This window comes from Eschrichtius robustus, chromosome 10, assembly GCF_028021215.1.
Source record: "Eschrichtius robustus isolate mEscRob2 chromosome 10, mEscRob2.pri, whole genome shotgun sequence".
Taxonomy (NCBI): domain Eukaryota; kingdom Metazoa; phylum Chordata; class Mammalia; order Artiodactyla; family Eschrichtiidae; genus Eschrichtius; species Eschrichtius robustus.
The window spans coordinates 118,173,287-118,245,375 of record NC_090833.1 but is presented as its reverse complement, the minus strand read 5'-3'; the positions used below and the strand labels follow the sequence as shown (position 1 = coordinate 118,245,375).

General features: G+C 38.8%; 1 protein-coding gene across 1 annotated transcript; it reads left to right on the top strand.

Moving 5' to 3' along the window:
• The first annotated feature begins 20,591 nt into the window (after window positions 1-20,591).
• Window positions 20,592-69,689, top strand: ANXA10 (annexin A10). The gene is made up of 14 exons (XM_068554041.1): window positions 20,592-20,604; window positions 22,596-22,987; window positions 24,944-25,222; window positions 30,548-30,629; window positions 37,022-37,116; window positions 52,677-52,790; window positions 54,458-54,548; window positions 55,563-55,642; window positions 62,855-62,908; window positions 62,996-63,089; window positions 63,761-63,856; window positions 64,373-64,431; window positions 67,170-67,292; window positions 69,621-69,689. The coding sequence occupies exons 1-14, from the start codon at window positions 20,592-20,594 to the stop codon at window positions 69,687-69,689; spliced, it is 1,641 nt and encodes a 546-aa protein (XP_068410142.1).
• Window positions 69,690-72,089: the final 2,400 nt, after the last annotated feature.

Sequence of the window (72,089 nt, the reverse complement as noted above, 5' to 3'; positions counted from 1 at the left end):
CACTGGCTGAAGCAGGGCACACGACCAAACCCCAAATCGAAGGGGCATAAAAGTAATACACACCGTATAACAGAAGTGAAGAGAGTGAATCCTTGTGAACAATAATACAGTCTACCACAAGCATAAGTGCATTTGCACTTAGCAAAAGACCCCACATGCCTGGTACTTGGGCCGATGTGCCATCTAAGTATGTAATTATTACGTGGGTGCCACCAATCCTTGCCCCACTTGTCTATGCTTTACTTACTGACCCACCTGCCTTTGAATTCATCCACATTATTTTTTTAAACAAATTATTAACTTTGATAGGTTAGGATCATGTCTTCTTGGCTTAGAAGTCATTCTGTATTTTTAGACTGATTTGGCTAAAAAGATGTGATCCTCTCTGATCCAGGATGTACTGATTTATGACCAGGGGACATGTTCATTCCAAGATATTGGATGCTGCTAATACTTCTCCTTTGAGCCTATCACGTTGAATTTTAACTCCAAAAAATGAAGCAGAAAAAAATGCATTTTATTGTTGGCCATATATAACTAACTATTCAGGGTCAGATTTAGAACTGATACAATGACAGTACACATTTCATGGCCTCCACCTCCCTACCCTATCCGTGTGAGTGCTAGTTTCTGGCTTTCCGTACCTGGAAGGCTCTCCTTCCATCTCTAAGCTACATTTCAAATGCTACTTCATCTGGGAAGGCTTCTGGATTTACTTGCAGCCTAAAAGAATTTGCCTCTCATGGAATTGTCCACAACGTCTTATGTAACTTGCTCACGGCACCTACTGCTTCTCATCTTGTATTCTATTAATTTTATCCACCTATCAAAATATAAATCCTTTGAATCAAGAAATGTGCTTTTTAAATTTTTTTCTTTTTAACGGTTGTCTTGCTTTATTCACAGAGTACCTGCACAGCACAGAGACTGAGGTTCACAGAGTACCTGCACAGCACAGAGAGTGAGGTTATAAGTCCTGACACTGGACTGTCAAGGCTGAAATTTCTACTCCTTTTAAGAGTGTGATCTTCGGCACATTTTCTGACTACACAGTACCTCAGTGCTCTCCCCACTGAGATATGGGTGATAACAGTACCTAGCCTGTAGAGTTGTTGTGAGGATTAAATTTATTTATACAGGTAAATTCAAGTGAAACAGTGTCTCATAGAGAGTGAAAGCTCAAGTATTGTTAGAATTTATTACTTTTCATACAGCAGATACTCAAAGCATAGTTAAATATGAGTAAATAAGTTAAATGCGAAATGTTTAAAATTTTACTATGAAAATGTTCAAATGCATAAAAAATAGAATTATTTAATGGACTTCTATCTTCTGAACAGTTTTCAAGACTTTTCCATACTGGATTAATATCTCCCAAACCTTTATTTGCAGGAACTATTATAAAACAAATCCCAGACATTATAGTTTAAACTGGGTACATTTTTTTTAAAAAAAAAAGCTAAACCATAAAATAATGATGAATAAAAATAAACAGTAAGTAATAATTGTTTGGCAGGAAATTAGGGAATATTATCAGATCTCTTTTCTCTCAATTATCTGATATTTAAAGAACATATGTTTGCTTCAAATTTTTTGACAATTTTTATTTCACATTGTCACACTGAGTCTATAATTAAAGCCACAAATCACACAACCTTTGAAAATAATCATAAAAAGAAAATAATCATAAATTTGTTTGAAAATTCTGAATCCTATACATGTAACCATTATTTAGTAATTACCATATGCTCTCTAAATCTACACAGAAAAAACACAAGAATCAAATTCAGACACAAATACAGATGTGCATACACACACATACATGTACATAGTATGACTTACTAGATTTTAACTTCCTTGAAAGCAGGCACGCTTCTTTACATCTTTCATAGTACTAAGTATATTATTAAGTTAATCATATTCTATTGTAAATTGAACTCTGCAGAAATCAGACATTTTTCTATTCATAATATATACATTAAAACATCCTGCTTAATGATTTTTTTCATATTTTAACATCAGATTTATTTGGGGGAAAGTGGTCCTAGAGTTATGGATGATCTGTTAATGCTTATAATTCTCTGTTCTTTCAACCAAGAATTATTTATCCCTAATTTGTCTTCAAAATCTTTTAAAAATTTTATAGACTAAATGAACACTGTATTGTTCCCTAAATGGCAAGTAGCAGTAAAATGATATAATACATATTTATTGTGTGATTTTTTTGGAATAATGTATGAAACTTATGATTACAGATATTTCCTAACAATATATTGGGTGTTGAAGGTATTCTTAAATTTTGTTTCCTTAAAAGGTAATAAAGTTAAATATTAAAATAATATATATATGAAAGTCTGAAAATGATGGTGCGTATATGACTTCTCCAAAGACTTTTCCTGCTGGGTAATCAATTCTGTCCTAAATCAATTATTTTTTAACATACGACGGGATACATAATAGTTCAAAATATTTAGAGAATGGTGTAGATGCACATAAAATCTACCAGCTTCAAGCATGAAGCTAGGGGCTTGAGTACCTGAAAGAGTCTGGGTGTTAAAAAACGACAAAGCAGAAAATAAATCATTAACTTCGTGGTTAATCAACGTACTTTCCATAAGTCACCAGCTTTCTCAAAAGATTACACTTCTTTCATTGGTTCGCTAATTTATGTTTCTTATATCAACACGGGGCCAGGGGCTAGGCTACTGGTTCTATTTGTTTTGTGCACAAATTCTGCCTACTCACCTGTGACTGGTAGCTAAGTATAAATGCTGTGTCTCGAGACCTGCTGTGTCCAGAACTGACCCTTCGTTTTCTTGCCTTAGAAACTGAGGTGGACAGTGGACATATTTAAATTGGACTGAACAGTGAACTTCACTTTGTTCTAGCGACACAGTGAAACAAGTCTATTCATCTGACCACATACCAAAGACCTTTTGAACTGCTCTGAAGTTAACCACTATCAGCAAAATGTTCTGTGGAGACTATGTAAGTATAATGGCTATTTCTGTAAAACTTTCCAGTCCTTTGAGATTTGAACCTTGTTTATAAAATTTCATTTGCAGGACTTGACATTTTCAACAGGAAATATTGGTGTTCTGATTTATCTTCATTAAAATTTTAATTAGTAGATGCTCAGTGTAACCGTTAAACAAAGTTAGTACTATTAAATGTCAAACTTGTGCTAATTCTGAAGTAATGTATTGTTCTGTAGAGGCAATTTAGTGACGCCTACTTTCTTAAGTAACCTGACTCAGAATTCTAACTGAAGTTATAACAAGATTTTTTTGTCTTCATATTTATCTTCTATAAGGAACTAAAAATAAACTTGATTGTTAATTTTTATTTTAAATCTATATCTTCAGAAAGTACAGTTCACTTTTGACTAATTATCTGTTGAATTCAAGCAAATGCAAGACTCAGTTTAGTCATTTTACTTTTCTTCCTCGTCCGAATCATTTTGACCCAATTGCTCTAATAGTCCATGAACTTTGGAAGAGCCTGCATAGACAGTTATCTAAATATACATTGTTTGAAAAGATATCCATTTCACATGGTCTTGGAAATTACACATAAATGTGTTGTGTGTTGATGATGATATTTTAGAAATTTGTATTATGAAATATGCTTTCAGGAAGCCTTTCATTTTTAATGCAAAATTTTTATGCAAAAAATACAGCATAACTATTTGGTTAAACTTTGGCACAAAAATAATGTTATTTCCTCATTTACGAAGTATTAATTCCTAGAAAATTTTACTTACTTACATTGTTTTTCAAATATTGAATGAGGACCTAAAATGCGGCTACTTTCCATCACTGTTGGCTCAAGAATCTTAATTTTATCTTGAGATTTCAGGATCTCATTTGCAGTTGAAACTTACTTTTTTGTCTTATTAATTGTGAGGCAGTTACATTTCACTACAGAAATAAAAGTCATTAGGTAACTTAGGCCAGTACTGTAAATGATTTAGTTTGTAAAAATCAGGTTGCTTTCTCCCAATTATTACTTCCAAACAATTGTACTTGAATGAATAGAAATTTTCTCCCTTTCTATTCATTCAAGTACAATTATTTGGAAATAATTAATACTATATTCTGTGTGCCATGTATGGTTTTTATATTAACATTTATATGCCAATGTATCGAAATAAAGATTTATAGAATATTTAAATTATATTTCAGGGATTATTAAAAGTTACCAATGATAACGAGCTTTTAAAGAAATGCAATGATTTGCCATGCTTCTGGAGCAGATAAAGAATGCCAGAGATTAAAAAAGAAAAAAACATCAGAGATTAAAAAGTTGGATTGGAGCAAACCTGAAAATTCACTTTAAGTATTTTGATCAGCTATTTCAGGGACAGATGTTAGGTTTTATGTATTATCTCAGCAAGTTTTGATGATAAAATCGTTTTACATAATCAATATTATTATATTTTAGAGCAATCATTTATATTCTTAAGTTATATGGTCCAATTGGTAAAAACTTGGTATTAAAGAGACCAATATTTGAGGTTAAGTTCGTCTGTTTAATCTCCATTCTGGGTCTGGCGTCCTTAAGCAAAAGATAAGCTCTTCCATGGGCAGGAAAGCGGAAGTCCTCATATCACAGTGCAGATAATTACTGACTGGGTGGCTTCTTAAAAACAGACCCCCAGGCCCTCTGCTCAGCAGTTCTGATTCAATATACATGACATCTGAATTTACCCCCTTGGTATAAATGCATGACTATTTTTGAGAACACCAAAGTAATGTGTTATGTCAGTTACAAAATCTAGAAAATTTAAATATAAATCAAGCAAGAGGCAAGTTATAGAAAGGTAGTTATATTTCTATAAGGAATAAGCATATGCACTCCTTTAAAATTACTTTCTAGAATTATGGCGTTAGATGATCCTCAATGATTAAGGTAATTTAAGTGAGTTGGTTACATTGGGATGGTAAATTTACCCTTGACGCACGCAAGTATTTTACTATGTGCTTAGCTGTAAAACTGTCTACTGAAAGCAAGACTTAATTAAATGATTTAGGCAAGCCTGGAATTGTTTTGATTTATTTATTAGCCAGATATAAATCCCCCTTCAGGAAGATGTTATTATAATTTACTTCTTGGAGCGGAGGAAATTTCACTGCAGTGTTAAAAAATCTTGCCCAAGCCAGGATCTAAACCAGGTATCTCTCTGTCATTGTAACTCAAGCTCTTATCCACTAAAATATACTGCCTCTTCCAAATATATTGCCCTGATTCTTCTAGTGAAATTTGTTGGCTGCTGTTGTCCTGTTTAGTCATCAACTGATCCCCCCTTTTTTGTACAGAAGCATTATATTTACTATAGATTTCTTTATTGGGTTACACCCTTCCTTTTTTGCCTCTAAGGAAACTTTAGTCCTATTCCTTTTCCTTTCCTTTTGACAGCTTTCCTATTTCTACCATATTTATTGACTAACAGAAAAAAGTTAAGCAGAGGCGTATCACAAGCAATATAACATATGGAATGCATATTCAGAACATGAATTAACATTCTCTATTACATAGAGAGAAACTATTACTATTAAAATTTCCTGAGTCTCTACTAAATTTCAGGAGCTTTGCGTGCCTTGTCTAATTTAATAGTCACAGAAAATCTTTTTACAAAAATACCACTGAACATGCAAGGGTTTTGCCATTCTTCTTGGAGGCTCCAGATACTCTCTGCTCAGTGGTTTTACATGTATTATTTTTAGGCTTCACAATCTTCAAGGAAAGTATTACCATCCCCATTTTCCATATGAATATACTGAGGCTTAGAGAAGTTAAATAATTTTCCCAGCAGAAAGAGGTCAAACACGCCTAAGTGTGATTATCCTACATAATATAGACTTTATGTTATGAAGGAAAGAGCAGATCCTTTGTGAGCCCAATTAAGAGAGAAAATGAGCACCAGTATCTTCACAAAGATGCTCTTACTCATAAATGTGCCCCCAGAATGACTCAAGAACAGTCCAACATCAGCAACTGAGGCAACAACATCTAGCATGGGCAGCAAGACATCCTGCATTTTAGCCCAACTAATATGAAGTAACTGCGCTGCTGCTTAGGTGTGCATGGCAGGTGATGAAGGCAGACACTCAGTAAATCAGAAGCAAATTCCGGGCTTTCAATTCAGGAGGGACTGCAGGCTGAGCAGGCCTCCCGTGGGGGCAGAAACTGTTGAGAGGCAAGCTCTTTATTTTTCTAATTTTTACTGGAGTATAGCTGATTTAAAAGCAAGATCATTTTTAAAGCAGGTTTTTCCTATTGAAAGGGATTCCTGGGAGAAACATTCCAACCAAGAAATCTGATTTTGATTGCTTATCTGCAATACGACTTACTGAACAAATATTAATAAAAGGTTATTCATACTGTAGATTGCTTTTTACTATCACAAGACTGCATTGTCTGAACTTTACACGCAAGGATTCAACAAAAGTTATGAATCATACTGGTTAGGGCCTCCACTTTAACTGAAGCTTCTGTTGAACTAATACGTATTAGATTGGAAAATTAAATGCAGTCACTTTTTCCTAGTTGTGATATGTAAGCATGTTTGTTAAAATTTTATAAGTCCCCGTTAACAGCTATAGATTGCTTTTGTGGTTAAGGGCTGGGCAAACATGACTGTAGAATAATAATTTAACAAGCACTCAGGGCCAGCTTTACCCTGAGGATCCATGACTGAGGACAATGTACTCAATCTTTCTGCATCTCAACTTTCCTACCTGTAAAATGGGTGTTATCATAGCACCTGTATTAGAAGAGTCTCTTGAGAATTAAGTGGCAGGTAAAACGCCAAGAAGACCAGGAGCATAAATAGCACCTGGAAAGGTGAACTATTATTAACAGCTTTATTAAGTAGTTGTGCCAAAGCTTGAACCCAACTAATGCAAAAGCCCTGGCTTTCAACAGCCCGATACACTGCTTCCGGAAGGGAGGTTGAGTTTGCACCCATTACACATATTCATAGATACATATATATGTGTATTCATATATATGTGTGTGATTGCTCCTACCCATGTCCATAGAGACATATATATATGTATATTCATATATGTGTGTGTGATTATTTGTAACATTTATGCATAAATTTGAATAATATCAAAAGTTTCATGGGTGGAAATATATTCTCTTAAACTCAACATAACATTTACTTATAGTTTCTACCATGCTAAAAAATTTCACAATCCTACTTCCCGCATCAGTTATTGCCGAATTCTCTTTTTTTATGGCAAAAGGCCTCATTACAACATATTGAACTCATTGTATCCAATTCCTTTCCTCCAAATCTCTCTGCCTCCATCCTAACTGGGCTTTCACCCAAAGCCCCTCCGCCTGAAGGGTCCGACAGAGGTAAGCAGCGACCTCCACGTTCCTGACCCCATACCCGACTCTCATGCCTTTTCTTGCTAGATATGAGTGTGGTCTGACACAGTCTCCTTTGCCAGGAAAGCTTCAGGGCTAAATTCTGGAAACTTTTCTCTTTCCAACTTATAGCCACTCCTTTGGTCATTGCGCCCAATCTGACGGTTTTAATTACAACGTACACACAGAGTCTGCTTTGAATATGTACCTCAACCCAGCATCTATGCCCAAATCCCAGATTCGTATAACCAGGTGTCTACACAGGAAGTGAAAACTCTATCCTCCTTTTAGATCAAAGGGGGAAAAAAAAAGTAAAAACTTAAAAATCGGAGTTATCCCTGATTCCTCTGTCTCTCTCATACCTTACAAATGATCTATCAGCAAAACCTTTTGGCTCTACACATTCACAGTATTCATTATATGACCACCTCTCATCACTCCCTCTCCAACTGCCCTGGTCCACGCCAGCAATATCATCATTTGCCGACTTCATGCAATAGCCTCCTACCTGGTCCCCTGCTCCTATCTTTGCTCTAGCTTCTATGTCTTGGGGACACAACAGTGAGAATGATCGTCAAAAACATGCATTCTATTGACACATTGATGATGGTGTAGGAGCCATCATCATCCTGGAGTGAGTGAGAGTAGGAGGTAAAAACATCAAAGAGGAGCTTGTGAACAAGCTTTTGGTCCTGGTTTACCAGTTCTTAGAGTATTTACCATGACGGGAAGAAGAAGAAGAAGGCTTCAGTGTGTAGGGTCATTTCCATTTTCCAAAGTGCTCAGTGTATACGGATCACAGGGTCTATGGAAGATACGACACCTTTCTAACATACCTCTCTGGAAATGCTGACTTCTTTTAAATGCTAGAGGTTTCCAGATTTTGACGTTATACGTCTACTCACATTAATACATTGTGCTCATTTCAATAAGCATTACGGCAAAGCCAGAACCCGCTGCAAATGTAAACAGCACTGAGGGTTGTAAAACCCAAGGAACAGAAAAAATGTGGTTGATGATATTTTAATTTTTTCGAATTAATCAACCCATTTAAACAGTACAAGAAGAATGTCATTGGATGACCACAAATCACTTTCAAAAACTGTACTTCTTTTGTTAAGTCACGAGGTTAAAGACTGAAGAAATGATGTTGGAGCAATGAGGCTCAGAGTGGTTTTAATGAGTCACGCGCTCCTGGGATGAGGGGAAATGGGGAAAGCAGACAGAGAGACACCATTTAGAGGGCGTTACTGGCTGATTTTTCATTACTGCAGCACCACCTCTAGACCAACACCCAGCCCTCTATCTACCACAGATTTCTGCTATCAGCACAAATTCCTTGTAATCATTCACCAAAAAAGAAAGGATTATGGGAATATTTTTAAGTCTTTCAGAGTTCACGCTGTCAATCTCCCTGCCTCAGCCTCTTTCGAATTGCCTCCAGGAATTCCTAAAACTCTGCTTATAGTTTGCGGACATGCCTTTCTCATCCAGGGAGCAGAAAAGACTGCTTCTTAAGACCCATCTTCTTCGCCAGCATCCCATCTTATCACAACACGGAGTTGTGACTATATTCTTTCTCTATTATACTTCGATGTATATCCTTCAGACATTCTGGTAATTATGCTCAAAGGAACCAGGAAAATAAAATGTTAACAGACTGTGACATGTATCACGTACAAAACACAAAAGTAATTCTAGGCTATTTGTGCATAAGATACCGTGTTTTACACTGTCCTGTTACGGAGAAAGTGGGAATCAATTTCACTCACAGGCTACTTCGGATTGTCTTTTCATCTTTATTTTGTGGCAGTCTGTAATAAAGCAACTGACTATCAATGTATTTTATCATCCTATCTCTCAATTGCAATATTTGTACTACTTTATTTTTAAATGAGTGAGAATTGATAGCATGGCAGAAATATTTTTTCAAGTTACTAACAAAAAGCACTTTAACCCCAGCAGACACATTGTTCTTAGAAATGTGCATTAGTAATGGTTTAAAAAATGTATGAATCCTATTGTATTTTACAGTTGGATGACTCTTGTGTTCTTGTCATCACTACAATATTAATCTGCTTGAATTATTGTTCAATTCTTGAGAGATATTGAATATATGTACACATTCTGCTAAGCTTTCATTTAGTTGCCAGTCTCAAAATGTTGTTTTAAAGGGTAAATAAAAAAACAGACAAGGGTGCTGAAAGATAGAGACACTGGCACCTGGGGCCACGCACCTTCTGTGTACCTTTCATCACCTGTTTACCGACTACTGTGTGTTTAATCAAGCACGTAACTCATAAAAAAAAAATAAAAAAAGCAAATATTCATAGTGAGTACAGTAGTCCTTTCAAAGCAAAAATGGGTCAGATTTGTGAACCCTCAATGACATGTCAATTACTGGTTTTGAAATGGGAATTTTTGGTGCAAACACGGTCACAACTGAACATACAGCAACTTAATTGCCAGTAGAAGCTCCTGGAGATCTCAGTCCCCTGCAGCCCTTATTCTGTGTTATTCCAGACACTGCATGATAGGGTGACCATGTACAGATAGGCAAAGTCTTCCTTCAAGGAGCTGATTTCTTGATTTAGTGGACTTGGTCTTTTTCTTATATATAATAATACTGATTTGGAGTGACTTGAATGCTCCAAAGATAGAAATGGTTTTGGAAAATGTTACTATAGTTATTTAGCAGAGGGAAATAAGTACAAATAGTAACCCTGTCAGGGAGGAAGAAATTTTCCTCTATCCATCTAGGTTCTTCTGGCTGGTCTAAGAATTAAACGGACATGAGACAGATGAACAGGAGAAAATCACACAAAAGTTGAAAAGCAGGTATACATGGGAGAGACCCAGGAAAACTGAGTCACTTGCCAAAATGGCTGAAACCCTCCGCTTAAACAACATCTTCAAAGATAAAAGAGAATGTTGGGGGGTAGGGGTTGGGAACTCAAAAGGGGAGGAAGGCAATTCACATGGAGACAGAAAAGCACACGTTTGATAAACACGTGTCTGCTGGGCCAGCAGAGACAAGGGGCACAGAAGGGATTTTAACAGACTTTGCAGGTCCCTCCCTGTCTACACACTTGGTTCATATTAAAGTTACCTATGGTGATGGTTCTCTCTCTCTCCCTCTCTCTCTAGCTACCTATCATCTACCTTCATATTGATACATCCAATCTAATTCAGCCCCACATTTTAACCTTCACCATTACATAGTCTTTCTCACACGATAAAAACGGTAACTATCAATATCTAAAATACATGTGCTCATTTGTTTAACTCTATCGTACATGTACATGTAGTTTAGAGTGTGCTAAGCCATAGCCCTGTGAGAAAGGAGAGGACACTGTCTGGGTTCTTTCCATCCTTAGCTTTACAGTCTCCCGACACACACTATTTTGTGAAGTTACCTAGGGCGCGTCCCTTCTCCCAGCCCACTTAACTGTGGCTACAAGGTTCATGTGTAACTGAGACAGATTTGTTTGCTACAATCTGCATTCCCTGTCGGGTTCCCTTACTTCATAGTTGATTTTGTTAAATTTAAATTTACGTGTGGTAAAACGTGTTCTCTGTGGTATATACACTTGTAAGAGTTTTGAGTCATGTATCCGATCCATTCCCTTATAGAGACTTCCATCACCCCAAACATCCTCCACACTCCCAGTTTGCAGTCAACCAACACCCCAGCCCTCAAACCTGGCAAACACTGATCTGTTTACCTTTTCTCTAGTTCTACCTTTTCCAGATTGCCACATAAATGGAATCACAGACTATAAACCCGTCTGGAAATGGCTTCTTTCACTTGGTGGGGTGCATTCAACAGTTATCCAAGTTGCTGCGTGAATCACTAGCTGTCTTTTTACGGCTGAAAAGCTCTCTTGAATGAGTATACCACCGTCTGTTTATCCATTCAGCTTGAAGGACAAATGGCTTGTTTCCAACTTTTGATAATTACAAGCAAAGCTTCTAAGAACACTCAAGTTAAGGTTTTTGAGTAAAGTTCCTATTGCCTTAGACAAATATCTAGGGGTCGGATTGCCAGCTTATATGCTAAGACTGTGTTTAAACTTTATAAGAAATTGCCCATTGTTATTCCAACGTGGCCCACAATTTTGCTTTCCGACCAGCAACGTAATGTAGCCGTATCTCGCTGTAGTTTTACTTTGCGTTTTTTAATGTAAATGATATCCGTCGTTTTTCATATGCTTATTTATTATACCTTCATTGGAAATGCATCTATTTATAATGCTTACCCATTTTCTAAATTGGTTTTTTTGGTTGTTTATTTTTTACTGGCCTTTATATAGTTTAGATAAAAGGGCTTCATGAAACATGTGATTTACAAATATTTCCTCTCATTCTGCGACTTGTCTTTTCATGTTTTAACAACATTTTTCATAGAGCCAAAGTTTTCAGTTGTGGTGAAGTTCAATTTATCTTCTTTTCTTTATAGATTGTATTTTTGTTGTCATGGCTAAAAATTTTTGACTAACCCAAAGTCATGCGGATTTTCTCCTATATTTTCTTCCAGATATTGCCCACAGTTAACATTTCTATTTAGGTCTATGATCAATTTGGGGTTAATTTCTGTATAAGGTATGAGGTATAGGTCAAGCTTAATTTTTTTTTTCATATGGATGTTCAGTTTTTATAGCACCATTTCTTGGAAAAACTATTCTTTCTCCATTGAATTGCTTTTACAACTTTGTCAAAAATTATGTATTTATACGGATCTATTGCTAGACTCTCTATTCTGTTCCACTGATCTTATTTTCTAGAACATTAGCCAATACCACAATCTCATTATTACTGTGACTTCATAATAATTCTTAAAATCAATTAGCATTATTCCTTTAATTTTGTTTTTCTTTTTCAAATCTGTTTCAGCTGTTCTAATTCCTTTGACTTCCAGTATGATGAAATAAATTGATTGATTTTTGAATGTCAGATCAGCCTTGCATTCTTGGAATAAACCTCACTTGGTCATGCTACTGATTCTTTTTATATGTTGCTGCATTGGAATTTCTTATGTTAGATTGGGCATTTTTGCATCTATGTTAATAAGTGTTACCGTTCTGTAATTTTCTTTTCTTGTAACAGTTTTGCTTTGGTATTAGTGCAATTTTGGCTCCATGAAATGAGTTAGAAAGTGTTCTCTTCTATTTCTTATGAGACTTTGTAAAATTGGTTATTATTTATTCCTTGAATGGTTGGTAAAAATCTCCAGTGAAACTAAGTACCTGAAATACTTCTTGTTGATGTAATGCTAACTATGAATTCGATTTCCTCAAGAGATATGAGGCTATTCAGGTTATTTGTTTTTCTTGAGTGAATCTTGATAGTTTCCGTCTGCCAAGGAATTTAAATTGTCATATTTATGGGCATAGAATTGTTCTTAGCATTCCTTTTGGTAGGGATGTGTCAGCTATTTTCATACTTACGGTTTGTATCTTCTCTGTTTTTCTTTGTCAGTCTGGCTGGAGTTTTATCAGTTTTATTGTTGTTCAAAAAGCAAGCTTATGATTTCCTTTATTTTATTGTTCTCTTTTTAATTTTACTGATTTCTACTCTTGTCTTTATCACCTCCTACCTTCTGCTTGCTTTGAGTGTAATTTTCCATTATTTTTCTAATTTCTTATGGTGAAAGGTTAAATTTTTAATGTGAGAACTTTTTTTCTAATATATGCATTTAATGCTATAATTGTTCCTTTAAGCATTGAAAGAAATTGAGTATCATAAATGCCAGACTTTCATAATGAATGTAGATGGTTGACCATTTCTCTTGCCTGGTTTTGATCAGAAAAAGTCCGTAAAGTCTTGAAAACTGTTATACTCTGTGATCAACTTGTTAATGTTGCACAGTAGAAACAATTATAGATCAACAATTTTTAAAGCATTTATTATGAATTTCTAATATATATGAGAAACATAAAATAAATACAACTGTGAAAATTTAAAAGACTAAAAATTTTAATTTTACAACTCCATGAAATTAGCATTTCTAATTTTATAGAAAGTTGATTCTTGAAAATGGTAGCGTCCCCTGAAATTCTCAGAAGAAGAATCAAGACCTAAGTGGGGTTACAGGTTGAAGTTAATGGTGATAATGAGGAAGAAGAGGAATAGGATTAATAATAACTACTACTGATTGACATGATACCTCACCATTCTTCATAAATAACTCAAGTAAACAAAGTACCTGTGTAACTCCACAATGCGTAAATCGGGAGTGCTTAAGTAACTTGCTACATTGTACAGCAAGGAACAAAGATGAGTTGAGACCCAGCCAGCCTGACGCTAGCGAGATAGAAAAGTTCACCAACAAGGGAGGTGAGAGAAGTTCCTAACTTTTACTGGCTACCCTTTATTCTTCACAATGTCCAGAGAAGGTCACTATCAGATGTTTCCTGGGTACAGGCTACATGATATTTGTCACAGTGTTTCACAGACTTGATAGACGTTTCCTTTCATGCCCCTCCTCTTTTAATCAGGAACATGGTAAACCATGGAGAATAAAGATGCTTCATATAGAGAGATGGAGAGGTTTTAGTCAGCGGCACAGAACACGAACAATTTCATGGAGTTTCTAGGAAGAGTTAGTCCACGTTAGGTGGGGGGCCTCTTAACTCTTCCCTGAGGGGGTCCTCAGAAAAACAAAGTTTACCATGAAATCATCACCATATGAGTATCCCTTTCACATGGACCCCACTGGCGATGGTATAAGCAGATCAATCAAAGGGGAAAAGTATGGATTTACTTGATTGCAAATCAAAGATTGAATAATTGAGTTTAATGTAAAATAAAATCAAAGACAAAGCTTTATAATTTGTAGTCAAAATGACTCGTAGTTGGTTGCAGTTTCCATGGTTAGATAGTTCTTTGGGAATGAAGTAAGTACGGATTGAGAAAATCGACAAAGCGGGTAACAGAGCAAAGCAGAATGAAGACTTTCAGTGAAAGATGGGGAGCGAGTCCTAAGAGGTTTTTTAAGTGACTCTCTGACACATTGTTTATTTAACTTTTCTGATTAGATAAATGAATGCACTATTATTTATACTTTATTTAACAGGTACTTTTGGATAAAAACACAATTTTTTTCAGGTAGTTAAATTAAACTTGGACTACTTATCAGAGAGAAAACAATATATACCTTTACTTGATTCCTACTTTGTCCGTTTAAACTCTACAGGGTTAGTTTCCCCTGGGTCCTGTCTTAGTCAGCTCCGGCTGCTGTAAGAAAATTTCATAAGCTGGGGTAGCTAAACCAACATTTGTTTCTCAGAGTTCGAAGGCCTACAATTCCAAGATCAAGGTGCCAGCAGATCCTGGGTCTGCTGAGGACCGTCTTCCCGGCTCACAGGCCTCCTTCCCACTGTGTCCTCACGCGACAGAGACACTCAGCTCTGGCCTCCTCTTCTTATCAGGATATGAACCCCATCATGGGGCCCCCGCCCTCATGACCTCACCCAAATCTAGTCACCTCCCAAAGGCTCCTTCAAACACCATCACACTGGGGATTAGGGCTTCATCGTATAAATTTGGGGGACACAAACATTCTGCACATAAGAGATCTCATGACTTGGCTTTTGCTCTTAGGTACTTAAATATTCATAAATCACTTCCACTCACAAAAATGTATAGAAATTAAAAATATCTAGATCTGTGCAAGGTAAAAATTTTGAACATTTTTTTAATTTTATTTATTAACTTTTTTATTGAAGTATAGTTGATTTACAATGTGTTAATTACTGCTGTACAGCAAAGTGATTCAGTTATACATATATATACAAATTCTTTGTTTTATATTCTTTTCCATTACGGTTTATCATAGGATATTGAATATAGTTCCCTGTACTATACAGTAGGACCTTGTTTATCCATTCTATATATAAAAGCAACATTTCTTCTTCATTAAAGCATCTCTCCCTCACCTGCTCCTGCCAGCTTCAGGTCAAAACCCTGCATTAGTAAAGAGGGTGAGACTGAGCTTTTTATCCTTCTGTGGGTGGCCCCCTCCACCTGTGAGTCCCCTGACTGAGGCATCCAACACCCCCAGGATTGGGGAAGAGTGTGTACATGGGGGAAAAGTTCAGGAACGTCTTGGGTCTTACTTAACAGGTATTTTAGTCACTGATGCTCTGTGGCCGTAGAAGATGTCTCTTTGGAACCACTGTGCATTTACAGGACACCTCTCACGGGCAGGAATGTTCTCCTGAAGTTTATTTATCCGTCTGTTCTCAGAGCTCCTATTACTCTCCCTGAAGAAAGATTTGGAGCCAGATCCCTTCAAAATGACTTGTGACGAACGTGTCCTACTTTGGGGCTCTCACCGGGTCCCCAGTAAACACGCACACGCCCTACATCCCCACTAGCTCTGGGATGGAATAAACACTTGGAGTTGAGGCATCCCCAGTAAAGCCGCCCTCCTCACATTGGGCAGCTGCTTAGCCAGAGTCTCGGCTTTAGCCTTATTTGCAGTGTGTGTCACTGGGTCCCCAGAACTCTGTGGACATATTCAAGTTCTCCAGGCAGCCCCCTTGTTGAAGACACCCCCGCCCTGTACCCTTCACCCCAGTTCCCATGGCAGCACAGGAAGGTCTCAGAACACCATCACCTCGACCCAAATACTCCCACCTATAACTTCAGAGCCGCTTCACCTCCTCCAGGTTGCTGAGTGGCTAAGAGTTACAAAACTGGTTTCTAGAACCTTCTTTGCAACCTCCACCCAGGTGGTCCACCCTTCACTTTGGAGTGTGGATGCCGCTGGCAGCCACTGTTTTGCCAGAAAATTAGAGCCTCAGAGAAACTGAACTATGAAGGGACCAAAGTTAAAATCCTACTACAGTGTTATATAAACATCTTGACTGTTTGCCACTTTTTCCCTATTGTTTGTCTATCAGATGAATCTCTCTACCAATCTTCACTTTCCAGAAAGAAGATTAATATATGTCTCACGTGGTGCAACCCATAACTGATTCCCATCTAACACACCCATATTTTATTTGGTAGATATTTTCCCTTTAATATAAGACACCATATGAATGTTGACAGATTTTGGTCTCCTCAGCACGTGTTCTCAGGTTTTGTAAATTATTTAAATACTGGTACTGCTTTACCTCTTACGCTTACATTTCTGTAGCTATTACATTTTTTAAATGAAGAAAAGTAACATAAAAGCATGTCAAATGCAATTTAGAGCAGATTATGGCACTGTACTTAAGTGCATACTAGGAAAATTACAGGTGCATTACCAACGCTTCAAAGTGTAAAAGTAACCAATTGAGTATTACTTCAAAAAATAAAAGGACTGGATTCCCCCCTTGAGTAGGTGACTATCATTTCCTGAATGTATCCTGGTATCATTGTGGGGTTTGACAAATAGCTGACAGATTACTTTGAAGATTAAAAAAAGGGGGACACCTTTACCATATAATCAGATGACCATCAATATTTTCTGAATTTTTCCCTTCCTAAACATTTGATGACTTCTGAGATCTATTCTTCACAATGAGGTCACTTCTTAATTGCTATTTATCAGAACCTTCATCAACTTTTACAAGTAAAAGCATAACAAAGTGTAAATCCAAGAACCCAGGTACTCTTGAGAAATTAAAAATTACCTTTAAATACTTTAAACAATTTAAAAGCATTTTATCTATTAGTAAAGTTAATTAATGTCTCCCTGATCTTGGATTCCTTACTATGATGCCATCAATGTATTTCATTAAGGAAGTAGAAAGCTGTGAACCAACTGATGTAAAACCAGTCAAGGTACAATGTGGTCCTCTGCCTCCTTCATCCCCAGAGCAGATGATGGCCTGAGGCACAACTAATGTCTATAAAGAAATCTTCTAGTAACAAATGTGATTTCGTATTTCCACCTTTATTATGATTCCATATTTTTTCCATGTTTATTGTGACACCATATTTTTTCTTCAGTATAATTCTTTGTTTTTGCTTTTTCTGTGTGTTTTTGGGTTTTGGTGTTTGGTTTTGCTTTGTTTTAGATTTATACATCTTCACTCACTGAATGAAATAGAAATGCTTTGCAGGATACTTATGTAAAACAGTTCAAAGCAAAAATTGCCCTAAACAAACTGGCCATAAGTCTAACTCTGTAAAATATATTAGTCATATGTCTATCAAAATTAATTGCAAAATTCTAAAACTTTTGTTTGGGTTAAATTTCCCTCAATAGAGAAATATAAAATTTCTTTGTTTTATAGCTAAACAACTTAATTTACGGATTATCCAGCCAAAATTTTATTTAGCTGAGAATTGTTTTTTTAAAAAAACCATATTCTCTGTGCTATGCGGCTGCTTCCCACTAGCTATCTATTTTACATTTGGTAGTATTTATAAGTCCATGCCTAGCACAGGGAGATCAGCTCGATGCCTTGGGACCACCTAGAGGGGTGGGATAGGGAGGGTGAGAGGGAGATGCAAGAGGGAGGAGATAGGGGGATATATGTATATGTATAGCTGATTCACTTTGTTATAAGGCAGAAACTAACACACCATTGTAAAGCAATTATACTCCAATAAAGATGTTAAAAAAAATAAAAATAAAAACATAGGCCCTTCCTGAGACTATACAGATAATTCCAGAACAAAATTTACGATATCTAGAAAACAGGACACACTGCTTAACATGGATGCTTAATTTGTATTTTCAACATATATTTATAGGTAAAGCTTTACTGTGAACAGTATGTTCATCAGATTAAATGCATGGATGTAATTAAATTTCTGCTTGTTGAGACCTGTTTTATAGCTCTTATTAAAAGTAAATGTAAATAATGCTTGTTTGGAGATTAAAAAAAAGAAAAACATATTCTCTTGCTTTAGCTTATATTAACTCAGAGAAAAGAAAAAATGTCATACCAGCTAGAACCAAGCATTATTATAAAGGTAAAATCTGTTGGGAAAAGAACATCATGATTTTTTTTCACAGTAGCCTTTCAGCGTTTTAAAAGGAAGTAAAATGGTAGGCCAAAGAAGCCATTCTTTTTCTCATTAACATCTCAAGAACATGCAGTTCACTAGATAACATTATCACTGATTTCTGTTAGGAAAGCTAAAGAATTCTTATCACCAGGAGGCTGTTTCTATTTGTGAAACAGATTATTGGGCTTTGAGAGTGCTGGTTACTAACCTCTAAAGATATCAAATTAGAGGAGAGTAGCTGAAATCACCATTCATCTAAGAGCTGCAACCTCATTTTGTAGAAATTGTTCTAATAAACCCATGAGATGCAACTCTTCACACATTAAATGTCAACATAATCTCTATCTTAAAAGTGAAATTCAGGACTGCATGTGTTCTTTGAGTTTGAGCTATAGATCCTATATTGAATTTGCTTCCTAGTTAACCTTTTAAAAGTTGAAGTTATGATATGCTTTATTCCTCTAGATTATGTTATGGGTATTCGGATATTTTAATCTTTTTGTAAGGGACATAAACAAATATGAAAGTAGCATTAGGTTTTTGAAATATGAGAATAATAATCAACAAAGAGTAAAAAAGAAGAAGAATGATAGGTAGGATATACGGGGAAAGCACTGGGTCTAAAGTCAAAACACTATTATTCTGGTCTGCCAATCATTAAGCCAATGGTGTTATATAAATATTGAGTCATCAGTTTTTATATGTAATGTAGAAATAAGAACACTTGCCTTGCCTGATACAGACTTGATAACTTCAAATTAAACAAAGAACGTAAAAGCGCTGTTTAAACTGCAAAGTAGCTATACGGCAAGCAAGAAGTATAGAGCCTCCCTCACCTCAGAAAACCAGGTCTGCAAAATACACTTACACATTGTCTTACTGGGGACGTGGATATGTTTATTAGATTTAAATGTGATTTCAGGTCTCTTTAAATAATATATTATGGATGAAAATTAAAAGAGTGTTAGGACACATTATTAATTAGACTATTCATATGTAAGGTTGAGCAGTATTTTTAGATCTGCTGCACGATATTTTTATCTTCAGAGATAAGAAAAGAGCAGAAGAGACCTTAAGATATCTCCTATAGAGTGGTACACTAGGAAAAGACAGACTACCAAATATGTAACACATGATTCCATTTGGAAAACTACAATTACATGTAAAGATAGGAAAAGCACAAGAAGAGGATGTGGCAGATATTTCCTTTTGTTATAGACATTAAATATTTAACAATAATTTGTAGACAATGAGATCATATATGATGTTTTAACTTTTTGTCAGAGATGTTCTTATGTGCTAACTCGAGTATATTGAGTGTAGGTTTATTATTTAATGATAAAAAATTCCCACTTGAATTCCTTCGATGTTCAGAAGGGAGTCTAGCAGTTAAGAACACAGGGGTTGGTTTTCGAAGTCTGTGAGTCTGTTTCTGTTTTGTAAATAAGTTCATTTGTATCTTTTTTTTTTTTTTAATTCAGCATATAAGTGAAGTCATGTGATATTTGTCTCTCTCTGTCTGGCTTACTTCACTTCATATGATAATCTCTAGGACCACCCATGTTGCTGCAAATGGCATTATTTCATTCTTTTTTTGGCTGAGTAATATTCCACTGTATATATGTACCACATCTTCAAAAACAAACTTATGGTTACCAAAGGGAAAACATTGGGGGGAGGGATAAATTAGGAGTTTGGGATTAACGTATACACACTACTATATATAAAATAGATAATCAACAAGGATGTACTGTATAGCACAGGGAACTATACTCAATATTCTGTAATAATCTATACGGGGAAAGAATCTAAAAAAGAATGGATACATGCATATGTATAACTGAATCACTTTGCTGTACACCTGAAAGTAACACAACATTGTATATCAACCATACTCCAATATAAACTAAAAAATTAAATTAAAAATAAAAAAAAGAACACAGGGGCTGGAATCAGACCGAGCTGGGTCTGAATCTGGGCACCACCGCTCACTAAGTATGTGATCTATGAACAGAAATTGACCTCTCTAAACCTCGTTTCATCTGTAGCAATAGTACCAACCTGGCTTGTGTGTATTTTTGATTGTTTGTTTAATTCCTTGGAGTTCAGTAGTGTAAATTAACACGATTTTGGGGACATACTGGAAACTCAATGGGTGCTGACTATTGGATTGGGGTAGTAATAGTATTGAACTACTTCTGTTCTTCACTTGACTTCCTTGCACTGATTCAGCTTCATTGGGCTGAATCATTCTTATCATGATTGAAAAGGGTATGTAGGTGGTATCTTCTTCTTTTGCCCTTTCTTTTAAATTACAGTTTGCTGGATTTAAAACTTTTGAATCCTAAATTGTTTCCTCTGAATTCTGGAAAGACTGATCAAATGCCTTCTAACATTTAATTCTGTGCAAGAGAATTCTGATCCCAGTTTGATTATTTCCTTTGTAAGCAAACTTGAATATGTTGTCTCTTAAGTGTTGATTTTTTCATTAATATTCCCCAATACAGATGGTCCCTTTTCATCACATCACAAGAATGTGATTCTTTCGTTGTCTGAATTTTTTCTACTTTTTCTTTTATTATTGTTTTTCTTCCATTCTCTCTCCCAGCTGTATATACATTAAATATAATGTCCTAAATTATGTCTCCATACTTTATTGTTTCTTCCATAATTTATAATCTCATCGCCATGTCTTTTTTCCGTTTATTCTGAAAGACCCTAGACAGAATTATCAAGTAGCAATAATCTCCTTACAATCCTCCTTAGGTGGCATCAGTCACGTGAAATTCTTCTATGATCTTTTACACTATGAAACATACTCTTTCTGGTAACTTCAGTGACTTTCTTGATTTACTTATAGAACAGTAATACCCATTGCCTTTTATTTATCCAGACAGAATGTTACTTCAGATTTCCTCATTATATCTTATCAAATGCTAACTTCCCCAAAACAGCACCAAAACACTCCGAGGACGAAGCACATCTAAGGGGAAGGTCTACCTTGATGATCTTAATAGCATCTCAGAGGGGAGGGGGAACAGCAGGATATTTATGAGGTTTGGGGGGTTTGGTTTAAGTGTATCTCTTGATGAGGGGGGGGCCTGACTGGGAATGAGCAAGTTTGTGATGAAGAGTTTAGGATGGGAGGACACGTGGAAACAAGGATTCCAAGGTGACTGTTAATTTTCTGTTGCTGCTATAACAAATTACCACAAGGTAGTGGCTTAAAACAAATGTATTCTCTTACAGTTCTGGAGGTCAGGAATCTGAAAACAGTTTTACCAGGCGAAAGTGGGGCTGTCAGCAGGGCTGGCTCCCCCTGGAGGCTCTGGGAAGGATGGCCTCTTCGGCTTTTCGAGCTGCCAGAAGTCACCCACATCCCTGGACCATGTGTCCTTCCTTCATCTTCACAGCCAGTATTGTGGCACCTTGCTTTCGGCTTCCTGTCACCTTCTTCTCCTGTAGTCAAATCTCCCTCTGCCCCCCTCTCATAAGGGCAGGTGGGATTATATTTACAGCCTCCCAGGTTAATCCAGGATAATCTCTCCATCTCAAAATCCTTCACTTAATCACACCAGCAAAGTCCCCTTTGGCAGGTGAGGTAACATTCGCAGATTCCAGGGTTTAGGAATCGAATATCTTGAGCTTTCAAGAGTAAGCAGTCATTTGATGCCATCGATTTTACTCTAATGAGGTTAAGTTTTATAGTCTTCTACTACATATTACTAAGATAAAGTTTACAGTACCTGTTATTAAGATAAAGTTATCATCAATTTCATCTTCCTACACAATTGTTTCCTCAAAACATACAGTCTCGTGAGTGAAGACGCTCTTGGATGGTAATCATAAGAGGCTGTGTGGGTGAATCCAGGTTCTTCCATGCTTTTCTTAAACTCCTTGACATCCATCTACTAAGCTGTAAAGATTTTACAGCAACTAATTTAGTAATTGGTTCGTAGTCATAAACACTTCTGCATCTATCTGAAAATATAACTCAGCCTATCTTAATATTAGTAGCTGTGGTAGACATCAGATCATTCAGCTTTATTTTGATTATATGATAGATACATATTTCCTTTGCAAGTGTAACCCAGATGTAAGCTGCAGTCATCCTGTCCTTTACGACTCGAATTAAGTTCACAAAAATTCTTCTCCCGGTTACTCTTTCTCCCTAAAGATTCTTATCTGAGGCCAGAGGAACACAGGGAATAAAGATCAATGGTTCTCTCACTCACTTTAAGTGATGTTTCCATTTCTTTTAGTTCGTGTGGGAGACATCCAGCCAGCCCATGTATGCTTTCCCTTCTCAGTGGCTGGAGACCCATCATGGGACAACCCTAATTCCTTCCCTCCTGCAAAATACCATCAAGAGAAAGCCATCCCCACCAACACTGTGCCTGGCCCCCTGCCACGTCCCATGCCAGCCCTGCTCCCCGTGGCCGGCAGCAGGCTGGCAGAACCCCGGGGGCTGCCACTCTGTGTGCCCAAAAGCGCCACCATGAGGGAGGGGTGGGGCGTGCAGGCAGCAGCTCAGACCTTCAGAGGGACTGGCCCACACATACGAGCTGGACAGCCGGCCTCCTGCCCGCTCGAGGACATGGTCTGGGTGGCCTGCATCTGGAGCTGGAGCTGGACATGCCAACTGCCCTGCCAGGTGCCGGGCCAGGGTGTCTGCTCTGCCTGGCACCGTTCTTGTCCATAGCGGTCACCAAAAGAGACAGAAAACAACGGGGGTTCATGATAACAGGGGGGGGTCTATACTGGGGTTCTACTGAAGTTAAATATTAGACATTCTGTTCTTAAATGCACTTTGGTGACCCAGCTAATGGGAAGCTATTTTTGGCTGTCTTTCTCTAATTTCCTCAATCCCTCCTTCACACACACACACACACACACACACACACACAGACACACAGACACACAGACACACACCCCTTTCTTTTTCTCTTAGAATTGGTATAAGAAGAACAACTTATGCTTTTAGAACTTTGGTTTTACCCACAAGATCCTTTGCAAATAGAGATATTTTTCAGTTGCAAAGATGAATAAAGGGCCTCAATCGTACATGTTATTTTACATCAGTTTCAGCTCTAAGGGAAAGGGCTCCAGCCAGGGAGTTAAATCTGGATTTCAGTGTCAGCTTCACGACGCACGACCCGCATGGCTTCAGACAACTTAGCCTCAGAATCTCCTCATCTGTGAAATAAGCTTAGTATCACCAGCTTCACAAGACCGCTGAGGTGATTACCCAGGAAATGCAGGTGAAAATGCCCAGAGCACAGCCTGCTTGTATGAATAATGAATTTTTAAGCTGCTGGATGAGAGCAGATGTCTCTGAGTCCATGTATTTTTCTATTTAGTATTTTATAAACATTCTTAGAGCCCACTTTCTACCTAAGGTGCTGCCCTAAATGCTTTGAAAAGCAAGAGAAGAAGTGTCCCTGCCCTTCAGAAATTGAAAATTTAGGGGAAAAGGCAAATGCAAAAAATGCAAGGCCGTGGTCAACAGAGGTGCAAAGTAAACCATAGGTAATACTCGATAAAACCTGGAAAGACCCCACATAACAGGTGGAATTTGAGTTGAGTCCAGAGTTTGGCTGGAATGAGAGTAATTCTGCATCACTATCCATTCGTGTTACTTGTCATACCTCATCCCGAACTGTTTCCTGGAAATCCAAATATTCTTCCTTTATTCACGAGAACAGTCCAATCTCTAAATTTGCACAACCACTCACATTCAGGTCCGTTTTCCACAAAACAAAGGACGCCCAGTTAATGAGACTTACTCCTCTTGGAAACCTGGTAGAACTAGGAATGGATATTTTCTGCTGTGCTCCTGGCACTTGAGCAGGATGTCCTGCAGCTCTGGCACCAGGAAGAGGGTAGACAATTCCTGGGGCGGCAGGTGGGGGTGGGGGTGGTGGTGTCAGGAAGGACTCCCTGCACAGAGGGCCCTGGAGCCATCAGTTAAATCCTGAACAGATGTTCACGGTGGAGTCAGAGGATGCGAGTGTGTGTGGAGATGGGCACGGGTGGAGAACAATCCAAACAGAAGGGACAGAAGGGACAAGGCCACAGAGTCACTCAGGGCTGGGGTGTGGGCTGTGTGTCGTGTATAGGAGCCGAGAGGTTCAGGGCGAGAAAGTAAGGCACAAACCCACGCAGATGGTCAGGGACCAGTCCTGAAGAGCACTGTTCACACTGCTAAAATATCCAATTGAGTCCCACAGTCATCTATTCTCAGTCATGGGAACGAGATGCCGCGAACACTGAAAATACTCCCATCAAGACCAACGAGCCAAAGCTCGAACGTCTTTTTCTATTCTATACACTCACGTTTTGCCCAATATATGATATTCTCACCCCGACCTATGACCATATACTCTGTTGAGTGGACGACAGAGAAGTGTCCTCAAGGCTAGCATACTGGGATGTGTTTGTAAACCTAGGTGCTCCCGGGGATGTTTCTTTCATGTGAAAATCAACCATCCCGTGGGCCAGAGCGGAAAACAAATACTGAGAAGTACTGCTCTGGGCAGGAAGGCCTTAGGCAGAGAAGGACACAGGACGTGTCTGATCTTGCGAAGGACCATTCTGGCTGTGGGAACAGCTCGTTGGGTGCGACCCGGGGGAAGGGGTAAAGGGGGCAGTAGCAGAGGTGAAGACAAGGGGGCCCTGTGGAAGGTATTGTGGGGAGAGGACGGACAGGATTGGACTGAAGGACACACTCGTGGAAGATGAGAGAGGGTGTGTTAAAGCACTGGTTAATCAGCCCCCAGGGCTGGTCATGCTGAAGCCACTGAAACCGTTCAGGAAGCTCTTGTCAGACAGAAGTCAAAGGAGACTGGGGTTCAGGGCGTCTGGAGATCCAGGGACCAGTGCCCCAAAGGTGAGTATGTGCCCTATGGAAACGGAGGCCCAGGACTTCTGTAGGATTTCCTCACAGGGCTCCAAAAACCCTCAGTTCACTGGAAATCTAAGAATCTCCGTTACACCGAAACAAAGCTGAATTATTCGCTGAAACCCACATGCAGGCAGGTGCCCAGTCAGTCCAGCTGATATTTCAAGTCCAAACTCTTTAGGTTCTCAGGCTGTCGGGATGAGGGTGACTTAAAAGCCAGATGAGAGAAAGGACTACAATGTGGGTGTTGAATAAGAAGCAACATGGGTTTATGGACCCCGGGCCCCTGGGTCACTATGAATAAATGAAATATGCATTATCAATGTACCTATTGACGTGAGATGATGAACATATTTTTATCAACTTCATGAGCCATCTATATGTGACTTTTCCAGTCTGTATTCAGTTCCAGACAATAATTTTGAAATTCTTCTGTCAGTTAAAGAAATCCGTTCATTACTTACTCAGGAGGTAGATTCTGGAACCAATTTTAAATCTACAAATCACTCATGATCTCCTGCATAGTGAGTTCATGAGGCAGTTTATTCTGTCGTTTAAAATGGGAGTGTTTTTTATTCCTCTGTCAAAACCTAAATTCACAAATGACTAGAAGCAAAGATTATATTTTGATTACCTTGTGGTGAGAATTCAAATGGAAATGACAGACACTGGAACTTATTTTGCCTGCGAAAAGTGATACTATTTCTAAATCTGACCATTTTCAAGGTAAAAAAATAATTTTACCATATACACATTATTTTCATGTCACATTGGAAAGTGTCCACTTTTTCAAAATTTCCATTTTGCTCTAAGATGTGAACAAATTAGGAACACGTACATTAAAAAGGACTTTGCTTTAAAAGGTATACACGCTGAGAAATACCTGACACAACAGTCTCTTACTCTTTCAAAAGGTTAAACTAACGTGACTGGGTTAACTTAAAATACACCTCAAAAATTAGTAAGTTAAATTACACTCGGTCAACAGTCAAACTGCATTCATCAAGAACACACAGTTTGCTTCAGTTCAGGTGTACATTATACCTGCTAGAGGTTCTGAATTAGCCATGCCTACAACCTCTATCACTTCTTTTGGTTTCTTTCTTTACGTGGCTGTAGAGTGGAACTCCAATCAGATTATTTCACTCTCTTGCTTAAAAAAACACTCGATGTCCCTTGGTTATCACGTGACAGCTCACCTCTATCTTTGCTTCTCACCCGAGTCACTGTCAAGCCAGACGTGCCCCATTAACTAGGACCGTCTCCCACCCCACACCCTTTTCTCCAGGTCAATTCTCATTTGTCTGATTTGTTTGTCTCTCTTCAGTTTTCCTAATACAAACAATAAATACGATCAGTATAATGATTTCAAGAATCTGCTTAACTCATGTACATTCTGTATTTGTTAAAAAAAAACAAAAACAAAAAGAAAGTTTATCACATTAATTATATATAAAGCCAGGTCATTTGGCCAAAAATCTCATTAATGAATTTTTTTAAAGCAATCATTTAACTTAAGTGACATCACCAGTGAATGAGAACATTTTAAAAAGATGTCTCACTGCATAGAAAATCATGTATAGTTTTGATGTACCCTCTGCAGACAAGGGACATAAAATATAATTAGAAGGATAAGGAATGAAGCCACAGAACAACTACTTGTACGGCAGCAAATTATAAAACAATACTGTACTTGACATAGGCAAAGCCCCAACTTTAAGAACTGTATCAAAACTGATCTACGAAATAAAAACCGACTCACAGACACAGGGAACAGACTTGTGGTTACCAAAGGGGAGGGGGAAGGGGAGGGATGGACTGGGGGTTCGGGATTAGCAGACGCAAACTAGTATATACGGGATGGATAGACAACAAGGTCCTACTGCAGAGCACAGGGAACTCTATTCAACATCCTGAGATGAACCATAATGGAAAAGAATATAAAAAAGAATGTATATATATGTATAACTGAGTTACTTTGCTGTACAGCAGAAATCAACACAACATTGTAAGTCAACAGTACTTCAATAATAAAAAAAAAAAGAACTGTATCAAATAGAAAAATGTAAGATACTAATGAAAAATAAAAGGGCCGTGAGTGGTAGGGAAGTTTAAGAAGCTCTCAGTGTAGACTGACGTCATCAAGGAGCCTGGTGTTGGGTGTGAGGATGCATAGAATGTGGCCGAGCACAAATACTGGAAAACAGTCCCAAGAAAATCGAGGAATACATACCGACAGGTATATTGTAATCACTTGAAAAAAGTTTTATGGCCCAAAGCAATTAATCAATCAATTAATTTTTTCAAATAATTGTTTAATTCAGGGGACAAACTTAAAACTGGTAACTGAACTGCTTCCATAGCTTAACTGGTCAGTTCAGTCAAAATGGTGCCTGACGGATGGTGATTGTCAGGGACGATGTTGGTCAGAGGTACAAACTCCCGGTTTTGAGGTGAACAAGTCCTGGGGTGTCATGTGCAGCACGGTGACTCCAGTTTTCTTTTTTTTTTTTTTTTTTGAATTTTATTTTATTTATTTTTTTATACAGCACGTTCTTATTAGGTATCCATTTTACACATATTAGTGTACATATGTCAATCCCAATCTCCCAATTCATCACATCCAGTTTTCAACACTGTCTTGTATACAGGAAAGCTGCTAGGAGCGTAGGTCTCAAATGTCCTCATCAGAACAAAAGGGACATGCAAGGTGAGGGGTGTATTAACTCACCTTACCGCGGGGATCACTTCACAGTGTACACGTGGATCAAGTCACATTGTACACCTTAAACTTGCACAATGTTACATGTCAATTATATCCCAATGAAACTGGAAAAATATGACCATTAAAAAACAAAGTCAGCATCCCAATGAGAAAATAAGTAAAAGGAACACTAAATACGTGTCTTACATGGAATAACGTTGCTCACTTGAGCTTAACTGAAGTATAATTGACATAAAATGAATATAATGATTTAATACGCTATATAAATGGGCATGAATGACAAATACTATAAAACTATTTCCTGAATTACTAAACATTCACAATTATTTTAAAAAAAACATTTTTAGTGTATTCGTTTAAGGCCAATTGATAAGGAGATAATTTTAAGTGGCAAAGGATATTGGAACTGTAATAAATAAATAAATGAATAAATAATTTTTGCATTATACTGTAAAAATATATTGTACTAGTAGTCTATATAAGGATTAAAAAAACTGAAGAAAAAAACTGTGGACTCTTATTTCACATACAAATTGTGCCTGATAAATCACTATAGACAGTTCTAACTTTATGTATAACTTTCAGAGCTTTTTTTTTTCTTTTTTCTATCTTTCATTTGTTTTTTTGTGCAAAAGATAAACAGTTTCATTTTGTAGCACATACTCCAGTAGAAAACTGGGGGATCCTAGCCTGGCCAGGAATGAAATATTCTGTTTTGTGATGGACATTTCCATACTCGGTGCTGAAATTGCCTAGATAACTTACACGTATTTAACAGTATGTCCCATTGTTTTCAAATACATTTTCTCTTTTATACTTTAAAACAGTCCTTTGGTTGAGAGCACACAGCAAGACTAAGGTCACCAGGCATTGAATGGTACTGCCCCTCCAGACTTGTCCAAACAAGCCTTCTAACTGCTGACACAGGGAACTAAAGTATCCCTTTCCCATGCCTCAAAAAACCTTTAATATTTCCAATGAAAAAAAAAAAAAAACCAGACAAAAAGGATTTAGTAAAAGGCAGTGACAAATAGCAGAAAAGAAATTTTACATTTAAAGGCATGGCTCTTCTTTCAAAAGTTTAAACCTTAAATTTCTCTAGGGTTATAAGATTCAAAACAAAATGACTGAGGTGAGGAGAACTCAATCAGGAAATTTATTTTAGAATCTGATCTCTGAACTTAATTTAGTAAATATAAGAAGAATCATAGTCTATTTTCCTAATAGAATCTCAGCCAATGGGACTGGCTAGTGAATAAGGGAGATAAAATTTATGATGTCTCCTAATAAATAGCTTCTAGAATCAAGGGTTGACTCAAGAGAACTTAGTTTCTGGATCATTGCCCAATAAGCTTGAAATATTAGAAGCAAATTGGACATTGGTTTGTAAACACAGGCACGGGCATCATAAGATGCAAACTGTGTTCATATTTTAATGACATATTTCCGTCCGTCTAGGATTTAAGAAGAATGTTTCACTAATTTGGTTGTACTTCCACGTATGAAAATATGTCCATATTACAACTACTATATGGTTTCCAGTCTACTTCAAACAGGCAGCTTCCTGTTTATTAACATCAGTCAAGTGGAATACAAATGGAATTGAATTCTTAGTTTTAACTCAAGTGAACAGTTTTCTTAATCCCCCAAAAATCTTTTCATAAATATTTTGGCATTGGTATATGCATATTTCTTGGACTAGAAGTTAGGTCCAGTCTTTGGCTCATCAATTAATTAATTTTCTGCTGTTAGATGATGGGCCCCGGAAAACTTCACCTTCTGCAAAAGAGCTCAGTGAACCTGCCTGCTGAAGGCCTGGAGACCCGTTTTCTACAGGAAGACATTTTTCCCAATGTTTCTGGGCAAACTCACGACAAACAGGGGAGAGCACCCCTTTTTAATACACTTTGGTGGTCTGAGTGTCATCCTACACAGCCCAGTCCTGCTGGCTCTGTCTCAAATAAGCGACTCAAAGCCTCACCTACGTCTTCTGCCATTTTATTATTAGCACGAAGGAGAACTTAAACAGAGAATCATCACGAGTTCACGTCTTCCTCTGCAGCTGCAGGCTTTGCCAAAAATCTCTGCCCCATCTTCATCATGAATCCCTAATCCAAATTCAAATGTTTCAATGTTCTCTAATATGATTTCAGGGCCCCTGAATTGTTAAAAAAAAAAGCTGTGGTGGTGAACTGCCACTTATAACTCATTTAAATGGGATGAATCCCCACAATTCATCTCTTTTCAGTTTCTATAAAATAGTCTCCAATTCCTAAGAAAATGCTTAGTGTTTACTAAGAAGACATGTATTTATCTGATTCTTACACTTTTCTACTATTAGTTCTAGTTCCTCAGTTTTCCTAGATGGATAATAGATGCCAATGCAAGAGAAGCCAATAGACTAAAAAGAACACAATTAAGTCTCTGCAATTGACATACAATGAACACATTTGTTTAATAGACCCGTGTGTATGTCTTAGAGTAATTCAAACATATAGAATGTACTTTTGTTTTTATTTATCTAAAAAAATGTTGAAACCTTTGGTGTGCATTGCTGCAATCCCTTTCTCTCTGACTCTCCCCACCAGGTGCAGGGAACCATCTTCCCGGCTCCCAATTTCAACCCCATGATGGACGCCCAAATGCTGGGGGGAGCACTCCAGGGATTTGGTAAGCCTGGTGATTTCTAGCACCTTTCTTGGTCATTTTTTTCCTGTGCTTTACCTTGTCTTAAGACTGTAACATGGGTGTAAACAGCTGATGTCTAACGGAAGGCAAACACAGATTCAAACAAAAAGCTGGGCAAAAAAGTAGAACAAGAAAAATAATAGAAAAAATCAACAGAATTGCCTCTCGCAATTGCAGATCTGATCTTGACATGTTTTTGCCTTAGATTCTTAAATGCCTAACAACTAAATGAAATTCTAAACCAAAAAACTTAATCTGGGATAAACATCCTTTTTCGCCCTTGTTTGTTTGCTAGCCTGTTTCCTTTGAGACTTCCACGTCCAGCCAAATCAGACTTCCTGCTGCTCCCCCAGGGGATCCGCTTTTCCACATCCCTGCAAACTGGCCCAGTAATCCCCCTGCCTGGAAGGCTATATTCTTCTCCCATCTACTCGGAATTCAAATTCTCTTCCTTCAGGAATCCCTTCAGTTGAGCCTTCCTCTTTGAACCCTTCTTTGCCCTCCAAAGAGTATCAGTCGTCCCAAGCCCAGCACCTGCTTCTGCACTGTCCTGCCTCTGACCCCACCTCCACCAGGCCTGTCCCCCACCCCCCACCTCCCCATCACCTGCTGACTGGCCTCTGAGCTCCCAGGGCAGGAGGCTGGGTCAGGTGCTTGTCAGTGCATGTCCAGTGAATGAACTAGAGTTTAGGAAAGAAATGTAGAGAGAAGCGGGAAATTGTTGAGTTCTTTTAAAAAAGATTTAATCTTTAAGATATGATATGGAGCTGTTAAACATCCAACCTGTCATAAGGAGACTTCTGGTGAGCACGAAGATAAACACTGACAACAGAAAGGAAACCTTTGCATGAAACATACAAAGCCTTTCATGGGAAAGCAAGCTCTCAGCTTTGAAGACAAGGTCGTCTTTACACGAGCTATACTGTGTTTGTGTGTGTGTGTGTGTGTGTGTGTGTGTGTGTGTCTCCACTAGCAGGACCCTGGAGGCAAACAATAAAGGACTTTGAATATGCTCTAAAGTCAACTTTAAGAGTCCGCAATGCTTATGCCTTTTAAAATATTAATCATCGCTAGAAAAATCTGGAGACAGGGTAACGAACAGTTATGGATTAACTTTTTCTTCAGGAGAATAATTTTTGCTTTAAAACTATAAATCAGAGCAATCTATTCACTGAAAAATTTTCTTTGTGCCAGTTTCAATTTTCCTGTCATCGCAATTTTAGGTCAGAATTCGGATTCATTTTGACCCTTGTAGGTTTTTGCTTGTCAGTGTTTTAGCTGAAGAATTTCAGGAGGTTTTGGGTTTGACGGCACACCTCTGCTCTAGTATGACAGAGCAAGAACACAGCTCAAGATGCTGTGAAAGTCTATGCATCCTGATGCCCCTGGCAAAGGGCAATCGAAAACGACAATTGCAAATGTTTTCCTTGGCTACTGTGGGTTTTTTCCAGCTTTGCTGAGACACAAATGACCTATAACATTGTGTAAGTTTAAGGTGTACCATATGATGATTTCATAGACGTATATTTTGCTAAATGGTCAACACAATAAGGTTAGTTTACGCATCCTTCTTCTCACAGAATTACCATTTTTGTCGTTATTGTTATGGTGAGAACATATACTCTCTACTCTCTCAGCCACTTTCAAGTATGCAATACAGTATTGTTAACTGTAGTCACCATGACGGATGTTAGATCCCCAGAACTTATTCCTCTTATAACTGGAAGTTTGTACACTTTGACCGTCATATCCCCCTTTCCTCCATCCCCCAGCCCCTGGTTGTTTCTATGAATTCAGCTATTTTGGATTCCATGTATGTGAAATCATACAGTATCTGCATTTCTCTGTCTTATTTCACTTAGTGTAATGCCTTCAACATTCATCCATGTTGTCACAAATGGCAGGATTTCCTTTTTGTGGCTGAGTAATATTCCATTGTGTGTGTATCATATTTTCTGTATTCATTCCTTTGTTGATGGACACCTAAGTGGTTTCCATGTCTCAGCAACTGTGAATAATACTGTAATGAGCATGGGGGGTGGAGATAACTCTTCAAGATAGCAATTTCATTTCCTGTGGATATATACCCAGGAGTGGAACTACTGGATCATATGGTAGCTCTATTTTTAATTTTTTGAGGAACCTCCGTAATGTTTTCCATAGTGGTTGCACCAATTTACATTCCCACCAACAGTGCAGGAGGGTTCCCTTTTCTCCACATCCTTGCCAACACTTTTTATCTCTTGTCTTTCAGATGATAGCCATTCTGACAGGTGTGAGGTGGTACCTCATTGTGGTTTTGATTTGCATTTCCCTGATGATTAGTGATGTTGAGCATCTTTTCGTGTACTTCTTGGCCATTTGTACGTCTTCTTGGGGAAAATGTCTATTCAGGTCCTTTGCCCATTTTTTCAATCAGATTATTATTATTATTATTATTATTATTTTACTATTGAGTTGTATGAGTTCCTGATACATTGCAGATATCAACTCCTTATCAGGTATATGATTTGCAAATATTTTCTCCCATTCTGTAGGTTGCCTTTTCACTTTGTTGATTGTTTCTCTTGCTCTGCAGAAGCTTTTGAGTTTAATGTAGTCCCACTTGTTGGTTTTTGACTTGGCTACTGTGTTTTACATACAAAAATCAGAAAGCAAAGATATTCTCTGACGCAAATGGAAATGAGTAGTTTTAACAAAAATTGTCTTAAGTTGTATAACAATTCACCAAGAAAAAGCAGTACCTCTCAGGTAACAATCTCTAACAGTGCAGTCCACTTGCCAAGTCCTAACTGCGACAAGCTACTTCCCCTACCCACACACTCTTAGAACAACTGTGTTTATTTTTGTCTCAGTTAACACATATAATTTCCAGATCATGCCTATGAGATCCTGGGCAAGGGGAACTATTTTTAACCTATATGCCTAACTCATGGTAAAGCTGCATACAAGACAAAATGAATCTTTGTGAAACACTGGGTGCTATTTAGACTAGGCCTCCTCACCTGCCCCGGGCCTTACTCACCACCAATATGATGTGAGCTGTAGGGTGTGTGTAGACCTTCCTTACAGAAGTGGAGGGAGTTTCCCTCTATTCCTAGCAGCTGAGTTTTCCTATATTTCCCCTAGAAGCAGTCGTTCAGCATTTACTAATTCATGCTCACGGTGACTTTGTAGAAACCTTTCACTAATAACAAGAATCAACTGTACATCATAAAAACCTATAAGACTGCTATGGTTCACCATGTCACATTTTCTGTTAAACCATAGGATAGGAATTATCTAGACATTCCTGCCCCTAATACAAAAGGACAAGAAAGAGAAATAGATACGATGATTCTAAAAAACAAATCAAAATTCTCTGAATTTGCAGAGGACATTATTAATATATCTCAAAATTCAAGGTAATCAAGCAAAAGCATTATTAAAAATTATGAGAGTTCAATAATTTTTCTGGATACAAAGTCAACATAAAATTCAACATCATTTACTTCATTAAGCAATTATGTGTTAAGAAACAAAGTAAAAATAATATAGCTTGAAATATCAAAAGAAATGCAAATATGAATAATTTCAACAAAATCAAGTTTCTTGTTATTTGCCAAAACTCTACAAATCTTTACTAAGTCCTTTAGAAAAGAAAAACACATAAATAATTCAACAGATACATCATGTTAGTGACAGAAAGACAATTTCTCTAAATTGATTCCTAAGTTTACAGTTATTTTAATTGAAATTTTAATAATACTTTTGAGATCCATATGAAATTACTCTGAAATATCTCTAGAAGGATAAATGAGCCAGAATTGCTATGAACTTTGAAAAATGGAGAGCAATTCAGAGAGGTAGGTTGTGGATAATCCCAACAGAACAACAACGAAAACCAGAAGCCTACAAGCATTACAGAAGTGTGACGATAGCAAAATCAACAATGGATCCAACTGAAAAAACCTTCTATTTATTATTAAAAATACGTTCATCTGGACTGCCCATCACGCAGTCAGCAGATCCCTTCAGAACCACCTAATGTCCCTTGGCTCCAGCGCTTAACCTGGGGCCCCATGCACCTGCTGCTCTGTGCCTTTCTCTACAGGCTGCCTTTGCTCCCAAACCCGAAATCCCAGGCTCTGGAGCTGATCCTCTGCCTCCCTCCCTCCATTTTGCGGCTGCCGGACCATTTCTCTCACCTGCATAAATACCTCGCTCCCCCTGTGGGTTCTTCCAGGCACGGTCATCCGTGTATATCCAGTCCCTTTCCCTCATTCACTGGATGCTTTCACATGCAGCTCATCACTTTCCCATGATCCAAACACATCCAGGATGGCTTTAACTTCCAGAAAGATGATCTGCTTAACACCTTAGCGCTTCAACTCGTTTTTCTCCTTACCTCCATAATTTGTCAAAGAAAAAGTATACCACACAGAATTCAACAGGCAGGGAAGCCTTCATGAAAGAGGAGAGAGACCGAACTCAGCTCCTCTGAAACAAAAGGCAGGTGAGGTCTGAGCCCTGGGATGTTCTAGAGGTCACAGGGGTGGGGGCCTTGGTCAACACAATGAGGACTTCTGAGACTGCTCATTGGTACTTAGGGTCCTGCCTGCCACAGAGGCTGGGAGACAGTGGCTCTATCTTTCCTGGCAATTATATTTCAAAGGGATGCATCCCAAGTCCTTGAAAAAGGCATTTCTGGGCATTAAAACTGGCAGGTGGTTGGGAGAAGATTTATGTCTTGAGGAGAAAAGAAAGAATTTACAACTGCAAGTTTTCTGAAGTAAATGCTCTCAGAAAAAAAGAAAGAAAGAAGGAAGGAAGGAAGAAAAGAAAAGAAAGAAGGAAAGAAAGAAAGAAAGAAAAGAAAAGAGGAAAGAAGAGGAAAGAAGAGGAAAGAGAACGAAAGAAAGAAAGAAAGAGAGAAAAAGAAAGAAAGAAAGAGAGAGAGAGAGAAAGAAAGAGAGAGAGAAAGAAAGAAAGAAAGAAAGAAAGAAAGAAAGAAAGGAAGGAAGGAAGGAAGGAAGAAAGAAAGAAAGGAAGGAAGGAAGGAAGGAAGGAAGGAAAGAGGTCAAGGGCTTCTAATCGGGAGAAGTCTGTCTGAATTTTGGTCAAGCTGAGGAGATGCTAACACCTTCTTGGTTACTCTACCACCACTAACGCTGCAGCTAAATTTCCCTGAAGCAGCTGTGCATTCAGGCGTTTTTTCAGGTTCATGGGTTGGTGCAGGAGGAAGCGGGGGCCTCAGAGCCCAGGAGCAGAGCCTCTGTTATGGGCAGGGGCCGCCCACCCCTGGCCAGGGGCATGGCCCCCCGTCTCACAGCCCCTTCCCCAGGACTCTTCCTTCTGTTGGGGTCTGGACTGAGGTATGAGGCAGATGCGCCCCTGGGCTGAGCAGCTGGCGTGTTTGTCAAGCAGACTAAACTGGAGCTCTGTTTTCCCCTGACACTCCAAGGACAAAATTAATGGCAGGAGCTGAGCTCTGCTGAAGAGGTGAGATGACCACATCTATCCCATCTCCTGAGGTCAGGGAAACCTCTCCAAGTGCACATGCACAGAGAGGCTCCTCGGGGGTCAAAAAGGGAGGGGGCGCTACCCCATAATATGTGTTGTCAAACCTCCCGTTAGCCTCAGCGCTGGAATCCATCTTGGCAAAAAGATGTGCACACATATCGGGAGGGCCCTGAGACAGGTCAGATGTGGGAAAAGAAGGGAGATAATTGGCCAGAGGAGAACAGAGACCTGGAAGAACTGCCCCATATAAGTGATTTAAATCACCTCTCCTCGTTCAGGACTCCTGCACTCTTCTCTGGGTGTGTATTTGTGCTTTGCTTCTGCTCTAATAAATTGCTTCTTTTTTCTCTTTGCACATACTATGCTTCCAATAAACTCTGTGCCTGCTTTACAATGTCTCTTTGTGGAATTCTTTCTCCAAAGAAGACAAGGACCGGGATCCTCTCACCTGCTGACATCAGGACCACAGCAGTTACTTTTGTCGTAATGTACATTTGTTGTAAGTCATATCGAACCGTACAGTAAGAAAGACACGGGGCCGATTCAAACAGTAATCAGCTTGGCGTTCAGGGAAGCCTTTTGTTGGTGGGGTAGGAGGGGTGGTGGAAGAAAGACCACATTCTTCACTCCTCTGTATTTTTATTGACTCCTTTTAAAGGAAAATCTGTAGTTGTAGCATCAAGAGGAGAGACAGGAGGTACCTCGCCATGTCAGGGGCTGCCCTGTGACTTCCATTTGAGTTGGAATTGTTCCCTGCCTGCTGGGAGCACCACGGGGACAAGCTTGCATGCTGGCTTTGATCTCTGGACACTGAGTTCTTCCTACCTACAGGGTAGCAGCCTCACGACTCTCCAAATACGCCTCTTTTCCAGGCTGTGACAAGGACCTGCTGATCGACATCCTGACCCAGCGCTGCAACGCCCAGAGGCTGGTGATCGCCGAGGCCTACCTGAGCACCTTTGGCCGGGTGAGTCTCTCCATCCCCACCCTCTTCCAAGGAAATTCCTGAGAAGCCTCAGAACTGGTACTGTTACCCTTTTCAGCCTCCGGTTACAAAGGCTTCTGACTTCACCAAACATCAGAAACAGTTCTTCTGCCCCAAATGTGTTGCACAGAATGTGGGAGAGAGACACATCAAATGTGCCTGTCATTCCACTAGCCCTTTCTCAGAAATTGTTCAGCTTCATAAAGTAAAAGTTCTGATAGCCTGACACCACCAGTTGGTCCAGTTAGGCTAAAAACACCCCTGCGTCAAGCTCTAGGGAAGGTGCACAAGGGGCTGATAATCCAAGGCCCCAAAATAAGATCTTTTCCTGCAGTTCTCCAGAGTTCCTCACCCACCTCTCAACCCAAGCAAATTCCGCACTAGCTTTTCTTCCCACAGCTGCAGTTAGAGCCCATTAGAAGAGAACGGCACTTAAAAATAGTTTCAGGCAATAAAACTACCCACAGTGCTTTAAAGTAATCACACCCAAGTTCAAAGCAAGTGCCATTAAAGCTTTCTTTTGTTATGCATTTAAACCACAGATTCAGAACAAAAGCTCCTCAGGCCAAAAGGACCTGGAATAGCAATTTCTTTGTCAACTGAGCATTATTGATGAAACACCATCATAAATCTTATTCTGTAACGTTAGTCCTTAAAAACTTACTCAATCTCCAAACCTCAGTCTGAACAACTACAGTACGCAAAACAAAGGTATACCTCTGCTTTAGAATGAATGACGAGTCCAAAAAGCCACCACTACTCATGAAATCAGCTGAATTAAGCCGTAGTTGGAAACCAGTTTTGCTTTTTTTCCAGGTAAAACTGTTGCTTTTCTTATGTTCCTATGACACCAGTGCTAGTTTTCTTTTGAAAGAGAATGTAAAAGCTATACAAGTTGCAGTATTAGTAATCCAATATTGTTTTAATATGCATACTGCCATAAGAGAGGTCATTTTTCAGTAAATTTTTAACCCAAAACTTTGCATACATCTGTGCTTTTCATAGATCAGGTTAACTTAGGTAACAGCATTACTTTATCACTCTCTACAAAATTACCCTAAAACAGATTAAAATAATTGAGAAATGAGGTGCTTACAACTCATCAGACAACGGATCCTCCAGGGGAGAGCACTCACCACACGCCCAAGGTCTCAGAGTGGTCAGACCCCCTGTGCTGAGGTCCCTGGGCACCGGGGAACTTAGGGACCCTCAGACGAGCCGATAGGGGCCTCTCTGCTCTGAAATGCCCCGTCAGACATCAGTTACCGGGTCTCATAGTCACTTTTCCTGTCGCGTGTCCCTGGCTCACACTGTCCTCATTTGGGCCTTCACCATGTGGTATCCAGATGGATGTGGAAATGGCCCTCACCCCCAGAGCTGCTGCCCCCCAGCCCTTCCCCTGGGTACCCCCCAAATTGAAGCCAGAAAGAGTACAAATCTAAAACTCCACTTTCCTGCTTTAATCCCTGAGCGTTAATCTCAATTCCCCTCACAAATATCCGTCTGGGCACCGAATTCAACCCACCTGCCAACAGGCTCACCGAGTCCCCCAGCCCCTCTCTGCTCCACACCTCAAGCCGGCTCACCACCTCCTGCTTCATCCACCGCATCAAAGGCAGGCCCTGCGGTCTGCAAACGGACAGCGGGCTGCCCGGCCTGCCTGGTGCTCCGTGTACTCCAGGGCCCAGACCTGCACAGCCAGGCCACCCCAGACGCGCATCCCTGACACCTGACACCGTTGCACCACAATCTCTCCAGCTGCTGCCCCATCCTCTCCTGCAGGCGCCCAGGTCAGGCGGCCATGCTGTCCTCCTCCCCGCCAGGTGTTCGGGTTTACTTACCTCCTGACCCCTCGACCATCACCTCCTGGGAATCAGGGACCGGGTTACTGGCCACCATCCTTCCCTCCAGAGTCCTGCCTGGGTCTGACACAGAACAGGCACTGTGTTTATAGAATTCCACTCTGCCTCTAAAAAAAAAGGAGAAAAAGAAAAACATCACTTTAGAATCCAATAGTTAAAAAGAACACTCACAAATTGCCTAAATTTCCCTTTTCCCTCATTCCCTGCTCTGGCTGCCCAGGGGTCACCCTGCCTGACCTTGGTGAGGGCTTCTTGACCTCCCCCACTGCTCATGTTCAGAATGATTTCTTCCACCTGGACAAGGTGTGTCTTCTACTAGCTTTCCCTTTCTGCGGGAGAGTTTATAGATTTCTTGTATGTTAATCATTGATATTCTTATATTTTTATTAATGTGAATAATCAAGATTAGAGGGAATTATTTTCTTAGCTACTGAATAAGGTACAATTCTAGGCATGTTCCATAAATACCTATTATTATATACTTGACTCCTGTCTAACAGCTCCCAAGTTCAAAAAGGAGGTAATAAAAATGCTAAAGGAATTTTTAAAAATTTCGATAGAAATGCAGATCACTGTAACAAGCAACTAGAAACTATAAAGAGGAGCCAATCCAAATTAGACAGCTCAATTGCTGAGACAAAAACTGAGCTAAAAGCAATGAATAGCAGACTAAATAATGCAGAAGAACAAATAAGTGATCTGGAAGATAAAATAATGGAAATCACCCAATCAGAACAGCAGACAAAAAGACAAATAAAAAAAAACAACATACGAGATCTATGGGATAATATAAAGTGTGCCAACCTATGCTAAATAGGGATCCCAGAAGGAGAAAAAAGAAGAAAGGGGATTGAAAATGTATTTGAAGAAATTATGGCTGAAAACTTCCCAAACCTAAAGAAGGAAATAGATAGCCAGGAACAGGAAGCACAGAGGGTCCCAAACAAGATGAATGCAAAAAGACTCACACCAAGGAATATCACAATTGAAATGGCAAAAGTGAAAGACAAAGAGAGGATTCTAGAGGCAGCAAAAGAAAAACAAAGAGTCGTATACAAGGGAACTCCCATAAGGCTATCAGCTGATTTCTCTGCAGAAACTTTGCATGCCAGAGGGAGTGGCAATATATATTCAAAGTCCTGAAAGGGAAAAATCTGCAAACTTGGATACTCTACCCAGCATGATTATCATTTAGAATAGAAGGAAAGATAAAGAATTTCTCAGACAAGAAAAAGGTAAAAGAATATAGCAATGTTAAATCTATCCTAAAAGAAATATTGCAAGGTTTTCTCAAAATAGAAAAGAAACAACAATCTTTTCAGGAAAGGCAAATATATAAAAGGACTGAAGATCACTTAAATAGGCTAATACATAGATTAAAAACAATCAAAAATTTTTGTAAAAGTGATTATAACTACAATTAACAGCAAAAGAATAAACATGAAGATAAAAATAGGATGTCAAAATTACAAAATGTGGGAAGGCGAGTAAGAAAGTGTAGATCTTTTAGAATGTGTTTGAGCTTATATGACTACCGGTCTAAAGCAAGTAGGTATGGTTAAGGGTTAACATACTTGAAAATCAGGGTAATTACAAATCAAAAACATACAAGAGATTCACAAAAACCAAAAAGAAAGGAGCTCAAGCATAATACAAAAGAAAATCATCAAATCGCAAAAGGAAAAACAAAAAGACGAAGAAAGGAACAAAAAAGAATACAAAATCAACTGGAAAACAAGGTTTGAAATGGCAATAAATACATACTTATCAAAAATTACTTTAAATGTCTATAGACTAAATGCTCTGTTAAAAAGACACAGAGTAGCAGATTGGATAAAAACAAGAACCTAAAATGTGCTGCCTACAAGGACTCACTTTAGGGCACAAGTCACACAGATTACAAGTGAGGGGATGGAAAACATATTTCATGCAAATGGGAATGACAAGAAAGCAGCGGTAGCTATACTCATGTCAGACAAAATAGACTTTAAAACAAAGGCCATAAAGAAAGACAACGAAGGACACTATATAACGATAAGAGGATCAATACAAAAAGAGGATATTCCACTCATTAACATACATGTACCCAATATAGGAGCACTTAAATAGATAAAACAAATGCTAACAGATATGAAGGGAGAAACTGACAAAAATACAATATAGTAGGAGACTTTAACACCCCATTGACATCAATGGACAGATCTTCCAGAAAGAAAATCAATAAAGCAACAGAGACCCTAAATGACACAATGGAACAGTTTAACTTAATTGACATCTACAGGACACTACATCCAAAAAAATACCAGAATACACATTCTCTAGTATACTTCATATACTAGGATACAAAACAAGCCTCAAGAAATTGAAGAGGATAGAAATTATTTCAAGCCTCTTTTCTGACCACAACGGCATAAAACCAGAAATCAACCACAGAAAGAATGGGGATAAATGATCACATGGAGACTAAACAACATGCTACTGAAAAACCAATGGGTCAATGATGAAATCAAAGAGGAAATCAGAAAATACCTCAAGACAAATGGCAATGAAAACACAGCCTTACAAAATCTATGGGATGCAGCAAAGGCAGTTACAAGAGAGAAGTTCACAGTGATACAGGCCTTCCTCAAGAAACAAGAAAAATCTTAAATTAACAACTTAACCTACCACCTAAAAGAATTAGAAAAAGAAGAAAAAACAAAACCCAAAGTTAGCAAAAGGAATGAAATATTAAAGATCAGAGAGGAAATAAATAGAGATAATCAATAGAAAAAAAATCAATAAAACCAAGAGCTGGTTTTTTGAAAGGATAAAAAAATCAACAAACCTCTAGTCAGGCTTACCAAGAAGAAAAGAGAGAGAACCCAAATAAACAAAATAAGAAATGAAAGCAGAGAAATATCAACTGATACCACAGAAATACAAAAAAAAACTTGTAAGAAAATAGTTTGAACAGTTATATACCAACAAATTGGACAACCTAGACGAAATAGGCAAGTTTCTAAAAACATACAACCTGCCAAAATTGAGCCAATAAAAAACAGATAATTTGAACAGACTGATACTAAAAGTGAAATAGAATCTGCAATTAAAAAAAAAAAAAAAAAAAACTCCCTGCAAACAAAGTCCAGGACTGGATAGCTTCTCTGGGGAATTCTACCAAACATACAAAGAACTTATACCTATCCTTCTCAAACTCTTCCAAAAGATTGAAGAGGAGGGAACACTCTCAAAGTCATTCTATGAAGCCACCATCACCCTGATACCAAAACCAGACAAAGTCACTACAAAAAAACAGAATTACAGGCCAATACCTTTGATGAATATAGATGAAAAAGTCCTCAAAAAATATTAGCAAACCCGGTCCAACAGCATATAAAAAGTAGAATTTATTCCAAGGTCACAACAATGGTTCAACATATACAAATCTATTAATGTGATGCACCATATTAAGAAAAGACAGGACAAAATCTCAATAGACACAGAAAAAGCATTTGATAAAATTCAACATCCATTTGTGGTAAAAACTCTCACCAAAGTGGGTATAGAGGGAACATGTCTCAAGATGATAAAAGCCACTTATGACAAACCCACAGCCAACATAATAATCAGTGGTGAAAAACTGAAAACCTTCCCACTAAATTCTGAAGCAAGACAAAGATGCCTACTCTCACCACTTCTATTCAACATAATATTGGAAGTCCTAGACACAGCAATCAGACAAGAAAAAGAAATAAAAAGTATCCAAATTCAAAGGAAAGTGGTAAAATTGTCATTATATGCACATGACATGATACTATATATAGAAAACTGTAAAGATCCTGCACAAAAACTATTCAGCAAAGTAGCAGGATACAAAATTAACGTACAGAAATCTGCTGCATTTCTTTACACTAACAATGAAATATCAGAAAGAGAAAATTAAAAAATCAATCCCATTTAAAATTGCTTTGAAATAAAGAAGACATCTAGGCATAAACCTAACCAAGGAGGTGAAAGACCTATATGTTGAGGACTATAAAATGTTGATAAAGAAAACTGAAGATGATTCAAAGAAATGGAAAGATAACCCATGCTCTTGGAAGAATTTATATTGTTAAAATGGCCATACTCTCCAAAGCAATCCCTATTTAATGTGATCCCTATCAAATTACCCATGACATTTTTCACAGAACTAGAACAAATAATCTTAAAATTTATACGGAACCACGAAAGACCCAGAACTGCCAAAGCAATCCTGAGAAAAAAGAATAAAACTGGAGGCATAACCCTCCCAGACTTTGGACAATACTACAAAGCTACAGTAATCAAAACAGTGTGATATTGGCACATAAACAGATATATGGATCAATGGAACAGAAGAGAGAGCCCAAAAATAAATCCACACCCCTACAGTCAATTAATCTTCAACAAAGGAGGCAAGAATATACAGTGGAGAAAAGACAATCTCTTTAACAAATGGTGTTGGGAAAGCTGGACAGCCACATATAAATCAATGAAGTTAGAACACTCCCTCATACCATACATAAAAATAAACCCCAAATGACGTAAAGCTTATATATAAGACATGGTGTCATAAAACTCCTAGAAGAGAATATAGGCAAAATATTCTCTGACATAAATCCTAGCAATATTTTCTTAGATCAGTCTCCCAAGGCAAAGAAATAAAAGCAAAAATAAACAAACGGGACCTAATCAAACTTAAAAGCTTTTGTGCAGCAAAGGAAATCACAAACAAAACAAAAAGACAACTTATGGACTGGGAGAAAATATTTGCAAATGATGCAACAGACAAGGGCTTAATTTCCAAAATATACAAACAGCTCATAGAGCTCAATATCAAAAAAAAAAAAAAAAAAAAAACCAACCCAATCAAAAAATAGGCAGAATACCTAAATAACCATTTCTCAAAAGAAGACATACACATGGCCAATATGTATATGAAAAGATGCTCAACATCACTAATTATTAGAGAAATGCAAATAAAAAACCACAATGAGGTATCACCACACACCAGTCAGAATAGCCATCAATAAAAATGTACAAATAACAAATGCTGGAGAGAGTGTGGAGAAAAGGGAATGTAAATTGTTGCAGCCACTATGGAAAACAGTATGGAGGTTCCTCAAAAAACTAAAAATAGAGTTACCATATAATCCTGCAATCCCATTCCTGGGCATATATCTGGAAAACATGAAAACTCTAATTTGAAAAGACACATGCACCCCAATGTTCACAGCAGCACTGTTTACAATAGCCAGGACATGGAAATAACCTAAATGTCCAATAACAGATCAATGGATAAAGAAGATGTGGTACATATATACAATGGAATATTACTCAGCCATAAAAAAGAATGAAATAATGCCATTTGCAGCAACATGGATGGACCTAGAGATGACCATACTAAGTGAAGTCAGACAGAGAAAGACAAATGTCATATGATATCACTTACATGTGGAATCTAAAAAATAATACAAATGAATCTATATAGAAAACAGAAACAGACTCACAGAATAGAAAACAAACTTATGGTTATCAAAGGGGAAAGGGAGTGGAGGGAAGGGATAAATTAGGAGTTTGGGATTAACAGAAACACACTGAATATATAAAATAAACAACAAGGGTTTACTGTATAGCACAGGGAACTATATTCAACATCCTGTAGTAACCTATAACTGAATCACTTTGCTGTATACTTGAAACTAACACAATATAATAAATCAACTATACTTCAATATAAATAAATAAATTTTTAAAAAATTTACTTACCACTGCACAGTGACAAAGCAGCTTGCACAAGTGTTTTTATAACATAATATAAAATTGCCCAAGTATTTACACAATGAATATCAGTGGGGGTAGAATTAAGACAACTTCTAAGTTACACTTTGTACAGGCCTACATCACAGAGTGTTTCAACAGCAAGTATTTTTTTTATGATAATAGAAAAGGCATGGAAGTTAAAAGCATATAAAACTATTCCCCTGAGCATATTCAGACAAAAAGAGTGCTAGTCATCCTTCTATGTCTTGCCCTTGAGTGCACACAATTAGATAAAGGTAAAAAGAAGAAAGGAAAAGGAACCGCCATGTTACTTTCAGTTTAAATGGAGCTGTCGGAATTGCTGCGGCGTGGCCCACCTGCAGCCCCAGGAGCTCAGAGCAGCTCGGTTTGAGCAGCACGTACTCATTAGCCTAACGCAGGGCCAAGCTGTGAGGTCCATAGCGTCCCTTTAGGGCAAACAAGAAAGCAGGGGCAGTCCAGCTGGGGAAAGGCACACTCCAAAGGTTGCATCGGCAAAGCTATTTCTATCCCTCCCAGAGAGAATTTAAGACTCTACCTAGAGATTGTGTCTTCGGCTCCTCTTTGAACTTGCAAAGTTTAGCTACTTAAACATATTATTCAATATGTATCTTCGCAAATGTAAGTGATATGTTCTTCTGATGTCCTGAAAAACCATTGTAGAACTCTTGGCCCATTTGCAGTGCAAGAGCAGTGTAATTCCAGAGTTCCAGCCCCTCCATGAAATTAAAGTGCGTGCAGATGGGGACCGTTGCTTGTTTTTCCTTGAGCAGCCAATGCCTCCGAACAAACAACTGAGGAAATACGAGTGGACCCACCCGTTCATTATTTTATACCAATGCTGTGTAGCCGGCACCGTGCTACGGCTGGGGAAACTGCCATGAATAAAACAGACCAAAAGCCCTGCCAGGGTCTTTACCTGGTGAGACAGAGAAAAATTAGTGAAACGTGTCCTGTTAGAAGGGACTAGTGCTCTGGAGAAAAGATGAAGCCTGGTGAGAAGGACAGAGAGTGCTGGCGGACCAAGCGCACAGTAAGTCCCCCACGTGCGAACGAGTTCCGTTCCCAGAGCGCGTTCGCAAGTCCAATTTGTTCGTAAGTCCAGCAAGGTTAGCCTAGGTACCCCACTGACACAGTCGGCTACATAGTATGTACTATCATAGGTTTATAATACTCTTCACACAAAGAATACATAAAAAACAAAGAAACACAAAAAATAGAGAAACGCTTTTTAATCTTATAGTACAGTCCCTTGAAAAGTACAGTAGTCCAGTACAACAGCTGGCATCCAGGGGCTGGCATCGAGGGAACAGGCAAGAAGAGTTACTGACTGGAGCGGGGAGAGGAGGTGGGAGATGGCAGAGCTGAAGGATGGTCAGCAATAGGAGACGGAGGGCAAGCTGCAGCGTCACTCACGCCTGACGCTGATGGCACAGGTTCTGGTTCCTTGCTAGATTGAGTTCTTTCTACTCTCTTGAAAAAACGATCCAGTGATGTCTGGGTAGTAGCTCTTTTTTTCTCGTCATAGATGACACGGTAGCACATTCTGAACGGCTGCTGCAACCTTCGTGTACTGTTCTACGTTCAGGTTCTGTGCCTCAGAAACCAACAGTGCCTCCTCAAATAAAGAAAATCCCCTTGCCATTTCCTGCGTCGTGAATCTCTTAGGTTCTTCAGTTACTTCTTCTTCTCTCTCTTTGTCCTTTCGCATCTCTGAAAGTTCACAACGTGAAGGTTCGTATGTAGAGGACTTACTGTAATTGTAAATAGCCTGACGATGGCAGGCTCTGTGAAGAAGTCCGAGGGGCGAGGCACGTGCTCAGCTAGAGAAGGAACATTCAAGCTATAGGGAGGAGAAAGCAATGGCCCTGAGGGGGGCAGGTCTGCTGTGCCAGGAGCCACCGGAAGCCCACGGGGTGGAGGGGGGTCGGGAGCAGGGAGAGGAGTGGCAGGAGGTGACGGCACAGATTGGCCAAGGGGACATCGTGTGCCTTGGTGACCATCGCATAAAACACCTGCATGTTTGCTTATCCCGAGCTCAGCTGCACAAAAGTAGCTGTAACTCATCCTGGAGTTTGGAGTGGAAAAGGGTTTTTCTGCAGAGGAGTGACTGACTGATCGGCATTTTTCCAGGAGCACCTGTCAGGTGTGTGTGGGGAGGACAGATGTAAGGGCAGAAGGGGACTCACTCGGAGGCTGTTGCATTGACGTAAGGAGCCATGACGCTGCCGAAGCCAGGGTTATGGCGGTAAAAGTGGGACAAAATCGTCAGTTTCTGGATGTAAGTTAGAGACCACAGAATTTACTGACAATGGATATTGGTAACGTGTGAGAAATGCAGTGTAACAGGCAAACTTCCGGGGTGCAGAGAGAGAAAGAGACAGAAAGAGGGGAGAGAGGAAACAGCTAGTATCAGCCGTTTTTAATCTGCAGCAAATTACCTAATATTTGGGGGGGGGGGGGGAAGACATTTTGAGTGCCTCATACCTCCCAGAAAATATTTTAAGAATTCCACCTGAGTTAAATATTTTCTGGTAAGGCCAATGCTATGAGGTGGGTGCTGTTAGAATTCTCCCTGTACAGACGGGAAGCAGACACAGAAGTAAGGGCACCTACCTGTCACCTCACAGCTGACGCTCGGCCAGGACCGGAACCACACGCCACCCCCCAGGCCTGGGCGCGACCGGTTGGGGCGACGCCTGGCACTGCCTCTTCCACCAAAATTCTCTGACTTCCTTGAGGTACCTTATGAAATCAGTTTGCTAGAGCCATGTACGCACGCACGCACACGCACAGACGCACGCACGCATGCGCACACGCACAGACGCACGCACGCACACACACCTGCGCTCCAAAGCAAAGCTCTCCCGCGCCATCTAGCGGCCGCGCTGATCCCTATCAGCAGTGGAAACCACGCAGGTGTTCCGGGTCAAAGCCCAAAGCGATCACAAAGTGAAGTAAGGGAAGATGCTGTTATGAATATTTGGGAGGGATACGGACCCAAAAAGTGACTGAAGATCAAACGGAAGATTTTGCAGTGCCCAAGCCATTGCCTTTATCTTTTACGTTTAATCAGTAAATTCAGGGCTTTCTCCTCCCACATTTATTCCTTTATTCTCGCACTTGTTCACACGTTCATTTATACATTATATATCACGTACTCTGCACATTTGAGTACTCAGCACTGTGCCAGAGTGAGAGGATGGATTTGGGAACATTTGTGAGAAAGTCCGTGTCTGATAGACGTTGGGGGGACATAAATGCATATAATATGGTCATTAAATCTAGTGTAATAAGTGCGAAGGTGGAGCAGCCGTGGCAAAGAAATAATCAGCTTCCCCGAGAGTCAGAGGAAGGCTCGCAAAAAGTGATGATAATTCTAACGTTTCCATCTGTCCATCAGCTGCCAGGACCCTTTAACTCTCTACATAAAAGTCTATTCCATTGGTCTGTTTGCATTTAAACCTTCAAGGCACTGTGCTGGATTTAATTTTTTTTTTGTTTTTTGTTTGTTTGTTTTGGATTTTTTTTTTTTCTTGGTATTAGGACAGCACTAGTCACATAAAATAAATCGAGAAGTCTTCTTTCATCTGCTGCTTTCTACAAGATTTTGTGTACAGTTTACTTCCACCTTAAATGTTTCATAGATTTTATCAAGTGATTTCACCTGGCTCTAGAGATTAAGCGTGTGGGTTAATTGTGAATCCAGTTTTTCAAAATAAATATAAGGAAATTTCGACTGAGTTTGAAATTCTCCTTGAGTTTATTCTGGTAATTTGTGTCTGTCAAGGAACTGGTCCATTTCAACTAAATTTTAAAATATAGTGGTGTATCTTTGAATTATGGTTCTCTGCAGATATATGCTGAGGAATGGGTTTGCTGGGTCATACGGTAACTCTCTTTTTGTTTTTTAAGGAACCTCCATACTGTTCTCCATAGTGGCTGCACCAGTTTACATTCCCACCAACAGTGTAGGAGGGTTCCCTTTTCTCCACACCCTCTCCAGCAAATCAAGCCTTGGCTTCTGCTTGGCTGTTTCTGTGATGCAGCCACAGGCAGCTTCTAGGGATGCACCAGCAAGGCGATAGGCATAACCTATAGGTGGTGAGCAGCCTCTCCAGCAGTTATTATTTGTAGACTTTTTGATGACGGCATAATTCAAAAAGATACATGCACCCAATGTTCACTGCAGCACTATTTACAATAGCCAAAACATGGAAGTAACCTAAATGTCCATCAACAGATGAATGGATAAAGAAGATGTGGTACATATATACAATGGAATATTACTCAGCCATGAAAACAAATGAAATAATGCCATTTGCAGCAACATGGATGGACCTAGAAATAATTATACTAAGTGAAGTAAAACAGAAAGAGAAAGATAAATATCATATGATATCACTTATATGTGGAATCTAAAATATGACACAAATGAACTTATTTACAAAACAGAAACAGACTGACAGCATAGAGAATAGACCTGTGATTGCCAAGGCGGGGGAAGGAGGGATAAATTAGGAGTATGGGATTAACAGACACACACTACTATATATAGAATAGATAAACAACAAGGACCTACCGTATAGCACAGGGAACTCTACTCAATATTTTGTAATAACCTATAAGGGAAAAGAATCTGGAAAAAATTAAAATATATATATATGTATAACTGAATCACTTTGCTATACACTTGAAACTAACACAACATTGTAAATCAGCTATATTTCACTTATATATATAGTGTTATAAATGTGGTCATAATATTCTTTTTTCCTTTAATGTCTGTAGTATTTGTATATGTCACTCTTACTTTGCCAATATTTTTGTATTTTCTTTTTTTCTTGTCAGTCTAATTAGAATTTTATTAACATTACTCATCTTTTCAGAAAATTACATTTTGATTTCATTCACAGTTTCTAGTATTTATTTTCTGTTTCTTTGATTTCTGATCTTATTCTTATTTCCTTCCTTCTTATCCTGGACTTAATTTACTCTTCCTTTTTCTAGATTTTTTGAGGTGGAAGATTAGGTCATTGATTGTATGTTTCTCTTCTAACATGAATATTTAAAGCTAAAAGTGTATCTTCAATCACTATCTTCACTGCATCTGACAAATTTTGACATGCTGCATTTTCACCTTCATTAAATTAAAAGTATTTATTCTAACTCCCTTGTGATATATTCTTTGAGATTTGGATCATACAAAAGTGCATTTTAAAGTTTCCAAACATTTGGGATTCTCCAGATATATTTTTATTGTTAGTTTGAAGTTAATTTTGTTGTAGTGGGAGAATAAACACCTGTTAGAGGCATATTATGAGCCATATTGAAGGAAACATCTCAACCACGTGCTGTTCCAACTATGCAAGGTCCTCACTGTTGGGAACGATGTCAACAGATGTCTAGAGAGAGAGAGATTTTGAGGAATTAGCTCACATGATTGCAGAGGCCTGCAAGCCCAAATACACACGGCAGGCCAGCAGAGACTATGGCAGGCTAGAGCCTCAGAGAGGGTAGCTGCTCAGTTCCAAAGGCCGTGTGCTGGTAGAATTCTTGAAGGAATATCAATCTTTTTTTATAAAGTCTTCAACTGACTGAATGAGACCCACCCACATTGTGGAGAGTAATCTGTTTTACTCGAAGTCCACTGATTTAAATGTTAATCATCTAAAAAATACCTTCACAGGATGTGGTACATATATACAATGGAATATTGCTCAGCCATAAAAAAGAATGAAATCATGCCATTTGCAGCAACATGATATGATAGAGATTATCATACTAAGTGAAGTAAGTCAGAAAGAGAAAGACAAACACCATATGATATCATTTATATGTGGAATCTAAAATACAACACAAATGACATTATCTATTAAACAGAAACAGACTCACAGACATAGAGAACAGACTTGTGGTTGCCAAGTGGGAGGGGGGTGGAGGAGGGATGGAGTGGGAGTTTGGGATTAGCAGATGCAAATTATTATATACAGGATGGATACACAACAAGGTCCTACTGTAGAGCACAGGGAACTATGTTCAATATCCTGTGATAAACCATAATGGAAAAAAACGGGAAAAAAGAATGTATATACATGTATAACTGAGTCACTTTGCTGTACAGCAGTAACTAACACAACATTGTAAATCAGCTATACTTCATTTTTTTAAAAAAATTTTTTTAAATACCTTCACAGAAACATCTAGAAGAATGTTTGACCAAATATCCGGGTGCTGTGGCCCATCCAAGCTGACATAAAATTAACCATCACACATGGCATCTGAACTCCTATCTCCATGCCACTCGTCCTTCCTTGTGTAACTGTGTCTTCTGTCCTCTGATCCTGTAAGGCCATTCTGATGACTTATCTGAATTCTTAGAACTCTCTTGAACTACTGCTTTAGGATCTTATAAAGTGAAACATGAAGATCAGAGCCTTCGAAAGCATTAGCTCACATTTTTACTTACGCTATGTCTGGGTTTATGGGATGTTGGTCCTCTTGAAAACAGAGACCCTGTGTTATTTTTCTCCAGCTCCTACCACCATGTCTGGGAAAGAGTAGAAATAAACACCCATTGAGTACACTGCCATCTTTCCTTCAAAAAAGATGTATTGAGCTCGTGTGAGCATGAGAACAAAGGCTTCACAAGCTCAGATGTTCATGTCAGCTTTATCCATTGCTATCACCTGTCTCCTAATAGCACCTTCAGGACTATTTGGTGAAGGGATTAGAAACAGTCGATGGTGAACAACGAGGGAATTAACTAGACTACCAGCTCCATGAGGAAGCGATCTTATAAGTCTTATATCTACTCCAAGCACCTGCCACAACTCCAGACACATATTAACTGCTCATTAAACAAATTGCACTGACCTGGGCGAAAATTCAATAGATTCTCTCTGTTACCAATTACCACCTTGTGGATGATGCTTTTATTTGTTAAAAAAGAAAACCCACACTATAGGAAACGTGCTGCCAGATTATACTAAATAAAATGAAAACTATGACTATTTCGTTTTTATTGTAACAAAGCTTATTTATTATGCCTTATTGAATTATATTATTGAACCAAGTCAGAACTAAAATGTTGTGTATTTCAACATAAAACTGAATATACACTATACATTTTAGCAAGAAATGGTAAATTTTAAACATCTTTCAGATATCTTTGTAACCCTACAAAAAATAAATTGAGCATATATGTTTTTAAACATCCACTCTACATGAGTAAAAGGAAAGTCACACTAAAATGATCATTTCATGCTCTTGTACCTGTATTTCAAGGCCAAAAATCCAGCACACTTATTTTTCTTTTTAAGCATTTAATTTTCAATATTTTCAGTAAGTGTATTCATGTGACTATTTGAAGAAAGTTCTAAGACTACTTAATTCATTTATACAAGCTTTTTGGCAATAGTATAACCAGAAACTCTTTGCTAAAAGACATTGCTATAATGATAAAATAAAAGGCATATTTTCTTTAAGGACTTTCTTTCATTAATTCCACACAAGAAAACTAAGCACTCCCAACTAAAATGCTTTCAGGTTTCAAATTTTATTTATTTTCATAATGAGATGAGAAGAGGGGTCGGGTTGGGATTAGGGAAGGAGTTATCCTTCCGTGTTTGCCTGACTAGAATATCCATACAGATGATGGTTCATGCAGAGATGTCATCACATCAGTCATTTTCAAACCCTCAAGTCCACGATCTCGTGTAACCCACGTACACACGTGCGAACTAAAACCAGACTAGTTATTACGTGAAGTGACGTGGAAAAGGAAATCGTACTAGAAGACTTTCTGCGATTACCCCACTTCTCTCATAAAATTGGTAAGCGATATAATGAAGGTATTTGTTTTTCCCTCCACAGGACCTGGTTAGTGACCTGAAGGAGAAGCTTTCCGATCACTTCAAGGAAGTCATGGTGGGACTCATGTACCCACCGCCCTCCTACGATGCCCACGAGCTCTGGCACGCCATGAAGGTAGAGGTCGGATGCGAAACTATTTCCATAGTGCGGGACCTGCCCTGTGACGCTGCTACGCGTGATCAGGGAGGGGAGGGAACTTCTGCGCAAAGAAGAAACAAAAGAAATGCTGGGGGGGGGGGGGGGGGCGGGTGTCAGGAAAGGGGGGACCTCCAGAGCCCAGCGGCGGGATCAGTCGATTCTCCTGTCGTGCAAACTCAGACCCACCAACCCCGCTCTGTGCCAACCTGCCAAAAGGAAAGCTTCCGGGGCTGTTTGGATTTGTCTCTCCCCAGTATATCTTCATACATTAAGAGGAAATATTATAATTCATGTGAATCTCTTTACACTGTGGTAAAAATTGGGCTCATCAAGTAATGAGTCGGCAGTAATACTGAGTCAGAGACAAAATATAGGTGGCATCTTTATTTCTGTGACTCTAAATCAATCCTTTACAAAAACTATCGCTCAAATGTAGCAAAATGTTACTTCTGAAGGATCAGAACAATTCTTTCTTACAGGAAAGAAATTAACTACAGATTTGTTAGAGGTTTGTTGGCTAGGGATGGGGGACAAAGGGCTTTTCACATCTTTCCAAATGCTGATATGAAACACCTGCAGAGCTGCTGCAATCATTCCAATAACAATGCCTGCCAATGACCTGATTACCCTGGTCTGGGAACAGTGTGTGACTCGAAAAGGGAAAGGGAAAAAAATTATGGAATCTGGATCTTGGCCATCATATTTGTAGATCAGAATAAGCCTTATGTAAAATATGAATTTCAACTATTTTTTTTTTACAATTCCATATGTGGAATTTACTCAGTTAAAATTCAGTGAGTAGATATGAATCTCAAAAGTATTGAATCTTTTTTTACTATTTAAAAAAAAATTTTATTGGAGTATAGTTGATTTACACTGTTGTGTTAGTTTCAGGTGTACAGCAAAGTGAATCCGTTATACGTGTGCATATGTCCACTCCACTCTTATTTGTTTTTTTAGATTCGTTTCCCATATAGGCCATTACAGAGTATTGAGTGTTGCATAACGTCAGTCCCTACCTCTTGCAAAATGATGTGACTAAAAACTATAAGGAGAAAGTCCTATGTTACTGTTTAGATGAAACTGTTACATTGTATCAATGTCTCATAGAATGGAAAGGATTTCTGAAGCTTTCTGAAAAAGATGTGTTGTCTTTAAAATCACCATCAGAGAAGAGTTCATGCCTATGGCTGAAAGAGACTACAGAAAGTACCCAGTCCAAACGTTTAGGCAAACGGTGCAGAAGTCCACATCCAGGGAGAGGCAGGGAGACGTCTCTGAAACATCTTTGCAAAATTAGAGACCCAGGGTCAAATTCGAGCTTGCCCAAGAATTGATATTCTAGCAGGAAAAGAATCAGTGTCATGAGCATTGTTCAAACATCTTTTCCCACATTATTTAGAAATGCCCATGCTGTTTTACTCTATGAAGGAACAGAGTTTCAGATAATATTATCTTCTTGGGACCAAACAGCTAGTAAGTAGCAGAGGCAGACTGAACTGGGCCTGTCTTTATCCCAAACATACTTCCTTGCCCTCTGCCACCTCTCAGAACACCAGGGAGGCTGTATCCCTTTACTGCACAGACTGCACTGTTATTTCCAGCACAGATGCCTTTATATTTCTCTCGCTCTGTCTTTCTAGGGAGCAGGCACTGATGAGAATTGCCTCATTGATATATTAGCTTCAAGAACAAACGGAGAAATTTTCCAGATGCGAGAAGCCTACTATTTGCGTAAGGAAATACACATTTGTACATATGTTTTACACTCATATAAACTTTATATTTTTCAAATAACACGTAAAATATTCCAGTTTATGTATTTTAAAGAATTTTCTAAGACACTCATATGTGAAATACCACTCACTCAAGACTAATTACTTCACTAGGTAGAATCGATGATTAGGGTACTAAAAATGAAACAATTCCCTAGACAATCAAGTTAAGCGGACTTTCCAGGAAAATAATTACTAGTTTCTATGATGTGGGTGTTTACATTAGGACAGCAAGTACCTGGTACAGTGGCTCAGGGAGCATCGTATCTCTTACCTAGGAGGGACCAGGTATAAAGACAGAACAAAGCAAAGCGCGATGACCGCTCAGCGAATTCTACAAATATGGGCAACTACTTCAATTTACATAAACCTCATAATCACTGCGATCCACCTCAGAATCAGATTTTTACGCATTTTAAAAGTGGAAAGGTTAACTCTTTTCATTTTTAAAAAGGCTTAATGCCTTAAGTTCCATTGCATCATGTATTATGTGACATTGAACTGTCAAGAAAATGTTCCAGACAATCAGCTCTATTGCATTCAAACAAAAACAAGACTTTCCCGAGGGGAGTGAAGTAAGACCCTTCACTGAAAATATTAAGACAGGACAAAGACTTGGGAAGAGCTGGGCTGGGCAGTGCGCTAAGGAAAGAGAAGGCAGAATTCTGAATTTTAAAGATTGCAGAATGCGAAATGATTCTCAATGTTGTTTTTCAGTTTTGGAATAGACATAGTATTTTTTTTTTTAAGAAAACAGACCTGGGCCTATGTTACCATTGCTGTCAAATTACTTGGGTGGACTGTTTATTGGCTTCATGTGAGTAGAATGTGGTAAAAGACAAAGAAATGTCAGCAGATTAGATGTCTCCTCACTTTCCACTCATACGGGGGAAGTAGCGCTGACCTAGGCAAGCACAGCGATACGTGGTTCTATCGTAAACCAACCCTCCAACATGGGCGTTCTCGTACCCAGAATACAGCCGCGACCTGCAGGAGGACATTTACTCAGAGACCTCGGGACACTTCAGAGATACGCTGGTGAACTTGGTCCAGGTATGAAAACTCCAAAATTCACACCATTTTGCACTATTAAAAAGAATAGGTATGTTTCATTTTCAAAAATAGGACAGAAAACTCCAGTTTAACAGTGAATTCTGTACAGTAACAAGTACTGAATGCCAGCTAAATTCAAGGCACTACGATAGAAACTTGGGTTGGATATAGAAACAAACAAATATGAATAAGACACCACCTCTGTTCTCAAAACAATCTACTATAAGTAAAATGATTATAATTGTCAATAAATGCATAAATAATTATATATTACAAGGGTGTTAACAGATTAAAAATATTACGGTTACAATTAGTAGAATGAGAACATCGCCTAAGGCCCCAGGGACCCAGGACCACACCAATAGGTGAATAGTCAGAATCACCAGATGAGAGTACAATATACAGAGGGATCCAGGAGCCTCACTTATGACTTTAAATTAAGAGAATCTGGATTATTGAAAATAAAAACTAGTTTTCCCTTCTTACCATCTCTTTATTTCTGTAATTCCATCTTCTCCTTGACTTTGTGTTGACCAAATCAATCAGACACACCCTCAGTACCTGATGAAGTGATGCAGGAAACGGGAGAGGATTCAGCAGGAAACAAGGGGCTTGAATTTAGGCAAGAAAAGCTATTCGGTTCCTCTGTGTTATCACTCAGATTGTTGACTAGCCATCTTCTAGCAGGGAGAGCAGTGGATGGAACTCTTGATGTTGCGGCCCAGGTTATAGAACTTATAGAATGAAAGAAAACAAGGGAACATCAGGTCAGGAAAAAGATACAGAAAATCTCCCAACCACTCCAGAAAATAGACCCACAGCCATATGCTAATTTTTCTTTCTGAAATTGCAGGTTCAAACTTTCACCTAGAGAGAGTTCTTTTTTTTTAATTCTACAAAGTTTTTTTTACAAAAATGAACAAATTTATTTCTCAAGTTAAAGTATTGTATTACTTTTCACAAGAAAGATAAAAATTAAGAATTCTTTCTACCCTGTCTAGAACTAGTCTATATACAGAAAATAGTTAAAATGAGAAAATGACTATTGATAATGATTTTTTTTCCTTTAAAATATCAATGGCAGTGTGCAAATTTAAATGACTACTTCATTTTCCTTCTTTTCTGACTGGGCAATTTTGCTATCTTCCTCATTCGGGGTGGATTAACACACCCAATCAAACACAGGAGGTGTGGTTTCTTTAACGTGTGTTTATTGTGATTAAAAACTTTATACTGTACTTCACAATAGTCTCTATAATTTAAGAATGAATAAATATATCAGCCAGATTAGAACACAAACTAACAATTCCATTCATTGCCAGGCAACAAGGATTTAAGATGTTTTTTACTCTTTTTTTTTGTGCCCAAGTTATTGTCAGTTTTGAATTAGAAATAAAGAAATCCAAAAGGAAAGATTCCAGAGGAAGCAAGTATTAGCTGCCCCAGACGGAGGAGAGATTGGTGACTAGGGCTGGTTGGATTTCTTCAAATTGTTCAACTGAAAAAAATGGCACAGTACTGAGCAAATCCACTGACCTTTCAATTAAAGTAAAAATTCTATTTGTAAAAACAAAATCAAGAATTTGCTTTCTTGTTTAATTTGGTTTGCTGTGGTTTAATTTGGATGTGCATGGTGTGGCCGCATAGTTCATAAAACTGCCTGTATCAATTCATCAAGTCCTATTCTGAAGATTCTAATCTCTGGGATGAGAACATCAATAGAGAATAGATATCGTCCAACTTGAGACTTCTGTGTAAGGTGTTGTAGAAATAAGCTTATTTAAATTTGTGACAGAAGTTGAGTCGTTATAGGAAAAAAAGTTTTTAATAATCATTATTAATATTAAAAATAACCTTACTTGGCAACATGTCAATTGAATATTTTCTAACTTGTCAACGTTGTAAGATTAATTAAAACATTCTCTCGATTTAGAAGGGTCTCCATCTCTTGGTCTTCTAGGACTGATGCCCCATAATGTAAATTAAAACAACAGTTTCCAGTCAGAAATTCGTGTCGGCATTAGTACTGCCGCTAATAAAACCAAAAGTCCTATTATAAATCCACGAGTTGCATCTTAATAGCAAACACGTTTTTACTTTCTTAGTATCCAAAAAGAAATTTATTTCAATTTATTAAAGAAATATATTAAGCTTTCTAGTGAGACAAAAAATATATTTCATTAGGACTATTTTGCATTCCACTAGGCCTATATCACAGCCCAGCCTCTCCTTCCAAATTCAGCTTCTTTTCTCTCCCATCCACAGTTGATCCCCAGCACATCCCATAATAACAAGAATCTGTTTTGTAAATAAGTTCATTTGTATCATGTTTTAGATTCTACCTATAAGCGATATCATATGGTATTTCTCTTTCTCTGTCTGACTTAACTTCACTTAGTATGATCATCTCTAGGTCCATCCATGTTACTGCAAATGGCATTATTTCATTCTTTTTTATGGCTGAGTAATATTCCATTGTATATATGGACCACATCTTTATCCATTCATCTGCTGATGGACATTTAGGTTGCTTCCATGTCCTGGCTATTGTAAATAGTGCTGCTATGAACATAGGGGTGCAGATATCTTTTCAATATGTGTACGTGTATAACTAAATCACTTTGCTATACACCTGGAACTAACCCAACATTGTAAATCAACTATACTTCAATAAATTTTTTTTTTTAAAAGGCAAAAAAATATAACAAGATACCTGCTGGTCTCCATCTCAGAGTCAGCTCCCCAGGGGAGCCGAATGGCTGCACCCCGTCCCTGGGAGCTCAGATGGGCTCCGTGGCTGGCCTGACGTTTCACGTCTGCTGAGTGAGAGACTAACCTGAAAAGAGCCCCAAGACACCATACCTCCACCTCCACTGTTAAATGTGATTGCTCCCACCTCCAACCCCATCTGATTGTACTCCAGTTCTACTTCTATTTGGTAAAATTCCAATGATCAAGTACTCAAATAACCTCTCAGAATCTCTGCACCTCGTCAAAGGTTATGCTACAAACCCCCTAAAAGTAACTGACAGCCAAGAATCAGGATCGCAGTGTGTTTTTATAAAGCAAAGCTCTTATATTTCAGGAAAAAAACACACAGTTCTGAAAACTAAACTTGAGAGAAAATAAGTCACAAGGGTAAAAAATCAGTGAACGGTATTTTCCCTTGATGTAATAGGGCTATCTATCTTATGCACAATTGCAGTTCCTTTTTCCTGAAAATTAAACAATAATGCTTTATTTTTGATAGAGTATAAATGTGAGGATGTGTATTTGTACATATAATATTATTTGTATAGACACACATATTTTAAAATAATACACAATTTATTTTATCACTGGGTTTCACCTAATTTGGATTATGACTTTACAGGATAAAGTATTACTTCTTAAGTTCAATTTCTAGAGTTGGAACTTAAGTGTGTGTGTGTGTTTAACCTTGAAACAGCTCTTCAGAGCAGTAAAATTGTCCTTTCAACATAGAATATAAAAATTGATGGTGACAATTCCACATTGTCTTGATTACTGGAGCTTTATAGTAAGCTTTAAGTTAGGTAGTGACAGTCTTCTGACTTTGTTCTTCTCCTTCAATATTGTGTTGGCTATCCTAGGCCTCGCCATATAAACTTTAGAATCAATTTATTGATATCCACAAAATAACTTGCTGAGATTTTGATTGAGACTGTGTTGAACCTGCAGATTAAGTTAAGAACTGACATCTTGACAATATTGAGTATTCCTATCAATAGACATGGAATGTACCTCTAAAAAAAAAAAATTGATGGTGAAGCAAGACCTAGATTTTATAAGAAGCCAAGGGAAATTAATGAGGTTTACTTAAATATTATGTACTTACAAGGTTTCATAGTATATTCCCCTTAAAATGTAAAACACAATTTACGAGTATAAGATAATACATATTTCAAAGAAAGCACTTAACTCATAATTGAAAATGGAAGTAAAAAACTTATATTTCAAGGTCAGGAGTCCCAAGTAATGCTTAGTAAAATGTATAATTTCTCATAGCTGTTTAAATATTTTGAAGTCTGACCACTGACTTCTGACTTCTACATTAATGGCTCTTCCTTTTGGACCTACTGGTTTAGGCTTTGGATCAGTAAATTTCCAAGAGTGGAAAAAGATGCAACGTTAACTAGAGAATTGAAGAAGTCCATCACTTCTGACCACTATCTGTGGTGTACACCATTTCAGAGACTCTGTCTAGACATCTTACAAAAATAGGTGATGAGTTCCAGCCAAATAACTGAGGGGCACTGTCACGTGACCAAGTTCCTTCTACCCTCCAGCTGGGATCCTTATTCTCTCTGCCCCTATCTCTCTCTATAGATAGATGTTTGATAGATGGTAGATGATAGATACATACATACATATATACATAGAGAGATGATAGATACATAGATAGATAGATGATAGATACATAGGTAGATAGATATGTAGATAGATGATAGATACATAGGTAGATAGATAGATAGATAGAGATATAGATAGGTAGACAGGTAGATAGATGACGGATAGATAATAGATGGACAGACAGATAGATAGATACTCTGTGTAAAACAACCAGGTATATATCTATGTATCTTTTGCTCTTGGCTCTGAGTCAGTTGTGTGTCCTTGGGTTTATCATTTTGCTTTCTTGAGATCCCAGACATTTACCCTGTAAATTAAAGGAAGTGAACCCATTCTGCTCCATTCCCTCCCAGTACCCATATTCTAAAATTCTTCAGCAATTATAATCACATCCTCTTCCTCCCTCTGCATCTTCACTTTCAGAATCAAAGGAAACACCGCCCACGGCTTTCATCTTTTTGACATCATGAACATTCAGATACACCTCCTTTTTGTGAATTAATAGAGATTGAGGGAATTGGAAGCTTTAAGGTATTCATGAAACATGAAGTGTTTAAATTACTGCCATACTTTCTGGGGAAAAAAAGAGCTTTTAATCTATAAAGAATTTTCCAACAGGGCTATTTCTAATAAGAAAACCACTCAACCAGAACACATTCTTCTTGAAAACTAATGCCAATCACTGAACCGACTCACAGCACTTCCTGTGCTTTTATTAAACCAGATTTACAGATCTAATTATCTGTCAAATAATGAAAAGTTAGTCACTTAAAGATCAATTAATCCATATGTGCAAATCACACTGCAGATGATAAATGTTCCCACAGACAGAAAAAATGGAAACTGTCCTCATCTTGGCTGTCAGGAGTCTCCCCGTGATGCTTCCTCAGACTCATGCCCTGAGGCCTCTGGGGATCTTCTGTAGCCACTTTGCTCCTAATACTTCCAGCCAGATTTTAATTCCTTTAATTTCTTCCTTTCACATTTTTATTTTGCCCCTAACCCCAATTCTCATTTATGCCGTTTCTCTGGCATTTACATCACCTACCAGTCTACTGTCTTAGGCTTTTTATATGACAAAATCCACTTGCTGGGAAAAGCTAAATCCCACAGTAACTGATTCACATTTTTTTAATCTACCGGTCTGCTTAAAGTGCTTTTGGCAATTAACTGCACAAAGAAGTAAACAGCTGGGCACCATCTCAAGTTAAATGTCCCAAAATCAAATCTCTCACAAAAATTTCAGAACTGCAGAAAATCCTTAAATATTTCTCACAAACTTTGCATGCGTAGGTGTTTACTTAGCTACATCGTTTGATTGGAAATCACAAAAAACACTTCAATGATCCAGAAAATCTTCCCGTTTCTACTAACTGGTGTTTCAATTCTGCCATCTAAAAGGTATTTCTTTAACTTTCCTTCCTTCGTTTAGTATTGATTCAGTGAATATTTCTCAAAAGCCTACAACGTGCCAAGGGCAATTGGGAATTATCAAAAGAGACAAAGACCCCAGTCTTAAGAAGCTTGCATTCTAGTCGGGGGATGCAGACAGCTAAGAAGAAATCTAATAAATTGGTGCATTTCACAGCATGTTAGGTGATGAAGGATATGGCAGGGCAGGGGAGGGGATGGTGGGTAGGTTACAACGTTGCACAGCTTGGTCAGGGCAAATCCCATTGAGAAGACGAGACTTGACCAGTTAAGCTGGTTAACTTACATCCCTTTTTCCGTCTCAGTTTGACCAGAACCAAGTAACCTTTCAGGATGGTTCAGCCTCACCCTTGCTCTCTCTGGAGCCTAAGACTCCCACTGGTGCCCGGCTGTGTCCTCCACAGGGTTCCAGCCAGCGCGGTCTGTCTCACAGCCCTGACCTGCTGGAAGGGTCTGCCCCACTGCGGCCATAAACCACTCCATCCGTCAGGCTCCGCTGCCGGCTTGTCAGCCAGCAGGCAAGTTCCTCCATCAGGAGCAGATGGGAGAGTTGGGGCCCATTCGTGCTGCTTCAGGACTGAGATGAACTCAGGAAGGTGTCTTCGGGGCCTCCGCTGCCCTATCTTGCTCTGTCACCGAGTTCATTTCCAGCGTCTGAAAAGACAACAGGAGCAGGAGGCAGTGTACTCTGTGTTCTTCCAGCAAAGTCAGAAAAGAAAACAAAAGCATTTCCTCCAGATCTGGACCCAGAGGAAAGGAAGGGTTAAATAAACTGCCTCATCCCATGTCTCTCCTACCTTTCTGCCCTCTTGTCCTCATAACCCTCAGGGACCAGAGGGTCCTGCATTAGTGAGCTCGCCTTCCCTCCTGTTTGAAAGGACTTCTCTCAGGGCAGCTTGGCCATGTCTGTTCTTTCTTCATATGATAAAGAGGCAGGAGTGAAACAAATTTACAAAATACTCTCACTGCACACATTCTGGATTTCATGGTTATTTTACTGTTGCCTATATGCGATGTTACAAGTCAGAGGCCGAGCATTAACTCACGCTTTCTCTCTGCCTTTTCCTTCTGACGATGTTAAAATCCCGTCTCTACCAGCCGGCCAGGCAGTGGGCGCTGTTTGAAGGGGTGGGCGGCGGAGATACCGCCCGGGGAATTGGAAAAGCAAAAAACTTGTCGATTCCTTTGAAAGATTACCTCGGCTACAAAGAAAAAATGAAAAGTGCCCACATTTTTAAAAAGACCTGCATTGCATAAAGTACCCAAGAAATGTAGACTAACTCCGACTAATGATAGAACATTCTTAGGAGTCTCCAGTGTGTTTGGTGGCTCAAAGATTTGTGTCCCGGTAACCCTACTAAGTTGTCAATTCAGAGCACTTACAGAGAGAACCCTGTGCTTACTTCACAGGGAACCAGGGAAGAAGGGTACACGGACCCTGCCACGGCTGCCCAGGACGCCATGGTAACGGGCCAGCCCTGGGGCGACCGCGGGACCTTGGGCACGCCAGCCTGGGGCCGCGGTGCTACCTGGCGGCCTGTGATGTTTCAGGTGCTGTGGGAGACCTGCCAGCAGAGGACAGGGGAGCACAAAACGCTGTTGCAAATGATCCTGTGTAACAAGAGCTACCAGCAGCTGTGGCTGGGTAACTGCCCTCTGTTCTTCACAGCTACCCCCTGATTAGAGAATAAAAAGCAAGTAGGTAATTGGGAAAGGGGGGTGTTACATATGAAGAGAGGAAAGCCAGTTATCTCAAAGGTACCTCTTTGGGGTTATGTTTATACAGACGTGCCTCATCTAATAACATTGCTAAGGATGAAGTTCCTCTAGAATTTAATTTTGCCAATAATTGAATCACATAACCTTTCAATACTAAACTTTTTAAAACCACCTCTGTTTCTGATGGAGAACTTACTCACCTATATGACCTGTCTCCTGTTAGGTGCATCATATGTTGTCTTAAAAAGAATATGGTGAACACAGGTTAACCAGTCCGTAATGAACCAAGGTCATTATTACTGAAGTCGTGATTTGTGTGAAGCTGCCTTATTGGTCTTACAGGCGCTTTGTTCGACTTTCCCCAAACTGCTGTACCTTTCTGTCTCCCTTATTTTTTAAAATACTTTTTTTGGTTTTTTCTACTATATATAACACACAAAAGTCCATAAAAACATTTTAAAAGATGGCCTACTGCTACCCAACACCCACCCCTATACTTTACTTACCTTCACTGTGTATAAGCAATCAAATCCATGTTTGCATTTTAAATTTATAATATTCATAAAATCTCCTTTGAATTATATCGATTTGTTGAAGTTTTCCAGGAATTTCAAACTATTTCTGGGCAAGACATAGTAGATGCCATTAATGAATGTTATGATGGATCCTTTCAACAGCTGCTAGTTGCAATTGGTGAGTAATAATGTGTTTGGTACAGTGAATGCTGATTAGCTCTGATTGAATTAAAGACGCATGAGCAAGCTCTTGATTGAGTCACTTTCCCCTGAATTTAATTATTTAGACAGAATGTTAACTCTGTAGAGGAAACGTGCATCGGCTACTGATACAATGCACTAAACTGGCAAGCTAATAACTTTCAGGAACCCATGCCCTTCCTAACAGCTGTCAACTCTCACACTAGGAAACCTTGAATTCTCAGGTAATTGGGATCTCCCACCTTTAAATTCATCTTGTACATACTAACTTCCTTTCCCTTGTAAAGAAGGTTATGGTTTTACCGCGATTCTAAAGGTTGACATTTTAATACAATGTACAATGAGGGATCTCCCACAGAAAACTCACAAAATATCAGTCTTCCACGATTGTAACTGGAAAAAAAAAAAAAGCGTTCTCACTGTTTCCCAGATTTTGAAGAAAATATGTACTGTCACTCCCAAACTTTCTTCTTTTCTCTCTGATTTTTCCTAGTTCTCTGTGTTCGAGACAAACCAGCCTATTTTGCTTACAGATTATATAGTGCGATCCATGTAAGTATGAGCCACGTATTTTTTTTTCTTTATTGAAGTATAATTGCCTTACAATGGTGTGTTAGCTTCTGCTTTATAACAAAGTGAATCAGTTATACATATACAATATGTTCCCATTTCTCTTCCCTCTTGCATCTCCCTCCCTCCCACCCTCCCCATCCCACCCCTCTAGGTGGTCACAAAGCACCGAGCTGATCTCCCTGTGCTATGCGTGAGCCACGTATTTTTAAAATTTCTCCAGAAATCATGTCTACTTTCTCAAAGGACTAGTTTTACTTCAATTATTTAAATATTGATTCCCATATCTGAATTGTATGCAAATATATTAATTTCAAAGAAAATATGCTCCAGTGAAGAAATATATTATACACCAAAATGAGACCCAACAAATAAAGATAATGCTCTGCTTTCTGTATCAGACAGAGCTACCTAAGAAGTATTCCTTGGGGCCTCTCCCCCCAAGGAGAAGTGCTTTAGCATTTCTTAGCATCTGGAGAAACTGGTAGGTCCAAATGCTTTTACCGCATATGAAGACCACCCCCTCATACTCAGGCAATTACACAACATATGGCATCAAGCAGAAAATGTCAAAACATTACAAACTCTCAGAAAGAAATGGCTGCATTCCTGAACTTTAAAAACACAACACGTGAGTGGTTATTTTTAAACATAAAGTATTATTTTAAAAGACAGTTAAAAGGAGACAGCTAGACAACAATAAACTCTAAAGCTATTTTTGTAATTAAGTGAGAATGTTTTTTAGTTTCAGGTGATAGTCAACTGCACATCTTTGGTGCATTCATTTTCAAAGAAACAAACACTTATGTGCATGAGACAATGCATATCTCATCCACAATGTGCACGAAAATATTTAGAAAATGAAAAGGTCTCATACAAATCACTATACATGTCATAGCCCTGAAAACTCAAAGAAAATCATTAAAAACAATTCAGTGGTACAATAATTTTACAGGAGTGTTTTATCCTCAAAGTAATTGTTATAGACCAACTTCTTAGAGGTAGCCAGCAAGCTTGGATAATATGCTAATCATCAAGAATATTTTATTTATTGATTTTTATTGATGTACAAGTATTTTTTATCAGGTACAAGAACTCATGTATCCTCAGAACGCAGGATGAAGATCAGTGCCCACTGTCCTCTGCTTCTTTTTTATTCTATTTCCAAGAATAAAGGTGGATTTGATTAACTGTATATTTAAAAGTGTACTGGGCAAGGATATTGGATGACATCAACCGTTTCCTTCTCCAGCAAAAAGAGTAAAGCTTCACTTGTGAATGACCTTGGGAAAATAATCACATTACTCTGATTCCAATTATGCCCAAAGTGAGGGCCAGTTATCCTAATAATAGATAAAAACTCTACCCTTGCTGTGTGTGTCAATGCAAAAAGGAAGGTATGTGTACTCACGAACAGTTTGCAGGTACAGCAGAGGAGTGTATATTCCAGTAATCAGAGTGTTCATATACAAGGGCCTCCTGCCAATGTCAAGTATTGTTCAAAAGCTGTTTTCACCAGCTCTCACCAAAGAAAATCTCTGTTTTTCTCCAGTGTATTCTAAGCGAATGATACACAACTTAAATATGGGAAGTTGGTTGGATCATTCATTTTCATCACTTCAAATTATGGAAAAGTTTGTTAGTAGGTCTATACCCAAAACATTCAGACATCAAAAATTAGCTGCTGCTTCCTGGCCAGTGGATGTCACCAGTACTCCATTTGAACAGACAAGTTGAAATTGCTTTGTGAAGCGGTATTCGTTCCGGACCTAGTACACAGAAAGGGATGGCTGTGTATTTTTCAGTACTGGAGGTTAAATCAGCAAATATTTTGAGTACCTGGAATTCTTACTTTTACAGTTTTCCACAATAAGCAGACGATAAAATAAAAATATAATTGCCGTCTCAGAAACGCTGACGTTCATCTAACAGAGTTGAGACCCACCTCCCAACCCAGGAAGAATTTTTACCTAGAAAGAGCACATGATCAGATTTGCATCTTAAAATGCAGCGTTCAGGAGACAGTGGGGAGGTTGACCAGGTTTAAAAGGGAGAATTATAGAGTCTCAGACATAGAAAACAAACTTACGGTCGCCAGGCAGTAAGGGGAGAAGGATAAATTAGGAGATTGGGACTGACATATACACACTACTATGTATAAAATGGATAACTAATAAGGCCCTACTGTGTAGCTCAGAGGACTCTACTCAACACTCTGTAATGGGCTATATGGGAAAAGAATCTAAAAAAGAGTGGATATATATATATATATATATATATATATATATATATATATATATATATATGTACATGTATAACTGAATCACTTTGCTGTACAGCAGAAGCTAACACAACATTGTAAATCAACTACACTCCAATTAAAAAGAATTTTTTTTTTAAATAAAAGGGAGGATTATTGCAGAGTCAGGTGAAGTGATGAGGGCCAGCATCAAGGCTGTGACCCTGGAAATAGAGATTAGAGGGCATTTAAGAAGCAGAGTAGATGGACCACTTCACTGTGTGTGTACAGTGTGGGGCGGGGGCGGGTCACAGAGGGGAGGCAGAGTCTGAGTCAATGCTCGTGGGTGGGGGTGCCAGGGCTTGAGGGATACAGGACCAGGAGCACAGGGCCACAGAAAAGAGGATGAGTCGATTTTAGAGAGACTGACTTTAAGGTGCTGTTTCCTTATTGTTTTTCTCCCCTTGGCTGTGTCTTTTAGGACTTTGGTTTCCATAATAAAACCGTGATCAGGATTCTAATTGCCAGAAGTGAAATAGACCTGATGACCATAAGGAAACGATACAAAGAGAGATATGGGAAGTCCCTCTTCCATGATATCAAAGTAAGTCTCCTATTCGTGATTTATTTGCACCCATATTTGATCCTTTTCAAAACTGAAACAAGAGCTGTAATTTAAGTAACTTCACAGTGGAATCTAAAATGTTAAATATTCTGGCTGGGATCATCTACATTAGTAGGTCAGGCAGCCTTAGTGCACCAACAGGTGAGAAAAATCCCTTCACCTCGGTGACAAAACTGATTCCTCTTTGATGTGTTTTAAGCAAAAGTCATTGGTTTGTCATGTAAACTATCCATCCCATGATGATGTGATGAGGCTCTACGACCTAAATGCCCAAGAATGATGAGCACCAGGAAGAAAACGTTTTGCAAGAAGAGCCCATTAATTGTGAAGAGCTTTCTGAGATCAGCTCTCCTGTGTTGTCACAGGAGGGGGCAGCCAGTCAGATCCCATCACATGGGTGCAAAATTCTGCACATTGCCATCCCATGAGCCCTTGAAGCTCATGCCAAGAAGCAATGACTCAGAAGTCAACAGGCCGGTGGTTTCTTCACTCTGATACACCTAAGCTTTAGCCTGGATTTTGATAAAACCTAGCAAAGAATTATCAGAATATGTAGGACCATCTATGTAATTTGGGGCACCCCATGGAAAATGAAAACATTTGACCCCTCGTTCAAAAAAGTATAAAGAACTTCAAGATGGCACCCTCAGAGCAGTAACCCAAGCACAGGGCCCTAGAATGTATCTTAATGTATATTTTGCACATAGCTAAGTCCTGTTACCTTGTCCACGTAGTTTCCATTGAAATTTTCAATTGCATAAAATAGCTTTTTAGTTTATTGAAAGATACGGAAGAAACTTGACAACCCAAGGAGCAAGAGATCACACAACCCAGAAGACCTTGTAGGCCCTCAGGAAGCTAAAGTGGTTTCCAAGAGGAAGGGGTTAATGGAGAATTTAAGAGACATCTTCCTCCTTCGTCTTTGATAAAACTCTCCTTACAGCCACCTTCAAAACCTTAAACTTTTAGTGGTGCTAAACATTTCTCATTGAGAAATGCATGTCATAAATCATTTTCTAAATGAATAAACTAGTTCTAATACCTATACAGCAATTAACGACAGCCACCTCAAAATCTACTAACATTCACATATGATTAATGCAACTTTACTATGTGCATTTAAAGCAGTGAATTATAATTACACAACTTTGTGTAAGAGAACATGGATGTGAGAGTTGACTATTTTTTTAAAATATTTCAGCTTACTTTTTTTTTTTTTTTTAAACTTTGGGTTTATTTATTTTATTTATTTATTTATTTATGGCTGTGTTGGGTCTTCGTTTCTGTGCGAGGGCTTTCTCTAGTTGCGGCGAGCGGGGGCCACTCTTCATCGCGGTGCGCAGGCCTCTCACTGTCGCGGCCTCTCTTGTTGCGGAGCACAGGCTCCAGACGCGCAGGCTCAGTAATTGTGGCTCACGGGCCTAGCCGCTCCGCGGCACGTGGGATCCTCCCAGACCAGGGCTCGCACCCATGTCCCCTGCATTGGCAGGCAGACTCTCAACCACTGCGCCACCAGGGAAGCCCAAGAGAGTTGACTTTTAACAAAGATAAGTTTTATAATTCCTTTTATTTATTACTGTCATTTTTTTTGGAAAACTTGGAAACTACGGAAGCATGATAAAAGGATTAAAATGGCCCTAATTCTCCACCACAGATAACCAATAACAAAATTTTTTTGTACATGTTTTCTTTCAAAAAATGTTTTACTACCTAAAGAAATATTTTTATTAAATCATGGATCCCACTGTAAAAGTTCTAAAGTACATAAACTACCCCACATTATTATTTATTGCTTTTTACTTTTTCACTATTATACATAATATTATGGTGTATATTTTGGAGCATAAGTCTTGGGCTCATCAATAATTGATCATTATTTCCTTAGGATAGATTTCTTGAAGTAGAATTTCTGCATTAATGAGTATAAACATTTTTAAGCCATCTGAGGCATATTGCCCAATCTGCCCTCCAGACTCTACACTGATTTACAACAATAAATGAGGACACCTCTTTCAAGTTGAGGAGAAGATTTGATTCTACTGGAAGTTATTCTTCTTATAAAAACACACTAGGGTTCCATCAACTTTATATAATCTTCGTTCTATTGATTATAACCATGGTATTATTTTTCAGTAACTTCCAGGGAATAGTTCTCACGGCATATTAAATATTTCGATGAAAAAAATAAATAATTTTTGAGATGCTAACGGCCCACGGTCTTTCATTCTATAGTTCAGAGGAATTATGCTTCTTTTCAGAAATACTGTGACACTGTATTTCAAATACATTACATTTTCTTCTTTTCAGCATTTCGCTTCAGGGCATTACGAGAAGGCTCTGCTTGCCATCTGTGCCGGTGATGCTGACGATTACTAAGTAAAAAGAAGGATCTGGAGGATGCACTCGTTTTCAGAGACACGTCAAAATATAGATTCTGTGATTAATGTGCATTGCTAGTAGCATTATTACAAAACTATAGAATCATATTTTCTTTTCTCTCTTTAAAATTATTCCAAGAATAATTATTATCAATAGGTCATTCAAGAAAAACCTATTGACAAAAGTGTATGAGATTGGATTTGCACATAGCTAAATCAGAAATTCGTTAGATTGCGTGTAACAGAATAATAAAAGACATTATTGCATTGAAATATGTTATTTAATGTGAACCGTCAATTCCCTACAAGGAGCGGGTCTGCTTACAGCCGTCCCAGCATGCTGTGGGAGGTGAGGGAAACGGGGTGCATGGCCATCCCCTTCCCCACTCGAGACTCTGGACAAACGTAATAAAGCCAAAGTGAACATCTCAGGCCCCTTTAAATGAAAATAAAGATATAAAACAGCAGAATACAGCCAGATATATAGTTGTCAAGCTTAGCTGTGTAAGAGACTTAGATGGAAAAATAGGCATGTGTGTGCACACGTGTGTGCTTGAGTGCTGTGTATTTGACAACCACTCTGGTAAAGGCAACATCTCTAGCTATTGCTGTTCCTGGCATTAGTGCCTAGCCAGCCACTTGCCCAGGCAACGTCAGCAAAGTCCTGGCTCCTTGTTTGTCTTCACTCCTTAACATCAGCATCAAAGCCTATCTGGGAAATAACTGTACGATTTGTGCCATTAGTCAAGGCTGTTCCCTTCTGTGTCTGAAGATTTGGTAAATTAGGAGCAGCAAAGAAAAAGTACTCACTGAGTCAGATTTGGGGGAGAATCTAGTTTGACGCCACAGTCTAGCCAAGAGCAAAAGCAGGGACAGAGATGGGTGAGCCCACGACAGAGGGATAAGCTCCCAGGATACGCAGGGGGGACACACAAATGAGGTCACAGAAAGCAGCAGTTAAGGAAGGCAAGCAAGGCAAATGTGGACACCCAGGCAATAAATCTAGACGTACTGGTGACGCTGGCGGATGTGCTTTATTCCACGTGGAACGCTCTCAATGGCTCACAGCCTAGTCTCTGTAGATGTGTCCCCACTGGTCTCAGGGACATGGAAAATGTGCTCAGAACCTGGGGTCTGCCTGGGGGAAGAACACAGGACGTTTAGAAACATGCAATAATTAGACATCCGAAACTACTTTCAAGAGTTCAGCTCCCTGCTACAGTGTATGATGTATAATTTTAACGTGGGTTTTATTTCTGTCTTTAAAAAAAATCGTTAGCATTTCAAGCCAAAGTGGTAATTGTTTGAGACATTTAGCATAGCTATTACACAAGCTAAAACTCTTAAAAGAAAAATGTTAGAATTCCTAATGAGAACTTGGACGTCTAACGAAAAACTTTCCACCCTAAGATATCTTTATATAAGTTGTTCAATAAATTGTGAAATCTATACTTTAGTTAAGTAATATCTTTTACATCTCTAGCGCAGCATGAAAATCAAATCAAAAATAAATCTGGGGCTTCCCTGGTGGCGCAGTGGTTAAGAATCCGCCTCCCAATGCAGGGGACAAGGGTTCAAGCCCTGGTCCGGGAAGTTCCCACACGCCGCAGAGCAATGAAGCCCGTGCGCCACAACTACTGAGCCTGCGCTCTAGACCCTGCGAGCCACAACTACTGAGCCTGAGTGCCACAACTACTGAAGCCCGCGCGCCTAGAGCCCGTGCTCCGCAACAAAAGAAGCCACCGCAATGAGAAGCCCACGCACCGCAACGAAGAGTAGCCCCCGCTCGCCACAACTGGAGAAAGCGCGCACGCAGCAAGGAAGACCCAACGCAGCCAAAAATAAATAAATAAAATAAATAAATTAATTTAAAAAAAAACAAAAACGAAAACAAATCTGGACTTAGGTAAGAAGAGATTTACTGGAAAAGACCATTGCAGTAAGTGGAAAAGCCTACTGCAAAGGGAAAACACTCTGACCGTGGGATGTGCAGGGGTCTCAAAGGTCAGCAGAAAAAGATCTTCAGTTTATAGGGATCAGTAAACAAGGCTGGAAATGATCAGGTGCGGGGGAATGGGTGTGTGTGGTGTGACTGCACAGTTGGCCTCACAGTGACCTGGGGTCGGGGCAGGGACAGGTGATCTGGGGACCCCTCCGGGCAGCTTTCAGGAGGAGCCTAAGGGTGGATTAAAGTTCAGGGACTTGCGGGGCGGATGGGAGAAGCCTGACTAATACTTGGTCAAGTTAGCAGGTATTTTGTCCAGTTGGTCAGCAGGAGAAATCAGTTCAGCTAATCCTTTATGAGACAAAGCATGGGAATTTGGAGGGTGTGTTGAGGATGGTCATAGGGAACGAGGGGTTGTGTGCAAGCCTCCTCTTTGTCATGCAGGACGGGGCG

Bases quoted from the DNA above. Each gene is read 5' to 3' on its own strand.
- ANXA10 (XM_068554041.1), top strand. The intron at 55,643-62,854 runs GTATGAAAACTC...CTTACTTCACAG, and splicing joins CGCTGGTGAACTTGGTCCAG to GGAACCAGGGAAGAAGGGTA. The intron at 64,432-67,169 runs GTAAGTATGAGC...TGTGTCTTTTAG, and splicing joins GATTATATAGTGCGATCCAT to GACTTTGGTTTCCATAATAA.